This window comes from Polyodon spathula, chromosome 4 (genome assembly GCF_017654505.1).
Source record: "Polyodon spathula isolate WHYD16114869_AA chromosome 4, ASM1765450v1, whole genome shotgun sequence".
In the NCBI taxonomy this organism is placed as follows: Eukaryota; Metazoa; Chordata; class Actinopteri; order Acipenseriformes; family Polyodontidae; genus Polyodon; species Polyodon spathula.
The window spans coordinates 40,910,792-40,982,880 of record NC_054537.1 but is presented as its reverse complement, the minus strand read 5'-3'; the positions used below and the strand labels follow the sequence as shown (position 1 = coordinate 40,982,880).

The 72,089-nt window shown below is 34.9% G+C and overlaps 1 protein-coding gene across 1 annotated transcript; it reads right to left on the bottom strand.

Annotated features, from left to right (window-relative positions):
- Nucleotides 1–30,753: 30,753 nt before the first annotated feature.
- Nucleotides 30,754–47,507, bottom strand: LOC121314538 (adenosine 3'-phospho 5'-phosphosulfate transporter 2). The gene is made up of 10 exons (XM_041247928.1): nucleotides 46,995–47,507; nucleotides 45,503–45,773; nucleotides 44,281–44,402; nucleotides 39,915–40,069; nucleotides 35,473–35,580; nucleotides 34,280–34,377; nucleotides 34,079–34,171; nucleotides 32,423–32,534; nucleotides 31,488–31,557; nucleotides 30,754–30,999 (listed from the first exon to the last, which is right to left on the bottom strand). The coding sequence occupies exons 2-10, from the start codon at nucleotides 45,746–45,748 to the stop codon at nucleotides 30,849–30,851; spliced, it is 1,155 nt and encodes a 384-aa protein (XP_041103862.1). The 5' UTR covers nucleotides 45,749–45,773; nucleotides 46,995–47,507; the 3' UTR covers nucleotides 30,754–30,848.
- Nucleotides 47,508–72,089: the final 24,582 nt, after the last annotated feature.

The window sequence follows — 72,089 nt, the reverse complement described above, 5'->3', positions numbered from 1 at the left end:
ACTCCTGGTGTAACTGGTGTGAGTGAACAGTGAAGTGCCCTATATTTGTTCAGTTTTGACATATTTAAGAATGTTGGTAATTCCTAATGGGTGTTTTCCATAAAAAATAAAGTAAATAAATAAAAATAAACATTTGGGGAGGAAACTGTAGTTTTGCTTCTAGAGCTTAGGGGTTCATAACCTTCAATTGCTGCAAATGGAAGCAGGAACATATCTGTTTGTATCAAATATAGTGACAAGCAATTTTAGGAAGTGGATTATATTACAGTTTATGAAAGCAAAAGTAGCATTTTGTTGGAACCTAACTCAACTGGATATATATCTGCTGTTTGGGAAAAAGCAGAAGTTAATCTATACTGCAATTCAGTATTTGGAGTTAGAAAAATGTGTAATAAATAAATAAATAAATACAAGAACCAAAGATCTTCTCCACATTGAAAGTGGAGTCAGTGATAATAAGCCCTGTTCACAAAACTTCTGTTTTGAAGCCCATTTTGATTAATTTAATTATATTGGCAGTTTACAAACTATTTTTCAAAACTCTTTAACTAAGTTAATGTTGTGTAAATAATGTTTGTAATGCTAATAACCGTAAACATTTAGCAATCTCTTACTTATCATGACCAGCATTATTTTGAAAGCTTTTTCCTGGGAAGATACCCTTCCCCAAAAAGTATATTATTATAATTATTATGGTAACATTTTTATACACTCCTATTCCAGCAATGAAACCACAAACCCCTAGCGCACTTCATTTTACTTTCTGTATCCTAGCACACTCAAATCCTTCCATAAAGGAAAAACACATTTGTTAATAGGGTAAGCCTGGCTCCCCTTATCACATTCCACTCAAGTAGTGTATTGCCAGATAAATCAAGTTGGCTTAAGCTCCTTTTTCTAACAAAAATGAGTCAACCCATATTTGTTCAATTTGCACTTGTCTCCATTTTCATTTGATTTCAGCAGAGATATTTCAGATTGCATTTAGGACCATTTTAAATATCATAATAGAACACATTCTGACACCTTCGCATGCTATATATTTATACATATTGTTTTGAAAAGGGGGTGGGGTGGGGAGGGGGAATAAGAGAGAGTGTGTCTTCATCTCTATTCTCCCAATAACATTTTAGTAGTGCTTGCTAATGTATCTTTCATTAACCATAAACCGCTATTTAAAAAAAAAAGACACATAAAAAAAAAAAGACACACAAAAAAAAACCTCATAATCTATCTGGTAAAGTGGACATTATTATCGCATTAAATCATTTCACAGTATACCTGTATGACTCTGCATGATGGTCTGGCCTGAATGCACTCAAATGCCTGGGGCAACTCTTCTAGCAATAATGAGATATGAGGCCTGCCTGTGATGAATATGATATTACTCGTGTCAGTGACTGAGGTCTGCACTGGAATATTTCTTTCCACTGTTTCTTCTTTTTTTTCTGCCTCTCCCTTCGCAAAGCAACTCAGGCAAAGCACTATTAACCCAGTAAATGAAGCTCTAAAGATCACAGAGTGTGTCCATTACTAGAGAAGAATGTGACTAATCCAATCTTCCTTTGGGAGTGCAACAACATCTGGGGAGAGAAGACCCTGCATCTCCAATGAGTCTCTCTCTCTCTCTCTCTCTCTCTCTCTCTCTCTCTCTCTCTCTCTCTCTCTCTCTCTCTCTCTCTCTCTCTCTCTCTCTCTCTCTCTCTCTCTCTCTCTCTATTTTCTGCACTAGACAGCAATTATTATACCATCCATTTTCTTGGCAACCTCTTCAGAGGTGATTAAAATAATGTTGCTCAGAAATAGTGAGGAGCAGGGAGTTCTAGGTTCCCCCAATGTGTAGGCTGCACCGAGGAGAAAAAAAAAAAAATGGAGCTGTATAATTTATTCATGTAATTATTCATTTTAGGTAGGCTGTATAATCAGATGAATTAGTTATATATGGTTTCCCTGTGCATTTCCAAGGTGTTTTGTAAATCTTATTACTGACATATTAATGATATCACACTCCCAAAGTCAGACTGACACATGGATACAATGTTGTGTACCTCTATGTGTGGCTCTGGTGATGCAGTAGAGTGTAATTTATATGAATCTGACTGATAATCCTACAGAAAATGTAAATAATTCAAATATAATTATGTATGAACGGCCTGTAAATTTTATAATTATGTGTAATGAATATGTATCATCGTTTTTCTTTATTATCTCTGCTGAATGCTTGGGTAACTGCAGAATATAATATAGCACTATGATTGTGTATCTAACTAAATATATTTTTGTAAAAGTTTCTAGGCTACAAAACGGACTTGTTACAATGAATTTTGTTGTGATGTATTGGAATGACAATAGAAAATAATGTGAACTCTAACTGCATAATATATCCCTGCATTGAAATGTGGCATGCTATATTTTATTTTATAAGTATACAGTAAAACCTCTATTATCCAAACTTATAGGGCCAGCGGGTGTTAATATAACAGATTTGCTCTTGCCTTATTGTAATCCCTTTTTGTCTAACAGTAGCTCTTCTAGTAGTACCAGATATTTATTTGGTGTTGCCAGAAGTCTGAAATCAAACCTGCTTACTAATTCTTAGAGGAGTGCAATTTTCTTACTTTTAAAAGCACGAGCAAAATGATCAGTGGACTACCATTTCTTATTGCTTGTATTTTTATTTCAGCTTGGTATGTAGAGATATTTCAAAGCTATAGTGGGAAAGTGAATGCTGCTTGTACCATTCACTTCTATACCATTTGGCCTACAGCAAAAGATGCAGAGGTTTATTTATTTATTTTTTTTTAAATATTTGCATGTCCTTAGTTAAAGTAAAGGCAAACAAACAAATGAGTACCAAACGATTCTCAGAACAAAGTTAATAAAGCTAAAAAGTTGATGGATTGTAATTGGTTTGCATTGGTTATCACTCTTTATTTAATCTAGGTGCACACAACTGCCTACATACTACAATGTACACCATTAAAAAGATGTACTGAAAACTAGGACAACATACTGTGTTCCTTATGACATACCCTGTAGAAAATTTAAAAAACAAACCTACTGTAAATGTACTATAGATGATGAATTAATAATATAGATACAATTGTTTGTCATGTTTTTGCTTGCTCCTGAAATATCTGAACAATTCACACCCTGTGCCTGCCTATTGTTGGCACAGCTTTGGAAACAATCTGTGTCTGTCAATGTGACTTTCCTTTTTGTAATAAACCCTTTGAGCTGTCAAGTGCAGCTGCTATTAATTTGCTATTGCAAATCCATGAATCATAACTTTTGATTTAGATCAATATAAAGTACATTTTCTGTATTTGACCCATAGAGTAGAGCAGAGTAAGTACTGTAGAGTAAAGGCATTGCTGACACGTACAGTAGATGCTTATTATTATTACTTTTTATTCAAATGAAAGTACCATTAAATAAACAAACAGCTGTCTTACCACCTCTAAGCAACAAATTCTGCCTGCCAGCACAATTCTGGCTTGGTTTCCTATTGAGAGAGATTGCACACAGCTATCACGGTATGTGGGTGACACATTTTCTTAGTTACTTTGAAAGCATAATGGGATGCAAGGACAAGGAAATGCATGGCATCCAATAAGGGTAATCAGTTTCTATTTAATTTGCATGAAGAGTAGTAAGATGTTTACATTCTGTTGATTTTGCACCCTTTGCAGCCGACGAATGGTTAAAAAGGGAGTTGTGCCTCTGAGGGACATTTTAACTATTTTATTTTAACCCAATTTTAGAATGGTATGTTTTGTCATAAAGGTGAACAATATTTATTAAGTAGGAGGTCACTTCCTTTATTTTCACATTTTTCCCTGAGCTATACCACAGTTTGAAAATGTAATTATTATAACATCATACTGATGGCAGCAGTAGCTTGACTGTGTTTATGTGGCTCACATAGTGACATCCTGTAGCAGCAAGCAGGTTTCTGAGGAAGGGTGTGTCCTTACTGTTAAAACTGCCTTTGGTGAATGCAAGCATTCTGTTTTTTCAAAGAGGGTTGCATTCTGATAAAGTAGAGCGCACAATGGGCTAAACAGGGGCACACTTGTGTTCATATCTAAGAAACAGTGTAGCTTTAATGCAAAAGAATGTCTTTTTTGTACACATTGGTATTATAAACAACATCACCAGTGAATATCAATGAGCTAAATGTGTCCTGCTTTTACACATATTCACATATATAATGCTACATAGATAATGCTATATAGATGTATTGAAGCACTTTGCTCTACATTCACAACCCAATTAAATCCAATTAAAATCCCCCTCATTATAATATGCATCTCATTAACATCCCCACACACAATAGTCTGCCTGGCTCCTCAGGGCAGTACTGTGTCTAATGAGGGTGAAGTGTGTATAACATCTATTTTAGTAACTAGAACACAGTCACAAAGCACAACATTTTGTGAATCTGCTTTTTTCTGGTTCTGCTATACTATACTAGGTCAATTAAATAAGCTTATTCACGAGCTAAGGTTATGTTTCGACAGTGTGGCAAAAGGACACCAGTATATTATTTTTCTTTATTTTAAAGATAACAAGAACATTAGCAGAGGTTATTGACATCAATGTAAACATCATGGCTACATACAGCAACAGTGAATCCATTTTATTAGAATGTGAGCAACGTTAGGTTAAACCCAGTTTGTGACATAAAATCAGGCAGATGTAATGTAGCTGGTATAGAACAAGCTCTAATTAAACATGTTTATCTTTGCCACCCCTGTTGGAAGTTCCAGCAATGACCAGCTGTTTATGGGGGTTCAAGTCTGTAATGCGGTGGTTACTGAATGACGGCTATCTGGCTTATGAAAAACAATCACTTTAAAATCCTATGCAAATGTAAAAATTCTAAAGTCAAATGTGATTGTTGTCTATCTAATTGAATTAAATCTGTTTCAGGGTTTTATATACCAGGTGGGTAAGTTCCATTTCCCACCTCTTGCTGGTTACCACCTAAGCAGATTTTGCTAATATTCATATCAGGGACAGATTTATAAACACCTTAGTCTCTATGTCTTGCCTTTACACATATCTTCAACCATGGGGGTACTTACTATATACTTAAACACCGCTGCATGCACTAACAAAGAAGTAACTGCATTTGTCTAAGAAAACAGCATGTTCCCAAGTATGAAACTCTGTACCTATTTGCATGAAAACATGGTAATAGCAATTTTCTGGTAGCTATGGAGACGGTCTTGTACACTATTTACAAGAATAGGTAGCCTCCGCCAACTTGGTTAGTCCTAGCTGGCAATTTTAAAACAGCTACAAGCAGACTACTGTATATGAAATTATGAATGAAACTCACTATTTAAGAAACGTCAGACAGATTACAAAGATAATAAAAAGGACAGTAAAAAACTCAAAACTCTTCAAATGTAATTTGAATCTTCTTCGATCGGTATATTCTGGACTTGTCCCTGACATAATGTATTCTTTCACGTAGCATTTCTGCTTGAATATATTTCTTGCATGATAACATTATTCAAATTTTCATGAGGCTCGTATTTATATTACTGAAGTCATTGTCTCTGACTAAATTAGCACAACTCAATGCATACGCATGTGGTAAAGGAAAAGTAAGAGTGATGATCCCATTAACTCAAACCATAAGGTATCTTCCCCGTGTAAGCAAAACTTCTAAATACCAATATGTACAAGAATATCCCATTGAATCTTTTTAATTAAATTGTACGGTATGCTATTAAACAGTAAAATACAAAATATGATGTATTCTGTAATATTGCTCTACCCCATTCTCTGCTGCATTGTGAATTTTGCTGAAAAATCTTAAAACATTTGTTTTTTTTTTTAAGTGAAATACTTGTTATTCTAAATTACAAAATGATTTTACTAGGATATACTGAAATTGGATATAATTTACACTAGTGCATAGACCCCAATACATTATTTAAGCCGCTGTATTACTCAAAAATAAAAGGAGGTGTGTTCACCATACATCATTTTTTATAGTGACACAGTTTTTACTGATTTACTGAACTTTAGATATGTTATTCTAAAATGTTACAGATAATGTGAGAAGTGAAAAAGTTGTAGCACTTACAATAAGAAAATATATCATAAACTGATGGAAACTTTATTGGAATAATACATTTTCCCTCAACCCATGATTTCACAGTATTGGGCATTTATTAAGGAATAATAATTCAGTTCATGCTCTCATACAGTTATTTAGGTATTTAAAAAAAAACACAATGTAATTCTTGTTTTATATAATCAACAAAATACACATGCATACAGTATGATACAATATTAATGCAATTATCTAATTTCCCAACTGCTTGAAATAGTTCTTAAATATAGAAATAAATAAATAAATAAATAAATAAATAAATAAATAAATTATTATTATTATTATTATTATTATTATTATTATTATTATTATTATTATTATTATTATTATTATTATTATTATTTAAAGAATTCTGCTTTTTAGTAGAGACTGGTACTATATTACATTTTAAATGGAAACTTTATTTTTTTCAAATACGATGTTTCATAGTTGTAGATGAACAAAGTGAATCTCTCATGTTTACCATTTAGTATTTTTTTGGTTTATCAAACTACAAGCTACAGTAGGTTCCTCTATGGGCAAATTGCAGGCAAACTGCTCCCTCCATAGTAAATGTATTAGATGGGCAATTTGTCTCTAGTGAAAAATCAGGAGTTAGAAATGAAAATACTTGAGTTAATAAAAATGTTCTATTACTAAACAATCACTGATAAAAAGATGATGGTTTTTGCCACAAAGGAAATATCTGTTATGTTCCTTGGTAGGTTTTATGGACTTGCTGTGGGGACTGTGTGGCTGCAGGGGATTAATAACAGTGTAGGTGATGGCAAAAGCTATTGTATAGGCAATAAGCCAAACAATCTAGGAACCAAATTAATGTACACTTACTTGCAGTATAACACTTGTACTGACAAGTTCCTGAATTCACCTCAGCTGTTAGTCGTTCCCAAAGACTGACTGCAAGTGTCAAGACCTACAACCAACTGGGTCAATGCACTTACTAACTAAAAAAAACAAACCAAAAATAAAACCTAAACAAAACAAAAAAATCCTGGCTATTTTAAGATTAGCTCAAATTATAGTTTGCTTAGGGTTTACAATCTCTTTTCTGAAATGGAAAATTACACTTCATACATACCTGTATACTCTTCATCTACTGCTCACCCCAACACAGGAAAAAAGACAAAATAATGAAATAAAAAATTCAAAATGGCCTTCAACTACCAAACACTTGCAAATGTGGGGTTTGCTGGGAAACATTGCCATTGGCTGGCAAATTCTAATTTACATACATTTGGAACCCCATTACATAAATCCTTTCTTTTTTATTTTTGTGACGTGCAGGTCACTATGGCTACGGAATATCAGCGGCTTCAGCATGTAAGTATTATACACATATACAGCTTATAGTAAAAGGCAATCATTTTAAATTAGAAATTCATTTGGATAATTTGTCTCCTATTAGTGCCCTCCTCCCATAGTTCCTGCCAACAATATGTTAATATATTATATTAAGTAATTGCGAACCCCACATGCAGATTATTCTGCCATAGAACAGACACTGATCTAATTAAACAGAGCTCTTCTGTCCTGTCTGTGCTCACTCCTGTATGCTGATTAGGACACCTATGAACAGGGAATGACAACCTTCAAGCTGGGTAGCTTCAGGAGGGCGTCAGAAAGACAGAGCGCTGCCTCGGAGATTAAAAACAGTGTAAAAGATTACTGATGCCTGTCATGATAAGTACGCAGGTCACATTGCAAGCAAAATAAGTAGCTGGATGTGGCAATGAAGCCAAGGTCATTCATATTGTATCTGACTGGCCTATAATTCATGACTGCAGGGATGAATTGTGATAATCAAAGGTAATGAAATACACATTTATATTGCAGAGTTCATTAGTCATCAGAATATCATATGTAGTGTAACTTATTTCAGCTTAGAAAATGGGGTTTTTATTTCCTGGTATCTCATTGGCTAATACCAGGGGGGTACACTAACGTTCAATAAATGACCAGGAAATAAAAAAAGTACCTGCATAATTGCCTTTTCACCTGGACAGATATCCTTGAGCTACCTAATGTTCAAGTTTTAAAACACTTTGTTGTATATACACCTACATATCATTATCTGTGTATCATTACGCCCTTGGGCGGTCTGGTATTGCTCAATACAGCCCACACTGTCAGGTCTTATTGTTTACAAAGCCCCATTATTAGCCTTCCTCTAAATATTGTCTATTATTTTACAATACTGTATGGGACCATTTATCTTATCTAATATTACCTGAGCACAGGTTTCATACCATCAAACAAGTACAGCTTTGAAGAGGAGCACTAGACAAGTGTTCCTAGAAGGACCAAGACCGTTTCGAATGCTTGTAGCAGGGGGAAGTGTTACATGCGTGGGTTGTCACTGAATAATAATAAGTCAGACACAGAGCATTGGGTGTTGACACGCCGCACAGGCACGCAGATTTATTTAACACATGTGCTGCCACTAGGGTACCAGCAATAGTAGCCCTAATGTCAGATTTAATAAAGAAAAGAAAATAAAGCAAGTTGAGCGCTAGTCTCAATAAAAGAGACGTCCCGTTCCAGGAACCTACTACACTATGAAACCCTCTCTATACTGGTTGGAATCAACATCCCCTAAACTAACCTACTGCTGTTGCTCCTGAAATCCCGGCCTCCCAGCGACTCCGGGTCTTTGCGACAGTCCTGGCTGAGCAGAGCCTTCACAGGCACCGTCTTGCAGTTGAAGGGTTCCGTAGTAGTTATCCTGCAGAGCGGAATCTTTCCTCCTTGATGTAAACGAAGCACCCCTCTTTGTAGCGCTGCTGTGTAGTCACCTCAAGCTGTGGTGCACATCCCCCAGGCCAACCTGGACCTCCAGAACAGCTCAGCTCAGCCTACCTGCTCAATTGGTTGCTTAGCAAGGCGTCTCCTGTTACACGTCCCAGCTGCACACAAAAGATCCAGCGACAGATTCCTCCCTGTCGCAATGCCAAATGGTTAAACATCTGAAAAAAAAAAAAAACAGTCTGATGCTGTCTGGATAATTAAAAGAGACTAGATTATCTTAATCAGTTGGTTTGGGATGTCAACTGCATACTCAGCTGCACCCTAGGGAGGTTAAACACACATTTAAACAAAGGAGAATGTGTTTGTTATATTGATAATATTTTAAAGGAAAGGCATATGAGTTTTATTAGGTAGCAACGAAACTGTTTGAACTATTGATTTAAAAAAGGATTCAAATGTAACTAAAGATGGTTCTCCTCATTACTTGCCATTTATGGCTTACTCCCAAAAAAATGTATTGCTCCACTTTTAAGTATCAAACAGGCTCATATAATGTAGCCACACACACACACACACACACACACACACACACACACACACACACACACACACACACAGAGCTAATAAGAGGGTTTCCTCATTTTAAAGCATACAATTCTGAAGCATTTTCAATGGTTTTAGAAAAGGTTTAATTTGAGACATACAGTGTATTTGAAACAAATAAGTAGACATATTTTTTTAAGGCAAAAGAAACTAAAGTTTATTGTTGATATGTGCTGTCATTAAAGGACAATGTTATACATCATAGACTGTTTTCAACCCACTGTCCCTCCCTGCCGCACACCCTAGATCAGGGGTGTCCAATCCTGGTCCTGGAGGGCCGGTGTTCCTTCTTGTTTTTGTTCCAACTGTGTTCTAAATTACTTAATTGGACCAATTATTATCAATTATTATTCTAATTAAGTAATTTAGGGAAGAGTTAGAACAAAAACAAGGAGAAACACCAGACCTCCAGATTCAGGATTGGACACCCTTGCCCTAGATAGTACCCCTGCCCTAGATAGTACTGTACATCTACACATACCTTCTTCACCAAGCCCGGTTAACAGCTTCAGAATTTTATTAAGGCCTGTGTCGGAGAGAGGTGGATAATGTTCGGACATGTCTTTTTGTGAGTTCCTGTAGCATTTACAAACCACTAAAAAGATGTTTTTGAAGTGATGAAATCGGGCAGATTATGTATGTTGGACTGATTTCCTGTTTTCATTTAGGTTTATTCCAGCTCGGAGAGTACATTTTGTATTCGTGCCCCTTGGCATTTCTTAAATGTCCATTGAAATCCTTTAGTTATTAGTTTCAGTATATATTTTCTATCGTTTATTTTCAATTGGTTTATGTTTTAGCCAGTCCCGAAAGTCCTTGTAATTGTTTTTGTATTTTGTTCTGTTTTGCCATAAGCTCCAATTAATTTCATTGTTGTTCTCCCAAATTAGCATATCTACTTACTACCTTTGGATTTTTTTTTTTTTTTGGTGGTTCAGTATCTTCAGATTGAAAGACATTCATATTTGTAGGTACTGTAGTTTGTCACTCAATTGTATAGTTACTGTAACTGTAATGGTAACAATTTACTGTCTGTATATATCATATATACGGACAGCTGGAACCTTGCTCAATCAATCACATTGCTTGTTTCAGGTTCTATAGCCATATATATGGTGGCACAGTGTTTAGCATTGCTGCCTCACAATGCCAGGGTCCTGGGCTTGAATCTGGCCTAAGGAGTCTGTCTGTGTGGAGTTTGTATGTTTGTGTGGGTTTTCTCTGGGTATTCTGGTTTCCTCCCACAGTCCAAAGAGATGCTGGTCAGGTTGATTGGTCACTCTAAATTGCCCTTGGTGTGTGTGGTGCCCTGCAATGGACTGGTGTCCCATCCAGGGTGTAGTCCTGCCTTGCACCCTGTGTATGCTGGGTTAGGCTTCAGCTCACAGTGACCCTAAAAGGATTAAGAAGTTATTGATAATGGGTAATTTTTTTTAAGTGGTATTCTCAATCAAATCCTTCATATAGCAAGTTGTTTTTGAGATTTTCTGCAAGGACAATATAATATGCAGACACTGCAGCACAAGTTATTACAATTGCCTATTTATACATTTATACAGTGGCTGGACACCTGCCATAACCCTGTCAATATCAGTCATGGGCAGCAGGAGTGGGAAAAGATGGTCCGTCAATTCCAGCTCTTTGTTCCAGTGATATTCTAGATTGTTTAATTGAACCAATAAAATCATCTAGGCGCTAATTATTATTTAATTTGCTCATGCAATTGTACTTGTAAACCTGGGGTGGAATTAGATAACGTAATGGACAATCAGAGTGGCACTGATTTAAGACTTGACTTGCATAGCCACCCAGAATTAAATTAAATTTTATGGTCCTGCCACAGCTATATATTATAATGGCTATGAAGCCATCCTAATTTTCTTTTAAATCTAGGCATCAGGTAGTCAAGAAACCACTTTGTTTAGGTTGCAATAGAGAAACTGTAAAGAATATTTTTGTGAAATGTATTAAATAATGCCTTAAGCACCCAGAACACCAACTCAGTTTACAGTAGCTGATCATCCATTTAGGCAGTAGGTGTAGAAAAAATGTGGTGGATAAAAAAATAAACATCTTCCATGACACTGTCAATAGGGCATAGGGCCATCATGGGCAGACAAGAGTACAGCACTGGTGTGACATTGCCAGTCTGCTAGGTGTTTTAATTGTTGGACATATGACAATTCTGTAATTGATACTGCATCAAACTGGGGGTAGAAATCTACAGGGATGTATGTTTGTTCTCCAGAATGGCCCGATCAGTCAACACTTTTCCTCATGAAACATCAGTAATTTGTACAGTCTTTCCCCTGCTATCATCAAAGCCTGCCAGATCTGCTGTCTTGGTCATTGTAGATCCTATAAGGTTTTTAAAAAATGGACACGAAAAGTTTAAAAGATTAAAAAATCTTTTATTTTTCGGGCAAAAGCCTTTCTTCAGTTATAAAAGAAAAATAACCTGTATCTTTTAACCCGAAACGTCCTGAAAATGAAAGATTTTTTAATCTTTTAAACCTTTTGTGTACATCTTTTAAAAACCTTTTTTTCATATGCCTTCAATTTTGTACACTGCATATATATATATATATATATATATATATATATATATATATATATATATATATATATATATATATATATAAATTCAAGAAATTTTTAAGAAATTAAAAAAATAAATTTTTTTTTGCAGCAAGAGTGTATAAGACGTGTTTTTACCTTTCTGTACAAAAAAGTACTTTTTTGAAAAAAGCAGGGTCGTCCACAGATCGAAGAGACTAAAAAAAAAAAAAAAAAAAAAAAAAAAAAAAAAACTAGAAGTACAGAATACATTTTTTATGAGTTAAAATGTCTCTCCAAGTACTGAATTTGTAAGGGAAGATAAATTTATTGTGAGCCTGTACTTTAAGCTTGTACTAAAATGTGTAAAACATAATCAAAATAGGGGTAATCGTCCTCTAATATTATGAGTAGCTTTTGAGACATGAAAGAACAACAGTGTGAAGATTTATGAAAGCAACTGCATCACACTTTTTTTTAACCTGATACTGTATGACATGTAAAATGGGTTAAGATGATAAATTATTTATATACAGACTGATATGCAAAATAGGGGTGATGTTACATGTTCCATTACTAGTAGGAGCTACTGTCAAAGAATTCTGTTCTTACACTCGCTAAATTTTGGTTTTTTTTGTTCTTTTTTTATTGTTACAAATGTACAATTTCTATGGGTATCCTATTGGTTTCAGTGTGATTAATACATTAATACAAAATAAAAAATATAACACAAAATACTACATGCAAAGTTGCAGTACAGCACTAAAAATAACCAAAGATTAGGTTATACAATAATAATAATAATAATAATAATAATAATAATAATAATAATAATAATAATAATAATAATAAAAAAAAAAAAAAAACATGATCTGCATATGAAAATGTCGGTTACAACAAGAAAATGAACCTGTATGAGAAGTGAAATATAGACATATTGGTAGTTTACTTGTGCTAATTTCAGCTATAATAACAAGGGAATAAAGAGAAGACCTAGCAGCATGTGTGATTGTTCCAAATGAGAAACAAAGCACCATGCTGCACAATAGTGTGATGGCCCCAGCAGATGACAGCACAAGGTCGGGGATGCTACATGAGCTGGCAAGAAGTTGGGATCTGTCAAAAACCAATGCCTTTCTGTCTGGACATTGTCATTTTATTTTAAAATTCCCTTGTCGGCAGGCAAGGGTATAGACAGGAATGTGGTTAATGTTTGCATATGTTGAAATCAAGGTGATCATTCAGGTACGCAGAGATTTTAAAATGTCACTTGGCTGTATGTTTCAGAGTTATAAAATAAATGTAATACTCACTATGCTCTATGTTAAAGAAAAGTGTAAAGGCAAAGCATGTTTTCTATGTTTCATGCTAGTGTGTTAAGCTATTACAATTGTTTCATTAATTTCAGAAAATGTGCCTTTGCCTATTAAAAATAGGGCCAAATACATTTTAAATCAGGTTAACCCTTGCTGATAAAATCACAAGTTAAAAAAAGAAGGAGAACCCTGAAACATGTTATGTTATTTTCAACAATATAATAAAACAATACCATTGATTCCACCAACTACTGGTAAGCTGAATGAGAACTGGAAATTGGAATATTAGACATCTACTGGTTTTATACTGGATATTCAGATAGGCATTTTAACCCCTGCAGAAATGAGTTGCATTAATTTAATAGTGAAGACAACAATCATTTGCAGTCATGTCATTTTTTGTTTTTCAACTAGAATAACCATTTTTGTGTACCAGCATAAATAGTTTAAAACCAGTTTATGTACAGTATAAATGACAAATGGCTATACTGTAAAGTGCATTTTTCAGGAATGGTTTCCCCAGTTCATTGCAGAAAGTTTCCCTGGATCTTAAAAACACGTTTTTCAATATTTAGAATTCCATTCCAGTTACAAAGGATAGCCCAGGGAGGAACATTTTATCAAAACAATGTGGTCTGGAAACCCATCACTTTTTTAAAATCAGCTTTTTAACACTTTTTTTAAAAACTGCAGTCTAACTGCTTATTGGAAAACGAATTGGATCTTCCATATTTACTGTTCAACAGTAAATACAGATAATCTGATTGTTACGTCCCATTGCATGCTTTATCAGGCTAGCTGTGGAGACACTACAGGCTTACAAACTGACCAGACATAGCACATATTCTTGTCTTTAGGGTATATATTTGCATGATGCCACCAGCTATATAACTCCTAATATTTCAAGTGCAAAACCAGGTTTCTAAAAGCAGAGCAATCACTGATGTGCATGCAAGTGGCAACTGGGACTAAATTTGGTTCACATCCAAGTACAGAAGGATTTAGTACACTTGGTGCTAGTCCAATGATACCTTCAACTTCGGTTCACTGCATTCTGACTCTGAGCTATGAATCTATTTTTGGAGAGAAAGGGTTATATGCTTTGTACCCAATCAATAAATAGAAGCTATTTAAATATATGCATGAGAAAACTATTAACGTATGCCTTCAAGCTACTGTTATTGATGCTATACCCTAAGGACATGTACATATGGGCTTATATTTCTGAACCATTTGTATTAATTTACCATGATATACTTCTCCCATGCTAGCATTTACATTGTGTGAAACAGCGTTATAATTAGAAAAAGACTGTGCCAGTGTTGCTTGTTTACTTCTGAAGCGATACATAATACAGCCATGTTTTCCCTCAAATCCACCCTCCCAGGCTACCCTCTTTCTACACAAATTAATAGGCAGCTGCTGCTGATGCGTTAAATTGCTTTGCGTTCTGGGCAGAAGACAACTGGTTCATTTGTTGTTTTTATTAAAGCGACAGACTGCTATTTTTTGTATTAAGTTAATGCAGATGCCATGCCAAAATTCTGGTTGAAGATATATTATTCAATTTTTTTTTATACTAATATTCTCATGATTACTATAATATAAAAGCACTGCACTGGTTTTATTATATAGAGCCTAGTTTTAACAAATGTGTACTGTTTCATTAAATTACTTAAACAAAAAAACTAATAATATACAGCTGGAGGTAAAAATTGAATGTCCTTAATTTACCCCCTTGCTTTACCTTTACCAGTGTTTATTTATTTATTGACCAATAGTGGAGGTTTCATGGCCCTGTAGGAACAGTTATTGAATATTTTTATATGAAAATGCTCTGCACAAATAATGAACTTTTCCATTTTTGGTATACTTCATGAAACAAAAATATGGTGAGGAAAAAAATACTTCCCACCAATAAAGCACATACAATAAGGTCAAGTGTTTCTAAGGATTTGAGTAATGATGTTATCAGTTTAAAAAAAAAAAATAATAATCACCCCCATTTTTCCCTTAATTTGAAATGTCCAATTAGAATGTAGTGAACCCTGAAGGTCCAGTCTGAGAAGTCTCCTTCTGAACACATCAGGTGTTGGATCAGTAGTAGTTGCTGAAGAGCGATTAGAGGAACAGTCCCCAGCCAGTTTTCCTCTTTAACCCTGCAGGAGTGCAAAGGCCACTGATATGCCCTCAGATAGGGATTCAAACCACACTCACATGATTCACCCTCCACTCCCAAAGTGCTTTTACAAGGTGAACCACCGTGGGGCTGTGTGTCATCAGATTTTGGAAATTGGGTGCATGTGCAAGTTATTTTGACAAAGACTCATTTTATAACCAGTTTTACGAGGTTTTATCAATACTGAGTTTCATATCCTTGCCTCCAGGCATGTCAAGAGATGAGCTTGTCTTGAATGGGAAAGTAAAATATATGGAACCGATTTAAAAAAGCTCTTTTGTTGTCCATGGCCTTTACAAATCTAAAACTTCAGAGTATTATGAGAACTTTGTGTGTGTGTGTGTGTGTGTGTGTGTGTGTGTGTGTGTGCATGGGAAGAGGGAATAATTAAAAAAATAAACAAAACAAAATATAAATATAAATGAAGGCAAAGGGCGTCTAGCTGCTAAATAATTCCATGCCTGCGTTTACTCTGTTGTTGCAAATAAAACTGAAGCTACAGGAAGAAAAAAATTGAAATGAAACAAACATGTTGAACTGAAGTCATGTGCGTGCATGTTCAAGTGATATTTGAATCAATGGGTGAGTTCCAGGAATAGCTTTACTCAGATAAAAACACAGATGGTTTGCCACAGTTTTTATTTCTGTTGGTTTTCAGGACAGATATACACACCCTGAAGAAATGTGGGTTTACCATCTATATATCTTTTGCTGTTGTTTGATATTATAATTGTTTTTTTAGTTGTTTTTTTTTTTTTTACCAGATTAAACAGAGGATTCCATATCATACGTTATACAATTGTTGGATTGTTTACCTACCCTGCTGCTGGAGTGCTGAACATTGTCGTGCAGGATTTTCTTCAAATCCTGTATTGTGTGGGGATGCGTTGCCTCTGCACATATGGATGTCATGAAGAGTCAGGACGAAGTTATGCCATGATGTATTTGGTCTTGATTGCAGTATATTTGTGGCTGATGTTGACAATTACTGCACTGAGTATCAAGCGAAGAGGCGCTTTCACGTAAGGAAGAAAAAAAAGTTTTAATGCAGCACTTGAAAGTCTGCTCTGCTTTTATTTGAATGGAAATGGGCAGCAGCCTTTCTGTGCTCAGAAATGTGACATTTTGAATAAAAGACAATGGAGAGGTATGACCAGGAGAATGTATTCTGAGGAAATTCAGAGGACCCTGAAAATAACCAGACCATGGAATATGAAAGCTGCCTTTTTAAAAACGTTAATCTCATTGTGTACATATAAATCTAACATTTTACTTCCTGTTAAAAATGCACTGTGCATTATTTAAGTAGTATATAATTAAATATATGGCTTTGGAAGAGATTTCCACACAAACAGACTAGGCCCAGAGGGCTGCAAACAGCACTGCACCAGCAAGAGAGTGGTTAACATTCTGAATTTGTCCACATCTGATAATTTATTGGAACTCATCTGTAACAAGGCCTGGCACTGATTTATATGTTGATTTGAAAAATAAATAAAAGTGATAGAAACCTGCATTTGGTTTTAATGATAGACTGCTGCAGCGTGAAAAAAGTAAGGATATGAAACATTGCAAGGAAATTAGATATTATGCCCTGAAGACAACTGCAGCTACCAGTCCATTAATTATTAGATATTTATTATTAAAAATTTCTCTTCATGAGTGACTGCAGAGTATTCTCGCTGCTGAAGCTGTTGAGTACTGACATGAATGAAGTGTATGAAGCTCATTTTTTCGTTGTTGTTGCTGGGCGCTGACAGGGCAAATCTTCAGTGAAAGATTCATCACCTTTCCTATTTAAACATACACACACACACACACACACACACACACACACACACACACACACACACACACACACACACACACACACACACACACACACACACAGAGTGTCACTAGAATCACAGCAAAAGAAAATTGAGGGGGTGGCACTGTGAAGTATGGGGTGGGAGGGGGGCTTCCATCCCGTAGCTCTTTCAAAATCTTAAATTACCTGATAGAACAAATAAAAAGACAATGATGTTTCTACTAATACACCTGACAGAACATTGCACATGTCACTGTTAATTTGTGGCAGAAATGTAATAAAGGGACATTTTTTTTTCTTTGTATTAGCCTTCCCCATCAAAAACAGCCTGGTACATAAACACACAATATAAAAGGTTTTATTTTTTTGTTTGTTTTTTTTCTAAAGTAATATTTTATGATTTTAAGAGAGGTGCATTTAGGTTAATTGTTAAATGGCCACATTTATTCTGCTGCAACAACAGAATCTGTTTTTTTTTTTTTTTACATGGAAGACCGATGGATGGTATCACTATTTTTCAACACTGCTAGAAGCTTGCCCTGTATACACGTTGATTGTAAAGTCAGATGGCCATTCCATTTCATTGAGAGTCATTTCAAAACAAATCCTTGCAGATAAGTGCTACACTATGTTAAAAATGCCTTCTCAGTGTTTAGAAGCATAGTAAATTCTTACAACATACAGTAAAACCATGACACGAATGGGGGCATTCAGTTTTACTATCAGAGAGCAGATGCAGTTATGGAGTATGAGAGTTTTCCATCTATGTTGACTGCTCTGTGCTAATTATTAGTACTTCTGTTATTTATCTATTCTGTATTCTTGAAGGAATTACAGTGAAACCCATAAAAAACAAGTACCCCGGGGCTGGGAAAACATGTCCCCCCATAAACAGATGGCACTAATATCAAGCTTGTTTTACATTAAAGCAAAAGTGTGTTAATGGGGCGGAAAAAGTGGTCACCATAGGCAGGTGGTCTGTGTAAACAGGAGGCCCATTAACACACATCTCTCTGCATTTTCTACTCATTGGCCATCAATACAAGTCTATAAATGCACCAGCCCTCATTATAATGCTCTACTTGGAAGCCAAGTATGTTTCATGTTCTAAAAAGGTATGCCTTATTATAATGAAGATTATTATTAACCTTTACCTCCATATCCATGCGTTTTTTGTCACGGTAGCAACCCATAACAAATATCTCTTCTATACCATGCCAAAATAATGTGAACACCCTTGTTTGAAGGCAAACATTCATTGGCGATGTGGTACAAATTATAAAAAAATAAGTTTGTGAAGGTCCACCTGTCTCAGTACCAGAATGTGAAATTCTTGGAACACACAGACTGGATTAACTATAGTGTCCAGACTATAACCTCGCAAAACCGTGGAATATTTAGAATAATTTGTAAATGCTGACGGACAAGTCATTGCAACAGAATAATAATAATAATAAAAGATTTCATGACAAACTAGTTGGTGCCATGTCATTTGATTGGTATCAAAAGGTTCCTAATCACAGAGTGAGAGAAAAAAAATGCTTACAAACAAAGCTATTTAGTCAAAAGCCTCTTAACATTAGTTTACTGAGGGAACAGATGACCGCTATGTTGGAATTAGATTTAAATGCAGCTGCGTGACTGTTCAGGATTCAGGTCCAAGGACGAAAAAGCTTTTTTTTTGCCTGAAATAACCAAGGTAATAAATGGGCTGCCAGCCCTCCCTGCTGTGGCAATTTTGAGAGGACGACATGTTATATACCACCCTATTTGCTATTGTGATGAGCTTCAGACATCTCCCATTATTTATTACACCAGGCCGGTGAAATAACGCAGAGGTCACTGATCCATGTGAAGCTGATGGTATTAATAAAGCTGAGAGAGAGAGAAAAAAAAGGTAGGGAGAGGGTGGTGCCTTTATAAATCTCTGCTGTACACAAAAAACTATTTCAGAAAGATACTCTGTTGCAATATACAGGTAAGGAACTAAGGCAAATAAATAAATAAATACATTGATGAACTAAGGCACATAAATAAATAAATAAAAATACTCAACTGGATTGCTAGATAGGCAGGTGAACAAAATGTTACCACTGGAAGGTGCGATTTACATTTTGGGCCTTTACTGAGTGCAACGTACAATTGAAGGATAGAGTCCTGTCCTTGAATTAATGTGCCCTTGCTGTTACCAGCACCTTTGTTTGAACTGAGCTCTAACTGAGGCGCAAGAAAATCCTTCATTTCTGCCAAATGCTTGGTGGTTTTTACAGTTACTGTACATAGAACAAAGAGAGAATGAATATTGAACAAACTAAAAAAATCAAGTTGAACGAAGCCCATTACAGAATAATTAAATCCTGGGATACATTAATTATGTTATTTCTTCACATATATTTTATCAGCACAAGGAGACAATTTTTGAAAAAGACCACATACCATACTTAAAAATAGACTAGCTCAGCAGTGATTCGTGTTACACGCAATGCCCAACAGTGAATAAAAAAGACAAATGATTTAGTTTGCCAGTAGTCATTTGGGATTTTCAGGTGCAATGAGGATCAACTTAAACTCACAGTACAAAAAATGAGTTATAACTGTTTAAAAATATGTAATTTTTCACATTTCATACATACAGAGGTAAAACTATGCAAAAGTAAGCAGATAAGAGCTTTGGTTAATGGCTTTAGCTGTTTTTATTCATTAGGAAGGACACAGTAGATATTCTTCTTGTGAGAACACTGAGGACATCACAGGAAATTTTCTGCATTTAAACGTTTCTTGTAGTTCCCAAGGAATGTGCGTGTTTAATGCCCTGGATACATTATGTGTAGTATATAAAGCCCTATAGCAGAATTAATGGTAGTGTCCTTTCTGCATGAAATGCTACAGTTGGTATAGAAAGTCTGCCATAATAAAACATCACCATCCCACTCCAAACTTGATACAGTATCACAGTGGTCCAGTTTAACATACATGGTAATAAGCATACATGGCTCTAGTTATATCTGTTACTAGCATGATACATTATGGTACAATTTTAAATAAACATACATTAGACTGATTACTTACATGTTTTTGTTTTGGTACTATAGATCAGTTCATAAAAAATAAAAATTAAAGAAATCTTGACATCTGATCTCAACGGGCACAAATATATATTTTGTCAACGGAAGAGAAGATATTGTTTTTTTTTTTTTAAATAAATTCCCAGTTTCTGGCACCAATGCTTGAACCTAGAACAGTATAGATATTAGAAATATTTATTGGAATTTGGGCATTTGATTTTCTATCATACCACATGTAAGATGTGTTTATTTATTTATTTATTTATTTTGTTTGTTTTGCTTTTAGTGGTTTTGTTTTGTTCTTTGAAAATAATGAAAAAAAAAAGTTCATTCTCAACACTTGTGCATTATATTTTGCTTTTAAACTTAAGCATCGTCAGTTGGTTCACCTGGTCTTTCATGTTGGTTTGTGGAAATGTGCCCATATGAAGAAACACTTCCTTAAGCATCCATAGAATTGATAACAACTGACAGATATCTTTGAGCCTTTCTTGCTAAATGAGGAAATAACTTCTGCATTTCTCCAAAATTCGGTCAAAGAAATACCACTACCATTTTCTTTTGTATATAGTTGATATCCCTCCATTTCAGATTTACAGTGAGCATCAAACCCTGGAATTGAGAGGAATGGTAGTTCCTTGCCCAAGTTATCAGCAAGACTCTCCATACAGCAAAAAGCATAATTTCGCTTTTGATTTGTAGTTCCCAACACTCTGAGCTGAAATGTAGAAAACAAGTCAATACATGTCATGCAGTAAGAGAAATAAGTCACCAAAGGAAGGTAAACATATCCTTCTCCTTTTTCTCCCCTTTTTTTTGCAGATTTTTGCAGACCTCAGGCACTTTTATCCATGCATATGTATATTACAGGACATTCATGTTTAGTTTGTTTGCTTGTTTGTTTTGTCAACAGGGAAATATACCAGGGAATGCATTTATTTTGATGTCTGTATCATTTATTTTAAACGATTTATTGATATTTCAAAATGGACTAGTCGCAGACAAAAAAAAACAAAAAATTAAAACCCCAGGGAGTTTTATCCATGCTTACTGTATGTATATTACAGGACATCCAAGTTTAATGACAATTAACTTGTTTTGTTGCGACTTCTATATCATGTATATTCAAATATTTATTTCTGTTTTCATATCGAACATTTGCCTGCAAAAAAAATATTTGTATTAATAATATAAATATAAAAAAGGTCTAGCATGAATGTGATTTGAAACTATAACCTTCAGTTTGCAAGCATGTTGTGCTTCTGTCAGTTCACACGATTAGTTGAGAAAACACGCAGTATTTTGAAAGATGAAGTCAGCCAGCTGAGAATTCATGGGACACGTATATTATTTTACATTTTGGAGATTTTTTTTTTCAAGTCATCGCATCATTCTGAGATTATGATCTTGATCTCTGAAAAATGCTGTTTTCCTGTCAGTGTAACGCTCATTGTGGTCCCTACTGGTGCAAGGAAGTGCGGTTTCCTCTCGATACTGGTTGATGAGAGTAATGCTATTTGTGGTCCCCACTGGACAAAAAGGAACGTTAATTTCTGAGACTTAGCTATGTTGAAGGATAGCCTATATATGTGGTAAAAGTAAAGCATAAATAAATAAATACATTAACAAATATTGAAATAAATGAATAGATAAATGAATACATGACATTATTTATCTTGATCTTTATTTATTTTTCACTATCAGATATAAACACTGCCATTTTAATACTGTATGAAGCGAAAATAAATACAGTTATATATTAGTGAAGATTTTTGTACATTAAGGTCGTCATGCTTTCATGTATTTTTACTCTTAAATTAAAAAAATATATTGTAAGGACCCAGACAATGGCTTTGTTGCAGGACTTGTTGTTGTCTGTTCAGCTTGTCTGTCTTTTATGTTACATGTATTGTAGAAGGGGAGTGGGTCATTACTTAACATGGGAAGGGGAGGTATGTTGCTGTTTTCGGGGGTTGCAGAGCATGGATTTGACTGGTTGATGAGCCGCACAGCGGAGTGAAATGACGGGAGGTTTTATAAGGGGGTGCATGAGCCTGGGGACTGGAGACAGTCCAGAAGTTGTTTGAGAAACTGTGGGTGTGACTGAGTGAGCGTGTGAGCTGTGAGCGGAGACAATATGCAGTGAAAGTGCCAAGACTAAAACTCAAGGTTGTTATTTTGGTGCCATGAATTCTGGGCCCTGACAGGAATTCTCTGTAGTTTCAAATAAAACAAACATTTTGAGAATTCGACATGAGTACTACTTCCTAAACATAAAAATGTTACAGTATACAGTATACTGGATCAACCTTATGATAGTTTGCAAAATCAGATGAAAGCTTTCAATACAAGTGTAAAATGTAAGGACACGCTTTGTGGTGTGAAAGCGAGGGTGTCTGCTTTGCGAGCTGCTTGGGAAGCATGTCTTGGGTTCAATTCCCACGCAGGGTTTATATTGTATTGTATTGCACAGCTGTAAAAGAGGTGGGGGTCAAGGTTGCCTCAATTGTTTCTACTAACTTGTTTTTTTCAAGCACAATAAAAGCGGATCGAACTTGCATCAAATTCCATTCTTTTGATCAGTTTCGCTGGAGTGGCTACACGGAAATCTTGAGGCTTAGAACTGAATTGCAGGTTAAAACAACAAGTCGTGAAAAATGCAGCTTCCTAAATATGTGTTGTTCCAGCTCTCCTAAATTGCGTTTCTCTTATTTTTTGCATTTGTCAAATTTGTCCATGTTCATGTTTTAAATCAGATTTTTCTTTCAACATATCTATTCTGTATTGACTTAGCAGAAGAGTTTCTTCCAAATATACGTTTGTGCAACATACTGTAGACACCCACTGTTTTTTTTAACTGTTTTTCAAATAAAATAACATTTTAAACAACAATTTTGAGCTATAGGGTGTGCAGCTATAATTTTACTGCAGCTGACAGCACCACTGCACTTGGAAAAATGCAATGTGTTTGTGAAGGGATCGTCTGAGCTGCCCAGCTCGTGCAACAGATTTGCTATTGCTCAGTTACATTTCTGCACCAAGAGTAGCGGTTATCTGGGAATTGAAGTTGATCAGATCTACCGTATTCTTCGCTGCATGCAGTTTTTACTCACTTTGTCATAGAAAAACAATGTTCATTAAATTAAATGATCAAGTTTAAAAATGTCAAACTGAAACCAAAACATTTTTAGGCAGGTGTTTATGTTGCTTCCTCCTGTGTTAAAGTCAGTACAAACACGTGTTTGAAAGACCTTTGTTAAAGGCCTAACAGTTCACACATTTTAAGTCAGTATAAAATCCCAATCCCAATTACAATAGAGGCACAATAATTTAAGCTAAATTGATCAGAAGTGCAGTACATTCCATATATTCCCAAACTAGCTGTACCCAGGACTGGCCTTAGGCTGTGTGGGGCCCTAGGCGGTGATGATTAAGTGAGGGGTACAGAACATCAAATGAATGCTACAGTAGCAACCATATCTTAAAGTTAGGATATACAGTGACTCTCAAAAGTATTCACCCCCCTTGGATTTTTCCACATTTTATTGTGTCACAGCATGGAATCAAAATTGATTTAATTAAAAGTTTTCGCCACTGATCAACAGAAAAAAGTCCATAATGTCAAAGTGAAAAATAAAATCTACAAATTGTTCTAAATTAATTACAAATACAAAACCGAAAATAAGGGGGGTCCAAGGGTGATGAATACTTTTGAGAGCCACTGTAGGTCCATCATGTAATCATATGCACCTACATATATTAATGTTGAGAGACGGTAAATAATGTTAATGATATTAAAATGTTAATAAATTCCATTTTTTTGTTTGACTTTATCATTTATGTAATTCACAACTTCAACGCACTCAAAATTCCAATCTACTTCAAACTAGGGCTGATCGGTTAATTTATGGACATTAGCTGATTAATCGTAGATTAATACGTTCACATTTTTAATAAAGGTAATGATAATATAGAAGTTGTCCTACATAGTAATTCTAATAATAATAATAATAATAATAATAATAAATAATAATAATAATAAAATAATTAAAAAAGCAAAATGGGAATTTTGTCTTTTTAAAAGCATTTTTATTATTATTTTTATTTTAGTAAATGTGACACATTTTCACAGAACAACCGTTCTTTCGTGCCACTGTCAGTCACAGATTTGAAAACACAAGACAGCTGAGCGGTGTTTCCAACCTTGGTTGTTTAATCTACCATTATAGCTGCTAGGGTGACCAGATAGCAAGAGTGAAAAATCGGGACACTTTCAGTTGGTGAGGGGAGGAAAGAAATTTTGTGAACTCAAATTATACTGATATAATACTGATAAAATGCATTCCTGGATGGGACAAATAACATGACAACGAACGTGCTTATATATGAACTTTATTAAAGAATGCCAGATACCTTTGGGTAACCGAGTTTTGGGACTGTTTCTAATTGATGTCCACATCGGTATAACCTGACAAAGCTTGACATCACTTCCAACCAGTGGATGCAGACGTGTAGTCTCAATATATGGGCAAATCCACACCAGACAGAGAATCTCAGCAGCAATTGTGGGGATGTTGCCCTCTTGCCTTTTAACAAATGACAGCACTCTGTTTTAGTAAGGAAACAAGTACCACTATTTTAAGACTTTTATAGTACTCTGAAATATTAAGTGTATTTAATGTTTAAACAGGTCTGCGAAATGTCAGTGAAATCCTAATCTTTGGATGACTTGACCATGGGCATATGATTGAATACATTTTTTTTCCCCACTGCTTTCGATACTTGCACTCTTGTCTTTTTTGCTTTTTAGTGACAACACCAGCCATCATGACACTTCACCAGTAAAACCGTTTATCAATGTTTACTCTAAAAATCGTGACAAATTGCGTCTCGACAGCACCTCGATTGGGATGCGGGACAAAGCCCCTAATATCGGGACTATCCCGATTTTATCAGGACATCTAGTCACCCTAACTGTAGTTGTACAAATATGGCTTTGAAATACATGTGTTTTAAATGTTACATGAGAAACACGAACTACCCAAACATAGAACTGTTTACTTTACGTGTGTGTAAAACAAACAAAAAAAAAGAATAGGCTTAAATAGTGTCACAAGCGATTAATTTTATATGGGTTTTGTGTATTGTAGTTTTTTATTGGAATCTGCTCATCTCAACCCTCCGTTGGTTTTATATGTGTTGTGGCTGGCTGTTGGGTAGAGCACTTTTGTCCCAGCAACAGGAAGTCCTGCCTGTTTAGCGCCACAGCTAATGGCGGTCCAGGTAGGACTATATAAGGGGCTGGATTTGAGAGCAGAACAGGAACATGGTTGACAGGAAAAACCAGACGAAGCGTTTGCAGGCAGAATACGATATTGTGGAAGATATACTGTTTGGATTTACGTCGGGAAAACGACCATTTGCATTAATAACTTAGTTTTGGGGAAGGACCATCACTGGAACAATATTCAGGAATGGGTTTGGAGTTTTTTTTCTTATTTATTTTTGTTGTGTTGGGACAATATAGGGTGGTTGATTGTTTTCTTTTTTTACTCGTTTTTGTTGTGTTTTTTTTATTGTGTGGCTATTGTATTGTACTACTGGTGGGTGACAATAGCTTCACTATTTAAGAACTTCACAAACACGTTTTTTGGATGTACAACAAATAGTTATTTATTTTTACACACTTTTTTCCTTTTTTTGTTTTGCCTTGTTTTCCTTGGCTGAGCAAGGGACAAGTGTAACTGTTTTGGGTCCCAGTGTTTGGTCCAGGATGTTTGAGCCCACACGGATCCTTGATAGGGGGCAGTTTGTTTTTCTTGATCTCTGGAAGAGGGGAGAGGACAATTAATTGTCAAGTTCATGCTAACTGTTTTGTCTGTATTACTTACCTGTATTGGCCAGCCCCCTGTATCCCCGTCAAGTGTGCTTGAGGCCTCCAGTGGTTTACCTACCTTGCCTTAGGGTCTGGAGTCCAACTTCCAGGTCGGGCCCGGTGGCAACAGACGGAATTTGGGGTGAGGTCCGGGGAGCACGGCGGGAGAAGAAGAGAGAGAAGAGAAAAATGCGGGGTAAAAAACTGACTGAAGGGAAGTGACCAGAACCTCTTGGTGGAGGGTGTAGTTTACTTACCTGTGTGTCAGTTCCTAACAGCCCCTTTTCTTTGACCCTCTCTCTTTTCTCAGTTCCGCAGGAGGCAGCAGCGATCAACCGACAGAGTCCGGTTGAGGTCCAGGGAGTGTGGTGGGAGAGAGAGAAAGGAGAGAACCGCAGGGTTAGAGAGCGGTCGAAGGGAAGTCACCAGAACCTCTGGTTGGAGGGTGTAGTTTACTTACCTGTATGTCAGTTCCTGACAGCCCTTTATTTGCCCCACTCTCATGTCTCAGGTCCTTTGGAGACGGCAGTCGATTGGCAGTGCAGAGATCCAGTAGGGGGTGGCAATTCCCGCATCAGCGAGAGGAAACAGCGGCGGACTGAGTGAGCTGGGGGAGACCCCAGGAGTGTGGCGTCTACCCCCCCGGACTATTTCTTTTCTCTCCTTTTTTTTTTTTTTGTTGAACAGTAATTGTCCGTGTGCATGAACTTTTTTTCTGACCATGACCAACATAAGGGGATTGCCTAGTGTGGGTGTTCTTTTATTGTTCTTTTTTTAGTATTATTGTGTGGTTTGATTTTAACAATTTTTTACCCTGTTGAAACAAATAAACTTTGTTTTACCAGACGCTGCCCCATTTTGTGTGTGTGGGAAACACTGGGAACAAATAGTCTATACAGTGGAAATGAAACAACTATTTGGTTACTAAGGTCCTTACCTTACCAAAGCAATGTGGCGTGGTTGTCAGCCACACAGGTACACAAGCTAGGTTATCTCAGGTCACCCTATCCGTACTACACAATGTGCTACAATTGACCTTACAATGAGTAAAACAAACATATAAAATACGTGTTTTACTTACAATCAATTCTAAAGAACATAATTTTAAAATAAGAAATTGTCCGAAGTCTGCTTTTTACAATGTAGCACCTGCTGTAAATCCATCTCAATTTTGCGTATATAATAAAATAAACCATGCAATTGAAGAAACATAAATGCTGGTTGATTGTTTATGTACAAGTGGTTTATAAAAAGAAAAAATTGTAGTGTAGCTTAATCACCTTCAGTTGTATAAATATATTATAGATACTCGCAAATTTCCAACAATAAAACTCCACTATGTAACTGGTTTTAACATGTATTTTGCGGTCACTAGCAGTTTAAAAAAAAAAAAAAAAAAAAAAAAAAAAAAAACTTGATATAGAGCATCTACAATCGTGTTGAACTAGATTTCCTTCAGTACTTGGTTATAAATCTATTTCAATACTACACATTTTTTGTTGACTCAAATACATTTAAACAATGTAAAGCCTTAAAATGTTGATTAATCATTCAAGCTATATACAGTGCATGTCACAACAAATATTACGGTAATCTGGAACTACGATAAATATTGTTCGGCCCTGAAGTATATAGCTGAGAAACAAATCTAATGAGTTATAGCTAACTAAACCATTCCACAAACCTTACCTATTGAGCACTTGCATTCACTAGGGTTCATACGCACAGTTTTCAAAGAAGCAAAAATTAAAATGTTACTTTCAGGTAGTCTGTTACACTTGCACGTCCTTGGTCATGTTAACTCAGTAATTTCTTTAAGAATAAGCGCTGGCACTTCCTGAAATGCGTATCGGTCTTTATGGTGAAATGAATTTTACTACTCCGGGTGAAATGACCAAAATAAGGCATGCAAAGTCACATATGTATAATATTATTATTTGTTTATTTTGTTTGTGTGCTAACACGTGTTTCTTTGAAACCTGAACATAGTCTCAGACAAATTATTGGCACGCTACACTTAATATAACATAATTCAAGAAAACATGTTAATTACAAATATTTAGTGAACATTAGCCACTAATTAATATGACAAAGCCCTACACAATTTCTGGTAATTTAATAAACAATTTTTTTAAAGAAAAATAAAATCTATTTCAAATATGTGTTCATGACAAAGGTAATACTGATTAAAAATATATATTCATTGATTGAAAACCATTACACAGTACTTAAGCTGCATTATAAGTCAAAAGCCAGAAAAGAGGTAATTATTTCCAACACTTGAACGTTTTGACAACACAGCAGATGGTCAAGACGAAGGAGCTGGATTCACGTTTGAGAAAACCACTCGTAGCAAACTACAACAAAGAAAATGGCTACAGAACAGTATGAAAGAAATATGGAATACCAAAATCCACAATCAGAGCAATAATCAAGAACCACAGAACAAATGACAGGTACGGCAGGTAGGAGAATCTTGAGCAGCTAAAAAAAAAAATCCAAGATCCACAGCAAAGGACTTAGACAGCTTTAGAAGCATCAGGCAAAATAATGCAGGAAAGAACTGTACAAGGCACATGAAGACAGAACACTGCACGTAGACATTGCTACAACCTACTTTAAAGAACATTAATATAGGAAATATGAACAGTAATCTGAAGCAATGAGTCTAAAATATAACTTTTCCCCAAAAATGGAAAAAAAAATAGAAAGCCTTCAATGAAAAAAAACCTTGTACCTACAAACATGGAGGTGGTCCAATCATGATTATGAGGGGTTTTAGCAGTCCAGGGACTGGAGCCATTAATGTGATTGAAGATCAAATAAATGCATCCTGTATCAAAACATTCTACAAACTACAATGATACCATCTGCTCGTAGGCGACCCAAAAAGCATACGTCCAAGTCAACTGGAATTCTTGAATGGAATTGCCTTTGTAAGCGCCAGATTTCAATCCAATATAAATGCTTTGGACTGATCTGAAAAAAGCTGTTGCCAAGCACTGTGTATTCAATCTGTCTGAGCTTAAGGAAATATGCAAGACATAATGGCTCAGATTTCACCAACATGTAACCTTCTGGTTAAGAATTATCATAAATGTCTGAAAGCCACAATAAAAGCAAAAAGATGAGACATGAAATACTAAAGCAGGGGTGCCAATACTTGTCATGAATGAATACTTTAAATGAAATACATTTGTTTTGTTTTGTTTTTTGATAGATTATTTGATAAATTATTAGAAATTGTGTATTTTGCTTTTTGTTTTATTAAAATAAGCACGGGGTGACAATAATTTTGTCTGTGGCTATGAGGCCTGTATGAAGGGAAGATTTATACAATTATTTCACAGCTATAAACCCTTTAATAACAAGCCTGTTCATGCATATATACTACACATTAAAGCAGTGTGGTTAAAAAAAAAAAAAAACATAAATAAATAAATGAAAAGCCAATAGACTCACAAACCTGTTGATTTTATAAACATAATTTGATGGCTTAATTAACTAAAATGACCATATTACAGTAATCCAAACTGAAATAAAATGTCAGTAAAACAGGTAACAATGCAATGCAGAACATACTTCAATACACTTAATCTGCTAGCATACCTGTAAGGGTTTACTGCTGTACCCCAATTATCTTAGGGCTACATTCAGATGCTCTCGGTTCAAGAGTTTCTCAGAACGGTTTTAACTTCTGCACTGCTGCACTTGTGGTCTTGACATATAATAAATGTCATCTTTAAATTTTTAACATTCAAAGTTAAACAAGTTATGCAAGTCAGCATCAGTGGCTTCAGGGATAACTGGTGTGACAAGGCTGAGCCCCACTCACAAGCCTAGTAACAACTTTGACTGAATAGGTTCTTTGTTGAAGGTGTGCAGGTGTTCAGACAAGTTGGGTGTGGAGGAAGATGTCTTTTAAATATGGTTTTCAGGGGATTATACTAAACTTTATGTCAACCCTATGAAGTGTATGCACTTAGTTTCTTTGTAGTGTATTTGACGGCTTTTTCTATTGTTGAAATTATGTCAGCCATAAAAAACAAATGCACATTCTGATCATGTTAACTAACCCATTTAAAAAGAAAGTGGTTCTTCTGCATTACATTCCCATGATGTAGAGAAATGATTCACTCTGGAACTTTGAAAAACATTATGGAATTTTTATTTCTTAAGGACAGAATTTTAAAAAAATTAAAACAAAACTAAAAAACCCTGGATGTATATGAAATTGAATCTTCAGATAATTGACACGTGATTTTTACAAAATAAAACAATAGTAGTAGACATTCTGGGTCGACATTAATAATGACTCCCACCCCACAGTATGTCATAGTGTTCCCTCATACCAGTTAATAATGTGTACAAATTGAATTACTCTTCTTATTTGGTATCCATGATGCACTGAGACACACGGCCAGATAAACCACTTCTTTTCAAGTCAATTATGGGCATACTTTAATTTGTGCCTTTTTGTTTTCAGAAATATTTCCTTTGGACACGGAAACCCCACATTGCTGGGGAATGTGGAAAGTCAGACAGTAGACAATCATAAATCACTGTTTAAACGGTTTGTGACAATGACCTTGTATTTTTTCCTGATAGGATTCTATGCCTGATATCTGCCAGTGAGGGCAGCTTCATTTTGTCCATGTTTTTGCTGTAAACATTCAAAAAGATTCCAAAGACAACCAGAAGCCCACCCCACACATACCTGGAGGGGAGAAAAAAAAAAAAAAAAAATTCAGCTTATCAGACTAAATTGACAGATATGTACAAAGCAGCACAGAGGCAAATCTTCTCTTGGGCTTGGAATAAATATTCAGTACACTTGGTTTTCTGGTATCTCTGATGTGTATCTAGTGAAAGGGACACCTCAAACCATTTACTCTTTAAAAACTGAAGTAGTACAACATGGTCTGGTGACAAGCCATCAGAAACTGTAAATTTGTAGATATTTGCTTGATATATACTGCATTCTTCAATAGTTTAGTCTACTGTGCACTTCCGTTCACAAGAAAAAGAGGACCTTGTTGCAGTCCAGTTTGTTTTTGTACTTGCCTCTGTGAGCCATATCGTCATGCTACTACTTTTAAAGTGACATATTCACATTATTATTATTATTATTATTATTATTATTATTATTATTATTATTATTATTATTATTATTAATACTGGTCAGATGATGTACTGTTTGCTTACTGAAAAGTGAAAGGCTTTGCAAAGAACATAAATGAAAGCACGATCGTCATTGCCTTTCTCCCTGTTGTCACTGAAAAAAAGGAAAATAAACAAGTATTAATGTCACAGCATTTAGAGGAGATGTTTTTTTTTTTTTTTTTTTTAAATACAATTAGCAGCCTTATGAAAAGGTTTCCATGATTCACAGACTTACAATAGGTGATCCTTTGACAGTGCTGATTTAGCTGATGTGCACATGCATGCAATTTTCAAATGGTGGGATCATTTGCACTCATGTATAAAATATGGTTGTTTTTTGTTACAAAAAAGCTGCAAACTATACAAATTAATCTGAATATTATCCTAACTTGGACATCCATAACATTTATTTCATTCTAAAATGTTTTCCTACTTCCTGCAACAACTCTTGGTGACGGTAACATATACCTTGCTGAGTGTTGGAGATAATACACCAGAATATGTTTTCTGAAAAGACTAATCGCAATTTTCTATATTCCAGGTGTCTCTTCTGAATGTTTACATGCTGACTGAAATACAAATTACTTCTCATAAAAAAGAAACACACATTTTGATGAGTGTTGCCATCTGCCCCTTATGATGTGTTTAATAAAAAAAAAAAAGCCTCTACCAAAAATACTGAACACAAATATGAACAAATTCATAATGACTGCATCAATGGTTTCAGAATGAACTGTGCAAAACACAGCCTTAAGCTGCTCCAGATCATGTCTTTGTGCACTTTTTCTGTTAGTTAACCCTACCGGGAAATGTTACATTAGCTTAGCCTGAGGCTAGTGTCAGTTCACTAAGTTCACTATCCATGAATACTTTTGTTATTCTATGGTTTTTGTTTTACATTTAGAGGTAACCAAGTTAAGCCTTTACAGTGCAGGAATAAAATGACATGGATTTAGCTCTAGATGAGTTATTCTTACCTGTAACAGCAACGAGAGCACCAAAGAGCTTGATCAATGCAAGTACAAATGAAATTCCAAAATATCCAGTGAGCGAAAAGGAAAATGCATAACCGTATGTCTTCACTGGATGCTGCAGAGAAAACAGTGCGTTACAATACAACGAAGGCAATCAATATACAGGACATGTTTTAACACTGTTTCTGTAGGATCTATGACTTTTATAAAAGGTGTGCTAGAAACATATTCTCCACCAAGTACATAAAAAAAAAAAAACTATAGAAACCCGTAGCATGAAAAAGTAGACCACCGTGACCTACACAGTGCATACAACGCAAACAGAACAGCTTCACAAAAAACAAACGTTCAAGAATTCTTTCAGGATATGTGGTGCCTACGGTACTGGCTTCAATGGCTCAGTCATTCAGTTGTCAATAAGTATGACACTACGTACAGCTATGTACAGACAACTCGTACTGCTCCAGGAATACATAACAACTCATTTTATAAAAATATTTAATCAGGGTAGCTTTTTTATGATGACAACATTAACTCGGCAGCATCACATATGCACTCTGAATAAGAAGTGCACATTATAGCATCATATATAGATCAGTGGTTCCCAACTTTTCTGGGGACTGGCTGACTGACTTGCACGATTTCAATGGAACGGATGTGTACATGTAGGACCACAAGAGTATTTTCTGTAATGATCGAGCAAAAAAAAAAAAAAGTTTTGAGACGTTTGTAACAGTGTAGCTTGGCCCCTCGTCACCATAGTAACATCTGATAAGTTTTGGGGGTACACAGACTCTCCCCAAATCCTGAGCCTGGAATAGGGTTCAGAATAAATAAGAGACAGGCAAGCATGGATGCAGCTGGTTCTCAAAGTCGGGATACAGTCAGTCAGAGAAAGGGAACAGCAGGTATAACATCTTGAATGACAAAGATGCTTTCAACATCAAGCAAAGTCGAAGAAAAGGGAGTGTGCTATAAACACCCAGCAAGCAAAGTCAGAATAGAGCAATGGACAACAGCCTAACCTATGAGCTCTTCGCAATACTCAAACGGAACACCCCAGAATTTGGTTAAAATTGTGAGAAACTTAAATACAAAAAGGAGGTAAAGAGAACTTGACCAACTGTACCGCCATCGTAGAAAGAGGAAAGGTCAACAAATGTTGAAACAATAAATTAATTAACTGATTTGGCCTGCCAGCATTGGTCAAATTTACAGCAAGAGATTGCCATCAGACACTGAGCGAGACTGGGCTGTCTGACCAGGAATACAGACAAACTCTACTGCAAGTTGGCCCTCTGACGCAAGTGGAACCACAGGCAATTTGCTCATACCCTGAAATCGACTGCAAGACACAAACGGAATATTCCCAGTTCAACTGAAAGAGATTTAACAGAATCTATATGCGGGAATATAATACGTATATAAGCAGAGAGAGAGAGAGAGTTATAAAGTATAACAGGGTGTATAACGTGGTCGCTGTACTGTATAAACCAGGCGCAAGTGGAATAGCTGATGGAGATAATTTAACAGTCAGAGTGAAAATAATTAAAGCAATCTACTTAATTGAAATTGGTGCTAGAATAAATATAGAATGAATAAGAACAAAATACTACAACAGTGGTTATAAGATTTTAAAAATACTGTGAATTTACATACCTGAGAGCAAAATGCCACCGCAGGACCGAGTCCACCAATGCAGGTCAAGCCCACTAATATATATAGAAAACCTATTGAATAAGAATATAGAACCTGAAATAGTAAAAGAAAAAAAAAATGTGAAAGCTGCAAACATTACTGTCATTTTACAGATTTTATTTAGTTTCTCTAAACTGTAGATGGGTGCAGACGTTCATTTACCATTTCAGAATTAGAACCACTGTGTAGCTTCATTGCTTTTTCTTGCACATTTCCTATTACAGCATCTGCACAGAGGGCAAGGGTTATGAGCACCAATCCTGTAGAGACAACAACAAAATGCATAAGCTGAGATCCATGAAACCTGTATTCTTCTTTACAACATGAACACCAGTTCTAGCAACATGGCATTATGGGGAAAATAGGTGCTATGACCACAATGCTTTGGATTTACTTATAAGGATGGAGCGTTGTAATTATTTATTTAGTTATGCAAATAGTATACGATAAATAAAATCTGCCATGTCGAGTGTTTCTGCTTTTTGTCTAAATGGATCAGTCATAGAAACTCATGGAAGTAGATTCTTAAAATAATTAACCAATTTTTGTTAAAGTGGCAATGAACTGCTCAAAACTCTAATTTAAAAGCTGCAAAATGCAACCAAATTGTTTCTTGGTAGTAAACCATTCATGTTTTATTAATTTAAGAACATTTGCCCTTGAACTTACACTTTTTTGCCAAATAAGGGCTTATCAAGTCTATAACATTTAAGAAACTAAAGCAGCAAAAACATTTATTTGTCATCCTTTTTTTACTCTTATAAGAAAGCAAAGCAGTATGCATGGGGCACAGTTGTGCAGTGTTGCACCAAAAGCCTATAAATGATTTTATTAAACAAATGCAGGTCGGACAGAAAACTAAATACAGTATGAAGTAGGACATCTATTTTATCTGCATATTCTGCCATAATGTTCGAGCATGTTTTTGGAAAGTAAACTTAGTCTTCAGTGACTATGAACTGGCTCTCAATGCCGGGGATATGAGCATTTCTATGCCTTTATCATTTCAAAGTTAATAACTCTGTACAGCAAAATATTTTGACTTTATATAGTCTATACAGTTTCTGAAGTACACATTTAACACATCCACAAATCGTATGTCATGTTACATATTGTTCCTAGATAGTGCTGTACATAAACATGCCTTTATTTTAGCGGTTATGCAAATGTATTCAAAATGAAGGGAAGTTAAAAAAAACAAAACAAAAAAAATATTCAAAAGGCAGACATTATACAGTGAGCTGGGTTACAGTACATTCTTTTTGATTTACTATACTGAAATATTGTATAGAACAAAATATGATGTACAAAACTCCATATATTGCTATTTCGGGATCCGGTTTATAAAGCCTTACCTGTCAGATTGAAGTTTGGGGCTATTTTACTGTCAGCCAAAGTGAACCAAATTAGGCCCAAACTCATACATACTGCTGCAGACACGTCTGCAAGGTTATAGCGCTTTCCTGTAAAACAATAAACACTTAATAAAACATGTGGCACAAATTCATTTTTCCAACACAACCTTAGTTAAGGTCCCTTATGAGAAGAATGGGAATGATCAATACTTTTTCTGATAAACAGTCACCTTACATTGGCTCCCATTTGTATTAAATATATCTTTCATTATAAAAGAGACAAGGTAATAAACATGGGGCACTATGTGACCCCTGGGAAAGGATTGTTTTGTAAAATTGAGGGTGGAGTGTATTTTTGTGTTTTGATGCACAAATATCTAAGTATAAAAACAACCTACTTGTTGCCCATACTTGTAAATAGTAGGTTCCGTTTCATAGCTAGACACTGGCTGCAAGGAAATAAATATGAAGTCTAAGAATGTTAAGAAAGATCATACTATCGCAGTGAACAGGGTTCACATGATCCATTATTATCGTCAGCTTTGTAGGGAATGTTTATTCTTACATATCCAAGATAGAATGTCCTGTTCCAGTCTCAAAAGGCAATTTCCCACTTCCCTGGTATAACAGAAGCTATTAAGAACTGCACTGGTAAATTCTTTCTTGGGATTTATACAGGACCAAATGAAAGTTTTAAACAAAGCAATACTGTGCATGTAATATCCTTTTCAATCCCTCAGAAGCTTGTGAAGACAAAGATCTTTGTTCCCAAGTATGTAAGCCATCTTCTCAAAAGGTCAATTTTACCTACACGTAGATGAATGAGCACCCAAGCACATTCTTGATTCTTTTATACAAATAACATTTTGCAAGATACACCTAGAAATCATATTTCAACATGGGTTTGGTAGAAACCTTAAAGTCAGAGTACCTTATGAATGAATGCATGCTTGTTCAGTTTGACATCTTTCAACATGTAACTCTTGCTTCAGGAGTTTGCTTTTTTGGTTGAACACATATACTGGGGGTATCATTTGTTAAAGAAATCCTGTAGTTTGTAATGTAGAAGGCTTGACATTACCAATTCCTCTGTGTCACAAGGTAAAATAGCATTCCTCATTATCATAGGAATTTTGTTAAAAAACAGGCTATTTCCCACACATTTTTTTTTTTGTCATGCATCTGAGTTTCACACAGTTATCGAAGAAAAGGGAGTTTACTAGCTCAGGCACTTTGACTGTAAAGTGTGAAATGATAAATAAACACTGGCTACCAATTGCATTCTTATATCCCTGCATCTCATTTTGGCAAAATTTTTGGGAAATTTCAACTGGAATAGAGTTTGTACAGTATGTTTATGTATAATGGATTTATGATACACACAAACAGTGCCTATAGAAAGTCTACACCCAGTTTCAAAATGTTCTCTTTTTGTTGCCTTATAGCCTGGAATTAAAATACATATATATATATATATATATATATATATATATATATATATATATATATATATATATATATATTTTTTTCATATACCTACACATCCTAAATTAGGTCAGGTGTAACCAATTGCCCTCAAAATTACACACCAAGTTAAGTGGCCTCCACCTGTGTTAACTGTAGTGATTCACATGATTCCAGTATAAATTCAGCAGTTCCTGTAGGTTCCCTCTGCTGGGTAGTGCATTTCAAAGCAAAGACTCAACCATGAACACCAAGGTGCTTTCAAAAGAACTCCGGGACAAAGTTGTTGAAAGCCATAGATCAGGGGATGGGTATAAAAAAAATATCAAATGCTTTGAATATCCCTTGGAGCAGTCAAGATGATTATTAAGAAGTGGAAGGTAAACGGCACCACCAAGACCCTGATTAGATCAGGCCGTCCCTCCAAACTGGATGACGAGGAAGGAGGAGACTGATCAGAGAGGCTACCAAGAAGCCAATAGCAACTTTGCAAGAGCTACAGACTTTTATGGCCAAGTGTGCATGTAACAACAATATCCCAAGCACTCCACAAATCTGGCCTGTATGGTAGGGTGACCATTATGTTTGGCGCAAACCCAACAGAGCACATCACCCAAAGAACACCATCCCTACTGTGAAGCATGGTGGTGGCAGCATCATGTTATGGGGATGTTTCTCATTGGCAGGGACTGGGGCACTTGTCAGGATAGAAGGGAAAATGAATGGTGCAAAGTACAGAGAAGTCCTTAAGGAAAACCTGCTGCCCTCTGCAAGAAAGCTGAAACTGGGATGGAAGTTCATCTTTCAGCATGACAACGACCCAAACCACACAGCCAAAGCTACACTGGAGTGGCTAAGGAACAAAAAGGTAAATGTCCTTGAGTGATCCAGTAAGAGCCCCGAGCTAAATCCAATCAAAAATATGTGGCATGACTTGAAGATTGCTGTCCATCAACGCTCCCCAAGGAACTTCACAGAGCTTGAACAGCTTTTTAAAGAAAAATGGTCAAATATTGCCAAATCTAAGTGCGCAAAGTTGGTAGAGACCTATCCCAACAGACTCACAGCTGTAATTGCTACCAAAGGTGCTTTCACCGAGTATTAACTCAGGGGGGTGGAGACTTATCCAATTATGTTCTTTCAGTTTTGTATTTTTAATATATAAATTTGTCTCAATAAAAACTTTGTACCCCTTAACAGTGTGGAGTATGGTGTGTAGATAAGTGGAAAAAAATCCTCATTTAAAATCATAAAACTCTGAGGCACTGACACAACAAATGTGAAAAAAGTTCAAGGGGGTGTAGACTTTCTATAGGCACTGTATGTGTGTGTGTATATATATATATATATATATATGCACACACACACACACGCAAATATTTTTGGGACAATGAACTCTAAAGTTGAAATGAGTATTTAAATAATCTGATAATCGGAACCATATATTTATTAGTTTGTTTGTAAAATATTGTATTTTAAAATGTGTATTTGTGTACTGTATAATCCTGCAAATATGAAGCCACTACCTCAGATAATGTAGAGTGGGTCTTATGGAAAATCTCTCTGGTACCACAGCACGCTCGCAGTAACTCAAGGCACACCATGGTCTACTGCTGTTATCGTGCGGTGTAGCTTAAAGTGTAAAATCAAAACTTTTTTTCCTTATTTAATCTCCAGTTAAATTCTACAGCCCATTATCAAATTTGTGTTGCTTAAATGTCTATTTCAGTTATACTGTCACCTATAAAATGCATCCAGCTGGTACAAGTTCTAATAACTATTTATTATTATTTACTTTTTGGAGAAATGCACATTTAGAATGTTAGATATTTTATTAGTCTGTATGTTACATGTTGTTATTGTGCAGTTCACATGCAATCTCAGATCAGACCTTTGGGAGAACAATCAATCTCGGGCTTACCGTCTGTAACTAATCTCAGTGATTTTCTATGTGGATAACCAAGTAGCACATTTCATGGCTTTTTTTGCAAATAGTAACTTATTTCGTAGAATTTAGTTCCCCTTTAGTTGCATTTTTTTTTTTTTTTTTAACCGAATCTTAATTTGTGGTAAGGATCAATGACACAAGACATTTATTGTGAAAACGTACAAGTATTTAAAGTGTCGGTGCCACTGGCACACACCCTAGTTGTTTAAAATGAAAGGATTGATCATTTAATTATCTGAAACTTACTTGCACCAAAGTACAATGTCATAGAGAAACCAACAGTTGTATAAAGAACATTTCCTTAATAGATAGAATATTCGGCATCTACCAGCCCCATATTAAATTAGGGTGCATCACCTTTATAGATCGCAGAGATGCAGCACTATTACTAACAGAAGGAAAAAAAAAAAATGTACTTGATTTTTTACATAAGAACCTGACAAGAAAAATAAGGCTAAAGCTTTTGTTACTTTTATGTTAATTTTAGGTTTTATGTAATTGTCACCGTATTTTTTGGATCGAAGGGTTAGCTTCCCTTATTGTTTAAAACAATGTCATCTGATGTCCAGCCAGGGTATTCTTAAAAAAAAGTTTTTCAGTTACTGAGCGGTATCCCACAGTGCTCTGTGGTATCTATAACCATGCCTGCCATGGCACTGGGGAGATTTTTCCATTGGACCCACTGTAGGGGATATGACAACATTGTGGTGGAAGCTTTGTTAAAAAAAACATCACAAAGGGGTTAACGTTCTTGTACGATACCCACGATTTAACTTGAGAATCACAGAAAACAGTTTTTAAATACTGAAAATCAAGCCAGTATCTCAAAATGTTTGGTCTTTATCCATCTTTGGTCACAGGTCAAACTGAATTGTACCATTCGATTAAGAGTTTCCATAGCACATAAAATATGAAGCTGGCATTAGGAATGGTTTCTGAGATATTAACAGTTGAAGTAGCTAAAGTGGCAGGATTACAAAAACACAAATGTCTTGCCTCATGGAATGTTTAAACAATGGATATGGATTACCTTGTATAAAAACTCCCCCTATCATGACAGGAATGAGTTTACAGCACTTGAAGATGACTTGCGTTGGGTAATTCAGATAGCCCAAAGATGTATTTGACAAACCCATTGTAGCCACGGTTAAAAAGGCTATCATCATATATGTCTTTCCTGGTATTCTGCAAGAGAAAGAACACACAAAGTTTTTCAGAACCAAAGTATGTAATCTGTGACTGGTTTTTACCTTCAACACAAGATAACATCTAATCCATTGTTAACTCTGAACTGCTTACATGCAGTGAAGTTGTAGATTTTATTTTAGGCTGCCATCTTGAGACGATCCTAATTCTGTATAGCAAAGATGCAAGAAATTCTGTTGCAACACATTTCTGATCCTGTTACATGAACAGAAAGCTACCCTGATTAGGACACCAGAACAACATTTTGTGTCCAATGTGCAGTATGTGTAAATTAAAGTCAATTGGTCATGGGGGCTCCCGAGTGGCAGTAAAAAAGTAAAAAAAAAAGTCAATTGTTGACTATAGCCTTCCAACACATTGGCATTTTAGATGGAGGCATCAGTAGGCCATGGGTCATTAATGTATTACTTGATGAAATGAGCACCATTTGTCTAGAATAAAGGTCCCAGTATTTGGACAAGGAGACACTACCTCTGATGGCATCCTTCAAATTGATTACTAGGATTAGGACAATATTTTTTCTCACAGTAGCAGTGCAGAATAACTTTAACCTAGATTCACTTTGTATTTATTTATTCATATTGTAAATCCTTCAGGAACTTTCTGTAGTTTTAAAACATGTACATAGTAATGCATCATTTTGTTAACTTATAAACCTGATTAAAAATATTTAACAGGACTGAAAAGCCCAGTCAGGCACAATGAGGTAGACCTACATGCACAGGTATATCTGTGTTATATGTCTTATGTACATATAAAAAAAGCTGTCCACAAGCCCAAGTCTTGTCTTTAACAGGACAGAAAAGCCATATTTTCCTGATCCCCTGATTCCTAATCTTAAAAAGAAAAGTTACACCACCTGCCTATCTTCCTTCCTAAGCATGGACAATACAAATTGGCCAATTTTGAATGTCTTTGTAAAAATATTTTTGTAGTAAAGAAAGGGTTAAATCAGAGATAGCTTCACTTCAGGCCACTTTAACCCTAATTATATTAAGAATTGTTTAAGGTGCTGTACCATTGAGAACTGAAGAAATGTTCTGAGCACTGAACGAAATAAGCCTCGAACATTATCAAAACGCCATACAGTAATTTGCTGGATGCCCACCCCTGGCCTTGTTGATGGCTTCCCTAAAGAGTTTTCTGTGATTCTTCTTTCCTGAGAGCCCAATGAATAACTGATACACTATCAATCTGTATGAAAGTAAATCCATAGGCCTGCAAACAAGGTTTATATTAATTCTGGTTTCATATGAAAAACGCTGGTAAAGCTGTATACATGGGGCAGCCCAGGCTGACAACACATATTTCTCAGGAGGAAAAACAATGTTTAACAAACAAGCACTTCCTGTCTGAAACCGATAATTTTTTTTTATTGATTTTTTTTTTAAACTATAATTTGGGGTTAGTCACAATTACAATGAAGACACAATTATAGGGGTTTTGAATAGGAAAAGAAAAATATATATCTATATATAGGGGCATATTGTTTAGGAATTGAAATATTACAAATTGTGACCACAGAATGGTTAGCCTAATTTTTATCAGATAACAAAACAGACACGGCCTTCATACACCCCCAAATGATGTTACAGACAATAATTTGTGCTAAAGAATGTCCATAGCGGGTTTCAGCAAGCATTTGTAGAACCGTTTTTTTTTGGTAAATGTAAGTGTGACAGACAGACGGACTCCATATACCCCATTATTGTGATATTCAATAATTTGAATATATCATAAGTTCCTTAGCAAGTCTGATCAGAATTGGAGTAGCAGTTCACCAGATTTGTGTAAAATTGTAAAAAGACAAAACAGTCTCCAAAAACCCAGAGATTACAACAGATTATAAAATGTGCTATAGATGGTCCTTAGTAAGGATTTTAAGTTTAGTAACATTTGGACATGTGGCTCCTTGTACATCTGCAAAAAGCTTGTGACATAAATACAAATGCACTGTGCGTATGTACACTCGCCTCCACCATACCTCTGGCTGAGATATGCATCCCTGGCGGGGGATAATAAATGTCCTTGAAAAGTGGTTGTTATAAGTTGTTATAAATAAAATCAGGCATACTGAGGTACTTGAACATCTGTATTCAGTCTTGTACAAAACAAATAGTCAGTTTTGCCTTTGCATTTTTCTACTACAAACTCCACGCGATGATACTTGCAGAAAGTGTCTAAGGAAGATATGCGTGAACTGATTATAGGGCCTATTGTATTTTGAAGAAAACTGTCAAAGACACATAATACAAGTTTCAGTGTCTCAATAGCAAAGACAATGGCCTGCAACGATGTAGCCTATTTATTCTCGTTATTTACAGTATTCCAACTTTTTTGTAAGTGAAGAAATCTTGATTTTTTTGTGCAATCAACGTATGTTTAATAGTAATAATGCACACTGTGGTAGTAGAACATATATTGTACAACTTTAGGGTGTTCTTTTAAAGTTAAAAAATTCAGAATATCTTTAAAAAAATGCTTTGTCTTATTTCAGCTTTTTGGCACAGTAAAATATAAAATGCCAATATTTAAATAATTCTGCGAAAGGAAGTATTTTGTGAATTACACTAATTTACGCAATTTACAGTAATATTTCTAAAATTTTTGTAAGCCTTCATCTTATAACTTGCATGATGTATTGCATATCTAGCGTTCCGTGTTTCTGGTTTATTCCAAATTTTACCAAATAATTATAGCACTTTTTTTTTTTTGTTAATGTTTTTTTTATACCGATTTTTTATTTTGTCTATTCAATATTTTCCCCGTACTATTTTCTAGGAAATACACACTACTTTAATTTTCGACATTGTAATAAGCAGCCCTACACTGTATCCTAGGATGCTGTAGACGTTTAGACGTCAGAGGACCAAATAAAGTTCAAACGTGGTTCTCTGTCACTTCACAAACACATTATCACTGGATTATGTTGGCCAATCAAAGTCTGATTATTGTCGCAATTGCTGTTCGTGGTAACTACTACCTTGATCAAAAGCTAATCGAAATACACAAAAACATAATACTTTTACTGAATGAAGATTGGGAAGAATATGTAAATCAGTTAATCAATGTTAAAAAAAATGAGTGTTTAGAATTATAAAAAAAACAAATAACAGAAGTGGCTCAGATGAGGCAGAGGATGCATAGCGCTGCAAATACTGCTGCATTGAGGTACATGTTCGCGCTGACAATAAAATAACTGAAAAATATGCGACACATTAAACCAAAAAAATAAAGTGAACTGAGAGACAAGCAATCCATTTATGCGGCTTTTACACGCACATTAATAAAAAGAGAGTGCAGAATGACTGTTAACGAGTTTGTCATAGCGCAGTGCTTTGCTGGAAGGCCACTGTTTATTGCAGAGGTATGTATCGGTGACTTTGTGCGACAGTGCCGCCCATCAGCTAAAACACTGTCTAACGCTGACAATCTTAATCGTAAATATTTGACAGAAAATGGTGATGCTTTAGTTGGTAAATATATGGAACGCATTGATGGAAATCCAGTGTGATTTCTGAAGCGTCTCCCAATGGCTTGCATCGCCCAATTTTCTTTTCCTCAAGGCGAATAAACCTGTCTTGTTTTGTGTGGATGTCATGTTCATTACTTCTGTAGCTACTATTATTGTCATCACAGTGATTGTCCACACGTTCGCAAAGAACCAGCTAACTTGGGAAAATGTGGCTTCGACTTACAGATTGTGCTTCATCATACATGCCAGGGACATTAAACTTAATCAGAAATCAGAACTGCTACGCATCATATTTCACATGTAAAGTGAGTATGCCGAGATATTCTTTTTCCCCGATTTTTACCGATGTTTCAATCAAATGATATTTTCAATCCGATTTTATCCTTATTTTAATATATGTAAAATAAACTCTGAAAACTTCCAGATTTTTTTTTTTTTAAAAGATAAAAACTGCGAAACACTATGTATACTGTGACACTGAGGTTACTGCAGTATGTTTTTTTTTTTTTTTTTTTTTTTTTGTTTGTTTTTTTAACGATTATCATACATGCAAATTTTATACGGGCCCATCCCTAATACACCATAATTAAAATCCAACCTCTAACTGTTTTTAAACAATATTTAAATCAAAAGCAAATAAACAATTATCTGACTAACAAAGAATTGTCCTATACTAAGGCCAATATGGAAAACGCTGTATCGACTTCATGCTTACCTTCTCCTCTTGTCCTGTGTGAGTTGAAGCTCCACCAATCCAAACACTGAGTAAAAACCAAATTGTACTAATGTGAGGTACCATCCAAAAGGCTTAAAACCTTCCATTGAAAAAATCAGTTCCTGTGGAAAACATGCAATACAAATTAGACAGATATAACCAAAACTAAACAAAAGAAAGCTGTGCCACATAATTACTGTACTTTAAAATAAATGCCTAAGTGTCTATAGAGATGCAAGCAATAGTAGATTGTTGCACCACTGGAATTTCAAAGAGAAACTTTGGAAATATCTATTCCACACTGAATGTACAAATCAACCTGAAGTTATAACTATTAAAAAAAAAAAAGTACAATTCACTTTTCTTTTTTAGTCCTGGATTTTAATAAGAAAGTCAGTTTACTGTAGGTCCTCTTGTCAATCTAACTGGTAGGTTGTGTAGTACTATGATGATTGTAATTTCTGTAAAATTGGATTTGAAACCCAATTTAACTGAATGTCAGAGATTACACTTGTCATATAAGAGGGTGCAATATCCTGAACTATTATATTGAGAGTATCTACATACAGTATTACACAAAATGCTACTTTAAACTGTTGACAGCATCTACCAAAAAGCAAACAAGAGAACATGAAGAATAGCTGAGAAAAGGGCATGTTCAGACCTTGCTTTTGAAGAGCAATACTTGCAAGGCCCTGTCTAAGGTACCAGTGTTGCACAGATTACAGGCAGGGCATTGTTGGCATACACCCAATGGCATGAGACAACTGTTCAATACTATCTTTTTAATGTTTGGAGAAGAGACAGTCTATTCAAGGACACCAATATATGAAATATGCAAGGGGTCCAAGTGTCTCATAACGCTGGCAAAAAAACTGCCCCATCCACGTCTCCTTATTTTTTATTTTTTCCAATCTGTCCCAATAGTTGCAGGGTGCATGAGTTTGTGCCTTTTCTATTTTGCTTTTGGGCTGCCAAACAAAGCACCATCACTAAGTACAGTAGTGTCAATCTGATGGTCTTCAGTTCAAACATACAAAATGTACAATGGGAACACATTCAGCAATTAAAAGAATGCTCAAATCACATCAGCAGCGTAACACATGTTTGCGAAGTCATCTGTCCATCTAAAGTGCTCAGTTGCCTATGTCATAATTAATTTATGGTCCTTATGCTTCTAATGCATTTACTAAACTATTGTTGTGTTACTGTATATTCTTACCTGCAGATAACCATAGATTAAATAAAACACAAAAACACCAACAACACAAATAAAAAACTGGGCTGGTTGACTGAAACTGCTTAGGTTAATTCCCAGGACTCGCAGTTCATCCACAGACTTGATATGTGGAGACATGTCTTCTGTCTTGGAGGGGATGCTGATGGAAATGTATTTCCTTGAGTTGTTGTACTTCAGGTCAGTAAGCCCAAGTTTTCCACTCATTATGTCCATTGAACTCACAGACATCTGATTAAAATATGCTGTCTGTGCGCTGAAAAGCAGATAAATTGTCATTTCTTAATCTTTAATTTACAGTAAGATTACTGAAAATAACTGCTAGTGTTTGATCGTGTTATGCTCAACAACCTTCTTAGGAGTCCATTACACGTTGGGAAAGAATTAAGATTAAGATTGCCACCTGGTCCCATAATTCAGGAACACTTTGGGACAGGCCAGGGTTTTTAAGTTGCTCTTAAACTGAAATAAACACTGAGCACTAAACACTTGCTTAATTTATACTGCTTCTTAATTATTCGAATCATTGTGATAATACAAATCTCACAAAATAAAAAAAGCATCTTGAATAAACATGTGTGTTGGTTTATTCAAGATACTAATTTTACAAAATAGAAAATTACAAAGTATTTCAGTATTTCAATAAATAGAAAATACAAAGTATTTCAGTTATCAATATTAAAAAGCCTATATTTATATCCTGTTAATTAGTTATATATATATATATATATATATATATATATATATATATATATATATATATATATATATATATATATATATATATAGCCCTAATTTACAGGGACTCTCCCAATTAAATAATAACACTGATCAGGTGTTCACAATGTCTAGTGTCAGGAACAGTGAACAGCTGGCCAGTATTAATGATTTGAGTGGGAGAAGGTGATATACTATTCGAAACTATAAAGAATCTTCAAATGTATGTATTTTATGTATTTTTAAAACTATTAGAAAAATAAATAACTATTGATGATGGTAATATTTATTTCATTTGTTAAACGCTATTACTGTATTGCCATACTGCCTCGAGATAATTAATCAACAAAGTCAATTTAGCAAAGGTTTAGCGCTCAATTCACGTGTTGATTTCCTACAGTTTAAAGGCAACTTAAAAATCCTGTTCTGTATCACGGTGTTCCGGTATTAGAGTGCCAGGTGGCAACCCCAACTGAAACTATGTCTTCTGTTTCACCTGAAGGGTTTACAACATGAGAAGAAATACATTAATGAGGGACTGGTGTCCCATATATGTTATAGTCTTTAAAAGAAAGTACATTACTAAACATTAAACGCATTAATTTTAACATATTGCTAATCTATAATAACAAACTCTAGTTATCCAGTCAATAAACGAATATTACTAATTTTTCAAGACTTTTTTTTTTTTTTTTTTTTTTTTTTTTTTTGCATGGTATGCACAGTAATACGTGTCTGGACATACATTTGGAGGGCTTACCTTTACACTTTGGGTAAAAAACTCCAGCCTCCATACATTGGAGCGCTTTCTTTCAGTTCTCTTATTTTTTGTGATAACCACAAAAGACCAAATAATCCAAACATAGCCATTAACTTTACAATAATCCAGAAGAAAGAAAACTACCTGCTTGTATTCACACACTGGCAATAACATTCGTTACGGTATTAAAAAAAAAATAATAATAATAATTAAATATAAAACATGTATCGTATATGTTAAATAAATAACACATTCAGTGCTGATTCTTCAGACGTTCGAGCTGCATTAGACTCAGCTTCACTTCCGGGATTTGATACTTTCTTTCGTTTTTAAATAAATAAAACCTAGTATCACGATACCGACAACTTTATGTTGGAGCTAAACTACGACAAACACAAGTGTGCATTTTGAAAAATTCAACTATTTTATAACTGCAGATTTATTGAACTGAAAAACATGTTCAACAATCGAATAACAGCAACACTACTTCCTGGTTGCTGTTTCCCAGCAGCACTGCAGCCAACAACTTCCTCCATAATAACAGTCGAACTCTGATCAAGATCCCTTTGGTACCTTCAGTACTGTAGATTCATTGCAAAAGGTTTATATGTAATGATTTAATTAGGTTAAAAACCATTCCTGTACCTTCTGTACTGTAGATTGATTACAAAAGGTTTATATGTAATGATTTAATTAGGTTAAATAACTATTCCTGTATGTGTGTGTGTGTGTGTATATATATATATATATATATAATATATATACTATTATTATATATTTCTAAAATATATATTATATATATAAGTCATTCAAAGTACAACCGTAAAATATATATTTTTTATTTAAAATTATAATTATTATTATAATAATATTATATCTTATTATTATATATTATTATTAAATAGTAATAAAACAAATATATTGTATCCACCAACTTAGAATGTTCATTTAAAAAGACAAGTTTGCCAAGTTCCTCAGATAATTGTGTTGAATAATGGTCCTGTACACATTTCTTGGCATAAGTCGGTTTGTTTTATGATTTTTCTTTAAAAGTGATTTGCAGTGTGGGCTACGTGTACGTGTTGTATATAGTTTAGTTCGTGTGCTGTTCTGCCTGATAATTCTAAATCTTTCTTAAATCCCTGGCTTGTTGACTCTCTACCCGAAATTTCTTTCGGCTGTCCACTTCTTTCAAGCATTTCAGTTGAATGTGTTCGTTCTGTGGTACTTTATTATTATTATTATTATTATTATTATTATTATTATTATTATGACGATGATGATGATGGTTCTTGGTATGCCATATTTATTTTAATGTCGTTATTTCATTTGTTGTAGTTTACTACGAGTGCTTTTCTCAAACGCGAGTCCAACTCCTTTGTCTTGACCATCATCTGCTGTGTTGCCAAAACGTTCTTCAACAGGTGTTGGAAATAATTACCTCTTTTTCTGGCTATTGACTTTATAATACAGCTTTTTTTTTTGTGTAAGGATTTTCAATCAATTAAAATATTTTTAAATTACTTCAATTAATTTTCTGACAGACTTTTAATGTAAAGGTGCCAGTAATTTTGTCATAAACAAATGCTTGATATTGCTTTTTTTTTGTTCGTTTGTTGTGTGCTTTTTTTTTTTGTTTTGTTTTGTTTATAAAGATGATTGTTTATTAAACTACTAGAAATTGTGCATTTTTGGTCTTTGTCATATTAATTGGTGTCTAATGTTAATTAAATGCTTGTATTTAACATTGCGTTATTAGTGTGGGTTGTTAATACTTTGGGAGCTGTTGAGGAATTTCAACTGGAATAGGGTTTTTACAGTATATTTATGTATAGTAAAAGATATGTCATATACATGGTACACATATATATATATATATATCCATATATATATATCATATATATAGATATATATATATGACTGTTTTCTTTGTGATGTAAACTGAAACAATTATCTTAACAGTACAGTGCATCCTTATAAGGTTATGACTCACACTTGCCCCATTATGCCACTGCACTAGCATTTGCATTCTCATTATGAGCCAGTCCAAACGATTGTGACTCCAGCGTTATAAAGGGGAAGCACTGTACATACATGGGTTGGACAAAGGAACCACTGAATAATGTGTTATGCACATGGAATTGCTGACACTGCAATGTCCTTGCAAGTCAGTTTTGTTCACAATGAGCAACACAGCAAACTTAAGTGACTGGTTGGCTTGAAAATTCCTTATCAGTAATTGCACAAAATTCTGGTATTTCACAGAGAGGACACGACAGGCCATATTTTCAAAGCATTTCCTTTAATCTTAACTGTTTTTAGTGGGGGTGGGGAATCATGTCAATGTTACAAAATGAAAAATGCTCAAAATGGACTGAGAGTACTTTACAGGCCTTATGAAGAACTGAGTTTGCTGTTTATTGTATTCCTCCAGAACAATTTAAACAACTTTAAGACTTGCCAAGTAAATGCAGTGCTGTCCTGGCTGCCCATAGTTGACCTAAACCCTACTGATAGCATTATGGGAAGTGTTTAAAAGAAAAAAAGTCATCCTGCTATGTTAATGTTCTTAAATAAGGTAGTGTAAAACGGGTTTTTCCTGAATGTGATGTTTGGTTTAGTCAGTAACTTAAACTGTGCTACATGTATTGCTACACCCTTCACCGTGAGAGGTACACTTTTTTTGCCATTGCTTTTGGAGCACACAAAGGTCCTTGCAACATCCCCTTTCTGGTAAGAACTGAATACTGTGAAGAAAAGGGTTTGATCTAATATGGCTTTGAGAATGCTGGTTTTAAAAAAATAATGTATCCTGCAACATCTTTGACCTATCATGGTGGGTCTATTCATTTAATTTAAATGGTAGTGGATCTAAATATCATCTTAATTGCTATCTTTAAAGTAGGATACACATAAATGCACATTTGTCAGGTGTTCAATTTGCACCCAAAGTGCCCTATTTTAACAATCTTAACAGTGTTAGTATTTCGATCCATTTGATCAATTAAATAGACCCCCACATGGAGGGTCGACAAAACATACAGTACAGCGTGTGTCATTGACCACCTTTGCTAACTTACTGAAATAATGTGTTTTTGTTTGTTTTCTTTAAAGTGACACCACAGTGGCTTTTCATGCCTTTTTATTTTACATATTTTGGGCTAAATACACCAGAAGCTAACATTGTATTGAACAATATCACACTACGAAAGGGAGGAGGTTTGTAGTAATTAGGGTACAGAAGGTAGAAATCAAAGTAAGGCACAGCCTAGATTTAGCATCTTTGTTGAAGTACCCTTCATATTTGATGAAAATCTTTTTTTTTTTTTTTTTTTTTAAATGAATTCAAAAAAGCAATTAATAATTTGGTATATTAGTATCCCAAGTATTGTTAATGTGTCATACTGCAAATGATTACAACAAATGTAACCACAAAACACTCAGATGATATTCAAACTTCAGCAAATGAATCATAAAATACAGCTGTGAACTGAATTCCAAAGTAATTTTTCAGTGTGGGGTGTCTATCACCTGGGAATGGAAAAGTAACTGCTTGTTCACAGTTTTGGTCTTGCATATTTGTGTGAGCCAAACGCTGGCCCACTCTGTACAGTACTTTGAAATCAGCCAACAATGATATCTTGGAGGAGCAGGAAAAACTACGGTGCCAGCTCTTATATCAAATTACTCTGGAATTCAATTCCAGGTTCTATCCGGAGCACCAAGACAGCCAATATTTTTAAGTCCAGAATTGTCTTTTAAATGCTACACACAGGATGCTATTATAAATTGGCTTTGTTGCCGCATTAAGTTTTCATTGGGGCTGACTGAGTTATCAGCAATGCACAGAGAATAAAAAAAGCTAAAACAAAACAAAACAGAAAGTTAGATAAATGTGCCACAGGAGTCTGTATTGTAATCTGGTGCTGGGTTGTGTCATTCCAGCTGTCAAGCACCCACCACATCTCATGTTAAATTGTTGGATTCTAGGCCACATTAATGTGACTGATAAGGAGTGAATCGGGTGGTCTTTCATTTACTGTGGTATTGAGTTGACACCTTGGTAATACATGAGCACAAAAGAAAAGCAGCAAAAGAAAACTTCCCTGGGGAATGTCATTGACTGAGTAGCAGGATGAAAATCCCCCAAAACATTTTAGATTACTAGACAGAGATAATGAAACTCGAGACTTTTAAAACTGTCTGGTCTGAAAGTGAAGGATTTTTCTATGACCCCCACCAGTCCATGACTTTACAGATTACTTTTAAAATACTATAAGCCCCAAGTTTAATCATGGCCTTACTGTAGTTATTTATAGCCTATTTATGGCCGGATACATTTGATTATATATATATATATATATATATATATATATAATATTATATATATATATATATTATATATATATATATATATATATATATATATATATATGCACTCAGATATACGACACTCAGATATACTGTGAGTCTATGTTTTATCAGTTCCTTGTATTAAGGAACATAATTCAATTCTTAGTTAAGAGTAAGAGTAAATATATATATATATAGATAATATATATTATAGCATATATATATATATATATATATATATATATATATATATATATATATATGTAACAAATGAATGCACTTACCTGTCCCACGTGATTTCCGACTCTTCACCAGTTTTCTGATACAAAGCCCATCTCTTCAATGTTACAATTATTTTTTCTCGCATGCGCGAATCAGTCTGTCTTTATTGCGCAGTTATACAATTTTTCCTCCAGTTTCAACTGACAGAAATGTAGCAATAACAAAGCGAACTGGAGCAGCTACGGTAATGTTAAACAGTTAATCATGAAACAGTTTTAGATACTGTGATGTATTTTTATAAATCTATAATCTTCAGTTACTTTCGTGCATTTTCATTTGCAAGTACTCTGACATTAGGGCCTTATCGAGCACTATATTCTGCAATTTTTAATACTGACTTTGGATACTGTTTTAATTCTGGAATTTTTGCACTGCCTTTTACATTTTATGCAGTTCTGTGCATGTATATTTTGATTTCTGTTTGCTGTTGGGTCATTAATGGGGAATTTTACATACTGCTGTAGTACATACCAGATTTAAAAGTATGTACTGTATGTCCACAGTCGTCTCTTTTGCCAAGTGATATTTTCAGAATCATTCTGAATTAAAATACTACTTCTGTTGAAAATATAGTACAGTACTAACGGGCCAAAATGAAATGCGTCACACTCTTTTAATCGTCGTTGAAGTCTAAATTGTACAGGGTCGGATATGTGAGTGCTGATTCAATATCATGGCCGTAGCCAGCTATGAGGCCCCCGAGGCACAGGTCTCGGTTAAAACCAACTAATACTTTTTTTTTTATTATTTAGGCTCTTACATGTTGCTTTGCTGCAAAAAAATGCATTTCATACCTTGTTATATGCATACATTAAAAGTCCCGCTGATATCTATAGCCACTGTGCTCTTCTTGTACTGTTATTGCAGACTACAGCTACACCGCATGGGGGTAGTGTGAATGGGCAAGTGTCTCTGATTTTTTCTTATGTCTGGCTATGGCCTTGTGTGTGTGTGTGTGTGTGTGTGTGTGTGTGTGTGTGTATATATATATATATATATATATATATATATATATATATATATATTGGTTTTATGTTGGGAAATATTTTTAAGAAAAATAAAAAACTTAAATATCTTGCTTGCATAAATATTCAACCCCTGTGCTGTGGAAGCTCCCAGTTTGCACCAATGAAAGAAATTGCCCTAACGAGGACACAATTACCTTACCATTGGCCTCCACCTGTGAACCATTAAAGTTGCTGTCACATTTTCTGGATAAAAACCCCACTGTTGAAGGATCATTGGTAAGGCTGTGAATCTGAAGGAAAATGAAGACCAAAGAGCATTCTACAGAAGTTAGAGATAAAGCAATACAAATGCATAGATTAGGGAAAGGGTACAAAATAATATCCAAGTGTTTGGATATCCCAGTGAGCACAGTTGGATCAATAATCAGGAAGTGGAAGCTGCATCACACCACCAAGGCACTGCCAAGAAAAGGCCGTTCCTCAAAACTCAGCACTCAAACAAGAAGGAGACTTGTGAGAGAAGCCACAGAGAGGCAAACAATCACTCTGAAGGAGCTACAGAGTTCAGTGGCTGGGAGTGGAGTAATGGTGCACCAGTCAATCATATCAAGAGCTCTGCATAACACTGGCCTGTATGGGAGGGTGGCAAGAAGCCGTCACTCAAAAAGTACCATCTGAAAGCACGTCTGGAGTTTGCCAGAAAGCATGAGAGTGACCCAGCTGTGATGTGGGAAAAGGTTTTGTGGTCAGATGAGACCAAGATAGAGCTTTTTGGCCAAAACTCAAAGCGCTATGTGTGGCGCATACCTAAAACTGCCCATGCCTCAAGACACACCATCCCTACAGTGAAGTGTGGTGGTGGCAGCATCATGCTGTGGGGATGCTTCTCATCAGGAGGGACTGGGCATCTTGTTACAATTGAAGAAAGAATAGATGGAGAAAAATACAGGAAAATACTGCAAGAGAATCTGCTTCAGTCCGTTAAAAAACTGAAGCTTGGGAGGAAATTTATCTTTCAGCAGGACAATGATCCCAAGCACAAGGTCAAAGCAACATTGGAGTGGCTCAAGAACAAAAAGGTGAATGTCCTACAGTGGCCCAGTCAAAGTCTTGATCTCAATCCTGTTGAGAATCTATGGCACTATTTGAAAATTGCGGTCCACAAGCGTCGTCCAACCAACTTGAACAACCTGGAGCAAATCTGCCAAGAAGAATGGGCTAAAATCACTCCGACACTGTGTGCAAAGCTGGTACATACTTACCCCAAAAGACTTAAAGCTGTTATTGCAGTGAAAGGTGGCTCTACCAAATATTAATGTGTGGGGCTTGAATACTTATGCAAGCAAGATATTTCAGTTTTTTATTTTTCTTAAAAATATTTCACAACATAAAACTGATGTCACCTTACAATAATTGATTTTGAGTTTAAGTGTTTTAAAAAAACATATTGAACAGAATGAAATTTCAATGTACCATTTGTAATTCAGTAATATGAAAGAATTGGTCAGGGGTCTGAATACTTTTGCAAGGCACTGTGTGTGTGTGTGTGTGTGTGTGTGTGTGTGTGTATATATATATATATATATATATATATATATATATATATATATATATATATATATATATATATATATGAAATCTAGCATGAGAATTGCCCTATCGCAATGCAGAAAATTAGCTTAACCCAAACTTGATCTGAAGAAGCGCATCTGAAAATGCAAGAGATTAACAGCAACGTCACAGTGTGTGTCAGTCTTCTAATTAAAGCTACAGTTCCACATTAGCTGTGCACTACACAACACAACAGAATACAATAGCATTTTTATTTAGCACATTTCATGGCAATGCCACCCCAAAGCACTTTACAATAAAAAAATATATATATATATATACAAATTACAATGTCATAACTAAAATAAAAAAAATAATAAAAAAAAAAAAACATGACTACAAACATTACAAAACATTTTACATAAAAAATCTCCCTATTACCAAAAGTTAGGAAAAACAAATGTATTTTTAGCAGTGCTCTACATTTCTCAAGAGAAGGAGAGTCTCTCACAACTAGTGACATCGAGTTCCAAAGTTTTGGAGCACCAGTGGAGAAACGCTGACCTCCCAGAGTGACACACCTGGTCAAATGATCAGCCAGCACCTCCCAGAGTGACACACCTGGTCAAGGGAACAGCCAGCAGCTTTGAGTTTGAAGAGAGCAGCAGACATGTAGGGATGCAGCAAGCCCAATAAATATTTAGGGCCAGTTTCCCAGACAGCCTTGAAGGTCAACAGAAGAATCTTAAAAATAACCTGATATTTGAAAAGTATCCAATGTAATTTCTAAGACAGGTGTAACATGTTCAGTTTGTTTTGTACTTGTCAGTATTCTTGCAGCAGCACCATTGTGGACCAGTTGCACAAGTCAGATTATTTTATTACTGTTAATATTTGTTAGAATTAAACAAATGTAGAATATTTAGGTTGCTATTTGATGTGTTATTTTTTTTCTGTTGTGTTGTGTAGTGCGCAGCTAATGTGGTAACTGCATCTTTAATTAGAAGACTGACACGCACTGTGACGTTGTTGCTCACTGCTTGTTTTAGGATGTGTCTTCGGGTAATCTTTTAATTTTATTATTTATTTATTAATTTAGTAGTCCGCAATTGATTTTTATCCCCTTTTACATTGTTTTAAGCTCAGCTCACCGCTACCAGTCTTGTGCTAACTCAGGCAAAGACACACTCCATCCTCCGAAATGTGTGCTGTCAACTGACTGCTTTTTTCACTCTGCAAGACTGCCATGCAGCTACCTCAGAGATACAGCATCAGTGGACAATGCACTGGGCAGCTTACAGGCAAGCCTGCAGGAGCCTGGCCAGCCTACAGGGGTCGCTGGTGCATGGTGAGCCGAGGCCCAACCTAAGCCCTCCCCACCCAGGTGACACTCTGCCAATTGTGCTCCGCCCCTTGGGAGCTCTCATCCACAGTCGGCTGTGGAAGTACCTGGCTTCGAACTGGTGACCTCCAGGCTATAGGGCACATCTTGCGCTCCACGCAGAGCGCCTTTACCATATGCGCCACTCGGGAGCTCTCGAATGAGCTTCTTCTGATCGGGTTCAGGTTAAGTGAATTTTCTGCATCGCGATGGGGTAATTCACAAGTCGACCCCACCCCGAGCACGAAAAGATTTCTGGGTTCTAAAATTTAATTAACACCAACCCGATGGGGTCGACCCGATCTAGATGGGGGTGTATTTGGTGTTGGGGTAAATTTTATGTACAGTCAAAAGCTTTTAACAAAGCAAAACTTTTTTTGTTGAGACCAAATTGTTAATAATGAAAAAAAAAAAAAACAATGTATGTGTAAAACTACAAATGTTAAACAATGATACTGGCTGTTAATGACCAGGTGGATAAGGTTTATTTATTGGTCTTTCAATTAACCAGTTTTTTAATGAGCAAAAACTTAAATATATATATATATATATATATATATATATATATTATATATATATATATAGTTTCAGAAATGTTGGCAATATTTATTACCTTAATATAGGGCTAGCCTTTCACAATAATTAATGACACATTATATCAATGAATGGCTGACATCTCAAGGAATGCTTCATCCTTTTTGTTGGTTTTTACTGCCTATTCCAGCAGATTACGTTCCCTGTCCATCCACACAAGAGGTTAATTCACTTCTTGATCACACTATTTCAGAGTGGACAGCTCAATCCCTCTTCCATCTCAGATTTGATTGTAATGGTATTGCCTTTTGTACCCTGGGAGGCCTCCAGCTGCATTCGGTACGCTTTATGACACTTAAATAGCCAGGCTACAATTTTTTCCATCTATTCAAAAAATACTGTTAATAACTCATATCGAATGGGACTTCTCTTTCAGCCTTGGCACTGAAGGATTTCAGTTTTTTTTTAATGGATGCATGAGGGCTACCTAGCCTTTGTAAAAAAAAAAAAAAGGGTTAATTAATCTGCTGAAATTTACAGCATTTCCTGTTACATTACACTCAGTGTGACAGTCCCTAAGAGATACAGATGCCATATTTACAACCTTGTTAAAGTATTCAGTAATGCGGTCTGCATATACTGACCTCCTCCTCTATCTAACTTTACAAGAATATCCATTCATCACCTGTGATGGATTTGTGTAATATATCTGAGCCATTTCATGAGGTCCCAGTAAATAATAAAATAATCATTTATTGATTATTCAAAAATGTAAGTAGTATTGTAATGACTTAGTACCAGACCTTAGGGTCTAAAATAAATAAGAGAGAGGCGGCAAACGTCACTGCTGAAGGGGCATGTAGAATATCTAAATTACCTTCTAACCATGGAGTCCGAGTGTAACTTAAAATGAAGCACAAGTGAACAACGAAAGTACCAGTGGGAAGTAAAGCAAATTAACCTTCAGATGAAAAGCAGAATGCACAGCACTAGTCTAAATAGCTGTCTAGGAAGAAACTTTATCAGGAAGAAAGAAATGCTGAAGGAGATGAACATTTCTGAAGAGGGTATTGGTAATACTCAATCATTCATAATCATACGGTCTCAATTCACAAAGCTTTAACTCTTTTAAAATAGTCTAATGTTCATAAAACTGTTTTAGACGGTTACAGGATTTTTTCATGAACATTGAATTCTTTTATTCATAAAATAAAGGGTAATATTACTCTAAATCATCATTAAACACACACACACATTTTAAAACAGTACATTGTCCGTATTTTAATGTCTGAAAAAGTACTTACAAATGTGTTTTATGAATGGAAGGTAGGTATAAGATGTGTCTTGTTTATATTTTTGTAAAATAGGTTATAGCAAGCATAATAACATTAATAGTGTTATTACGACAAAGTCATCTTTTGGTAACACTTTATTTACCTATATTTTATTAAAAGTTTATGGAAGGAAGGCTCACCAAAAATACATTTGAATGCAAGACACAATATTCTTATACTAATATTATATGGATGAATTATTCAAAGGGTAAACACTGTAGCACAATGTAAATATGCAGCATGTAATGACAATTAAAAATAAAGTAATCTAGTTTTTTTTAGGTTAACATGCCTAACCTTATCATTATAAAGCATCCCATTATAAGTGATTATAAACAATAACAAAAACCATGGCAAAAGTGTATAGTAACTGTTTTGCAAAAGCAAAGTAGCCCCATACAATTGATGAGATAGACATATAAAGACAGACAGACAGGTATAGAAAGAAAAATAGACCTGAAAAGACAAGCACGCAGACTATATCCATTATAACTGATTACAAACCATAGTAAAAAAAAAAGAAAAGGCACATGTGTATAATAATAGTTAATATTATTAGTTATAATTCTTGTTAATAGCATAATTAATGACATGTTTATATATTGTTTATAATCACTTGTAACAGATACCTAAACTAAAGTGTTACCCAACTTTTTCTCATGGTGCAGAGCAAGTTTGTATAGGTCTTTTTTTTTTCTATGGGAGAATTTATTCAGTTATTTGGCAGCAATAAAAATCATATTGCATCCACTGCTACTGCTCTGTCCTTCGGATCAGACGTAAAGCCGAGGTCCTATTGAGGTTCACCCCCTAATCTCTGTAAGTCACTTTGGATGAAACATCTGCTAAATGACTAATTAATAATACTGCTAATAATGGGAAATGGGTTATCTTAACCTCTTTGAAATAGGCACTTTCATGTCTCTCTATCATTATTAAATCGAATGTTCCCAAATAACCCAGTTATGTCCCTTTTCATCCAGAGCTCAGGAACCAGGCCTCATGCTCCTTTCTATTTTCAGTTCTGAAGCATCCTGCCTGAGACTCAGCCCACAGAAAACAGATGATATCTCCCAAACAATATTTTCTTAAAGAGTTCATATCCTTTTCTTGCAAACTCACTTTGATGTGCTAGGCTCGCTGGTTTTACTCCACCACACATGACTTACTGTAAGGCATTTTAGTATGGGAAAAACCCTGTCAAACCATACTTTCCCACTTGCGTGGAGGTGAATTATATACTTATTAAAATAAGTAGTTTAACCCTGTAATTCCAACCATAATGTTCACATTTGTACTAAACTATGATTCTTTGATGCATTATATTACATATTCTCATTGTTTAACCTTATGTGAACTCATCAAAGCCACACTTTGCTAGTTTTTTAGTTTTTTACACCACTTCAGTTTAAGCTGTAGGCCCACAAACATCATCCAGCTACTATCTGCAGAAGCTGGAGTTAAATTGTGTCTACTGCAGGTTAAAAAAAAAATGTAACCTTTTTTTTTTTTTTTTTACGCTGAAAGTAATAATTACAAAACCTATATTTTATTAAAAGTTTATTTATGGAAGGAGGGCTCACCAAAAATACATTTGAATGCAAGACACAATATTCTTATACTAATATTATATGGATGAATTATTCAAAGGGTAAACACTGTAGCACAGTGTAAATATCCAGCATGTAATGACAATTAAAAATAAGGTTAACATGCCTAACCTTATCTTTATAAAGTATCTCATGTGGACTTTCTGCAAATATATAACAATAGAAAAGTAAGCCCAACAGGGGTATATACAAGTACCCCTTAAATGGTGGTTTGAATATTAGTGTCTCAAGGAGAACAGAAATAGGGTTAAGAGAATAACTATTGAAAAATAGACAAACTATTCCTTTAGCTCAAGCAGAGCAAAATACATTTTGTTTTTGTTGTACAGCAAGATCCCACTTGTCCTTTCTCTGTGTAATATATACAGAACTTACATATGCTAAAGGAAATATGTTGTGGATCGAAGTCATTGTAACTATGTTCTGTATAATACAGTGATGATGTATGGATGTTGTAACTGTGAGAATGGAGCTGAAGACTAAGTAGCTCCTTCAGTGTGGTTTTATCCTGGGGTGAAGAAAAATATACGACTTAAACACCTCAGTAGAAAATATCTATTGACAAAGTGGTAGAAAGGTTAGCAAAATTGAAACATTTTTGCTTTGCTGTATTATGACCGATCCACAACAACTGAATCGCTGGCCAAAAATATGGAAACAGTTAAATGCCCTGTATATTGTCTATATAATCTAGACAGCATGTAACATGTTATACAGTTGGAATTAGGCATGCACCGAATCCAAGTCTTTGGGATTTGGCCAAATACTGAATCCATCTCAAAAGATTCATCCAAACACCAAACTGAATAGTGAATTGTCAAGAAAACTGAAGGAAACTGTTGAATGAAAAACAGACTGGCAGCTACTAGCAAGGGATGTGCACAATCCATAGTTTTGAGCCTTTTAGTTAATAATATTTTTATTACCAAATGTAAATATATCCCTGAATAACATGTTAGTTTGAAACTTACACAATTTACCGCGACCCTCCTCCTCCCACAACATAAATGTCAAAATACAAAACTGTTTACTTTACCTTTACAAGCAAGGAGAGCTGCATCTTTGCCATAACCCACTATTTTCTTTAATGACGTTTCAACCCGTGTTAACTGATCTGAGAGCTATGAGGAAAAAATTACCGTGAGTGACCTGAGTCTCCCTGCGAAATAAAACCCACGATTTGATTACCCTGTTGATTTAAATGCACCGTGTGTGTAACACATATCAAACAGGCTACAAAATAGTTTTAAAATTATTTTAATAAAACACAGCAGTTCCCAAATGGTTCAGCTTGTATTGGCACATTAAAATAACGTAAAATGTCATTTACTAAAGCATATTGTTCAACAATTTTGCACATTAGACTGTTGTAAACGTGTTTGACAAAGCATTTCAAAAATATATATATCTATATATCTATATATATATATAGTTATATATATATATATATATATATATATATATATATATATATTACTATGCACCAAGACAAAGCAACATAGAACAAAAGTCTACATCAGTTTGCTGTTACTATATATTACAAGTTTACTGCATAACTTTACTCCATGAAATGTGTGATGTGAATGAGCTGTGTTGCATACGGGCAGGGTATGTTTACATTTAGCAGCTGTGTGACGTGTTTAGTGTGGCATGCGCCACCAGTAATTTAGGAAGTTGAGAGCTGCGACATCGTTCATCAAACGTGTTCTTGTTCTTGAATACCTGTTATTAAATACAACCATTACATTGCCAATAGGATTTGTGTCTTTTATTTAAAGAACTGCACACATTGGAGGGATGTATTAAAATGGATGTGTGTTTAGGCAGATTTAGGATTCGGATTCGGTTCACTACTTGTATCTTACACTTTTGCAATGGTTTTGCAATTTCTATTTTATTTATTCTTTAAAGAATCAGCTACCTGCTGGCTTCATTTTAGAATACATTTTAGACACACATTATTTGTAGGACGCTGCCAGAAGGGGGAACCACATCACTAAATATCTGAATAGCTAGTCTCTCAGACCATTAATTAATCTTAATAATAAAAAGAGTTATAACACCATTATTGACACCATTTCTACTAAAAATAGAGGTAGGACAATATGATTGTCTCATTATTATTCCTGAAAATATAAATCCCATGACCCTGTCCTTTTTATTTTGACAGTAGTTTACAATAAGCTTTTATGTGCTGCACTAGTTAAGGAGGGGATATGTTAATATTTCATATCGCGTGCATCATAACTAAAAGCAAATTGCATTTAAACAAGTTGACTTTGTAAGAATGACAGTACAGAAACGTTCCAATTTTAACTTGACCTAACTGTGGTCATCTAAGATTACAACAGATGTAACTGGAGCATTCTATTGGTCATCTCTGTGTTTTATATATCTCCAAAGATGGTTAAATGTTGTTAAATGTTTCTATTTTTCCTCACAGCACAAAAGGGATTCCTTAATGCGCTGTACTAAAGTTGTGCCAACATGCTGTCGCTACAACTAATTAAATTAAATTTTTTTCAAACTATGTAACTTAATGCTTGCATATTGCATAATTCATATGTATAAAAATGTACAGTATAAACAGATTAACCTGTTTTGACATTACTATTAAGAGATGTTTGTTTTGAAATTCCTGAGAATGTACTTTTCGCAATCATTGGGAAGCACTGATATAGGGTTTTTTTTTTTTGTATTTATTTATTTTTATTGGCCCTTGCATTATTTGTTTTGATAATAATCATTAACAAAATATAAAACAAAATATGGTATGATGACATCACAAATTTAGAAAAAGAACATTCTATTTTGGTTTCAGAGACTCCAATTTCTCTCTCATGAGAATGTAATGGAGCAAGCAAATATCATGCATATTTCTCAAGCAATAGGAAGTGTGAGGCCATGGTCCGACTAACAAATGTGGATAAATTACCTTCTCACACTAAAGACTGTACCAAGCAATTATTTTTTATTATAATAAAATAATATATATATATATATATATATATATATATATAATTCTATATATATATATATAATATATATATATATATATATATATTTAGCTCAAAGAGCCAGCTGCCCAACGTTTCGATCTGTTGTACATATCTTTCTCAAGGGAGCCTGTGTTTAAATCAATGTTTGATGGCATGACAACTACTTGTTATTGTTTATATTCAAATCCATGATTTATTCTTACATGATGTAATGGTGTTCTATATGTGACATCACTTTTACTTATATCTTTAAATCTATATTAATTCTAATTAACATTATTTTACATAAACATATTTATATTATCATGCAATGCTGGCTCTGAGGATCAGCCTTGATATGGTCTCCCCAACGCATCAGCATGCATAACTTTTGAATTAATCTTGTTTATTTAATTTTTTTTAACTTTTATATATTTATTGGAATTAATTAGTTCATTCTTTTCTGTTGAGTCCCGCTGGCATAATTGTGTTCAGTCTATTTATCCATTTACTTTCTTTTATTCTTCTATATGTCACATTATCTAATTTTAGCTGTTCTAATACTACAAATTTTACATCAATTATGTCATGTCCTTGACTGGTGAAGTGCTGTACTATTGGTTCATTTTTTTATTTCTAATTAATGAAAGGTGGTTCTGAATTATTGTATATAAAGTTGTTCCAGTCTCTCCAACATATTTTATTTCATCACATTTTTCACAGGCTATTCCATAAACAACATTGCTATTTTTACAGTAGGTATTAATTTTAGTGGATATGTGGTGTTCTTATGTTTAATTATATTCTACTTTTGTCCATGTATTTACAAACTTTACATGTACTAGTGTAAGTATTTGTAGAACCTATTCTGTCAGTTATTCTTTTATGTTTACTGTGAACTAGAATATCACCTAAATTAGCTTCTCTTTTGAATACTACAACTGGGGCCTTAAGAAACACTTTTTTCATTTTTTCTAAATTATGTAGAATACGCAAGTGTTCTTATATAGATAGATAGATAGATAGATAGATAGAGATAGATAGAGAGATAGATAGATAGATAGATAGATAGATAAACATTAAGTATGTATTAATTTGTTTATTATTATGTATTCCAGTTTGGTGGAGCTAAGCAAATGCTTTCGCTCAGCATTTAATAAATAAACAGAACAGAAAATAAAAAGGTTGTAACAAACAAAAATACAAGGACATGGCACATTCGCCAAAACAAAAGAGATAAACAAAACGGACTAACACTACACAAAACACGGTGAGCAGATATTTTAAATACGATTATTCCTATCACAATTATTACCTCCGTCTCCAATCCCGTTCTCCACTCACCAAACACACAACCCCGAGTGAGTGAAAACATGCTGCTTTTATGCAGCTGTACCGAGACTCGACTGCTAATCAATCATTAAATTGGAGTCACGGTACAACTGCACGTGAATTAATAAAGTGCAATTCCCTGTGTTCACATATTTCTTTTTACTTGCACGTGAGGTGCTTTACAATCCCGTGCCTAAATACAATTATACATTTTTAAACACATGTGAAACACAGACCCATTTATATCCCGTTTACCAATGCCTACAACCAACATTTTAACACACCACATGCAACATATACAGAAAAAACACACAGGGGCGGACACTTTGTCACAGTCTGCCAACAATGATCTAATTGTCTTGCAAAGATCAGTATAGGCAATAATGGATACTACTCTCCATTAATTTCTCAAATGAAATATTTATAAATAAAATAATAGTTCTTCATTCCATGATTATCAACAATAATGAAACATTATCGGCTTATATCCATTAATTTCTTGATATTATATCGGAAATAATCGGCTTATCCAATATTGAATATTTATAAATGTGTATATATATATATATATATATATATATATATTATATATATATATTATATATATACTATACTTATATGTACAGAATACATGAATAGAAATAAAATCATACATTTTTAGTACCAGAGAATCTTGGTCTCTTGAGCTTCGACAAAAAAAAAAAAAAAAAAAAAAAAATGTTATGTATTAATCTGTACTGGTAATATAATGCAAATAAATAAATGATCAGTGTTGGGCATGTTACTGAAAAAAAAAAGTATCACTCGTCCCTCATTTCTTCAGAAAAAAACGAATATAAGTGCTTACTTATTACTTAATAAAAAAAAAAGTGTGTTATATTACCTGTATTGGTGTAACTATTCTTTACTTTTTAACTATGTCTGGTTCATTTATTAAATGTATCAAACAGGTTTTTTTTTTTTTTTTTATAGTATAACAAACAAACAAGTCTTGTATTGGATATTGCAAATAGTACTGTAGCGTTTTGCAGGAGTCAAAAAACAGAAGACACACTTGTTCCAAACACTTTATTTATTCTTCCTCAGCACCCAAGACAGAGCCACGACTCAGACTACAAACTCCCGGACACTATCTCAGAGTCAACTGCACTGTCCTCTTCACAGCATACAACTTTCTTTCATACAGGAACCAGGCAACCAAAAAAAACGACAACAACATAAAATGACGACGCAGTGCCTTCAGCTCCGCCTGTTCTTCAAATAGGGTAGCAGAGCTTATACATATCCATGGGTTCCCAGCTAGATACGGGAATTACAGTACACAAGCACAGTACAAACAGCAGGATTACAGCACAAAAACACAATTACATGGATTGCTACATTGCCCCCACCTTAGCTAGCCGTGGCATCGGCGCAAAGCACTCCAACAGTGGCAGTGGTGGCACGCTGGCAGTGGTGGCGATACTGGCAGTAGCACAGGCCACTCCGGTGGTGAAAATGCTGTCGGTAGTGTGGTGCACTCCAGCTGTGGTGATGATGGCAGTAACAATGCTGGCAGTGGCACGGGGGAACTTCCACTGTGTAGTCAGGCCATGGCGGTGGTACTAGCAGCGCTGGTGATGGTGGCACGTGGCCCTCCGGTGCTGAGGTTGGCAGTCAGGTGGCGGCACTGGGCAGTCAACCTGTAGTGGTGTGCTGGCAGCAGCAAGGCTGATAGGAAGATAATAATGTTTTTTAATTTATTCTTTATAATAAACTACTAATTAAACTGCCCCAATTTCACATAGTAGTAGCCAGCCTATGAATATATATATATATATATATATATATATATATATATATATATATATATATATATATATATTTTATATTTTTTTTTTTTTTAATTTAACAAAGATGATTGAAATTCATTTAAAATGTAATTTGACAAACAGTACATTCTTCATTCCAGTTCTAACCTATGTCTATGAAGCATCATTGATTCGAAGTAAATCGTTGTATTCATGGTTTGTGTCTTGTTTTGTAAATATACCATCAAAACGTTTCGATAGTGCACGTACGGCACCGTCAGCAAGATTTTACTCCATGAGTGTGCGTGAGGATGCGTGACTGAATACTCTGAGCTTCTGCAGCTTCAGAGGATCCATAGAACTGCTGCCATTTGTGTCACGTGATGTATTGCTTCATGCAAACCAATTGAAGCTTCGGTTCACAGCACTGTTTGCTTCAAATGGTTCAAGATGGGACGGGAAACTATTGAGTGTGAAAAACCCAGCAGCATTGCAGTTCTTGACACACTCAAACCGGTGCGCCTAGCACCTACTACCATAACCAGTTCAAAGACACTTAAATCTTTTGTCTTGCCCATTTAATCTCTGAATGGCACACATACACAATCCATGTCTCAATTGTGTCAAGGCTTAAAAATCCTTCTTTAACCTGTCTCCCCTTCATCTACACTGATTGAAGTGGATTTAATAGGTTACATCAATAAGGGATCATAGCTTTCACCTGCTTTCACCTGGATTCACCTTGTCTGTCTATTTCATGGAAAGAGCAGGTGTTCCTAATGTTTTGTACACAGTGTATGTGTGTGTATATATACACACACACACACACACATACACACACACACTCATTAGCGTAAAGTGCTAGTTAACTCAGTTCATAGACTACAATGAGGATCATAATTGCTGAAGCTACCTTTTTTATAGGAAACTATATATATATTATTTATGTATGTACAATATCTATCTTAATATACAGTATATACTCACTTTTCAGAAATTTTTTGTAATAGTTAATATGGTACACTAGTTTACTTAACCATTTATCGTTTGTAGTTTAGTTTTCAAAACTCCACTATTCAGCTAGATTTGTTTTCTTTTTTAAATATATGCCTACCTTGCAAACATTTTAAGCTTAGATTTGGCAGTACAGTATATAAATACAGTAAATATATTGGTCAAACTCGGCACTGATCTAAACACTGCCATGATGATGAAAGTCAAATGTCCCTTCAGTGTTCTTCTGTCTGCTTGAATATGTGGCAGTATTTAGATCTACCACTGCATGTAGATAATTAAGACCCCACTATATTATCCATAATGAAAACCTTACTGTGTATTTCTTTTGAGTGTACTGTACTTAGTTTCTTAAACTTTTTTGTTTGAGTTTATTTATTTTTGTGCATTGGGAGCAGTTATTCACTCGTTCCATTAATTTCTTACAACTAGAGATGCACCAACCGGTATTTGACATTTAAGTGGACAAATATGCGCGTATAAAAGCCCGACAAAATAACAATAAAAAATATTTAAAAAAAAAACATGATTGGTTTTACTTCAAGACATTTTAACCAAATTGATTACACTACTCCATCTGCCTTTGATGTGCTGTTTCAATGTAAGCCTCATAGGTCTACAGCTTGAAGTTAGGGTACAATTACATACAGTTCAATATATCTGTACAACACCTTTAAACAAGCTTCCCAAGTCCAGGAGGTGATTTGTCTTCTGAAGCCATTATTCCATTGTACATCTTGATAGCCAAAGATTGCTTCTAGCCATGTTTAAGCATTAAATAGTGTATTATTATTTCACATAAATCAACCAGAGATGTAGGAATTCATACATTTTGCATTCCCAGAGACATTGTCAAAACAGAGAGATTTCAGTAAAACCAAATGAAATGCAGTTAGCATGTTGAAAATAAGAATTGAATAGTAAGGTAAATCTGAGTTTTTATTAGATTAAATTTTGAGAAAACCTGGAATGTTAATTTGAAAATACTAATATAAATTGGATAACCTGAAGATATAGTGGCGGACATGCACAAACTGTCAGAACAGGTTTAAATCATGAAGGGAGGAGTCATTTGCATACATGTGCAATTGTCTGTAAGGTAACCTTTTGTAAGAAAGCTCAATAGCCAATGCACTTGATTACTGGACATCAGAATCAGTTTATACGGTCAAAATTACTATTAGTATTATTCACAGTATAGTTATAGTATAGTATATATATTATTATTATTATTATTATTATTATTATTATTATTATTATTATTATTATTATTAAGCAACAGCAAGAACATCAAGAACAATAATGTGAAATAAATAGGTATTTGTCCAGTAAACACTTAATAGTCATGTTATCAGTATTTCAAAACGTAGTGGGATATCTTAATTAGTTAAAACGAAAGTAATTCAATTTTACTTTGGCTTCACTTATGTAATGATATAAATTAATATATATGAGTTATATACTATTTTGTAGTTTTATATTTACTTAATGAAAAACTGACACACATTAAAAATTGTGAAACCTAACATGAATACTACTATTATGGCTTTTTGCAATACATTTTTGTAGTTTCTCTGATTGCATGATGTTAAATAAAGCATCTAAATTATGCTCATATCATTTTTTTAATCTTAAAATTCTAAATGTTGCAAAAAATTTGGCCATAGCTGTATAGATGTACTAAAAATATTGAAGCTGAACATTTATTCAAAATCAATCTGACACAAATCGTTTCAAAGTGCACCAAATCATAATCCAACAAGCAAGAATCCCAAACTCAGCTTGTATTCCAAACCATCAGGACATGATAAGTTTGGCATGAAAAGTTCATCAGATCTTCAAGTTTTTTTATGTTTTTTTTTTCCTTTAATCAATTTTGCTTGCCGCATCATTTCTGAGCAAGCCAAAAAAGTGCTTTTTGACAACCTATATTCATGACAGAAATATGCCTGCGTTACTCCTTTATAGTTTCCAGCTTTATTGCAACATAAAATTTTCATTTTGGATGTATAGTTACACAGTGCGCGCTTTTTATTAAGACAAAAGAGTTGACTTCATTGCAGAGGTGGCATCCAGTGCATACAGACCAGGATGTTGACAGTGTGTGTTTATACGATCTTTTTTTTTATTTTTATTCTGTTGTGTGTGTGTGTGTGTGTGTGTGTGTATATATGTGTGTGTATATGTATATATATATATATATATATATATATATATATATATATATATATATATATATATACACACACACACACACACATATATGGTAAATATGGACTGACAGAAAATTATTGCTCCCAAGGGAGGGCAGCACTAGCAGACAGGGATGATGTTGCCCGAAGCCAATGGCTGTTGTCCCCGGAGGCCAGCATTGCCTTCCCGAGGGGTAATCATTTTCTGATATATTGCAAAAGTGGCAGTTTATATTTGCTTTATGAAACCTTTCGCAATTCATGACAAAGTATTCAGGATGGAGAATCCGCATTGTGGATGATCTACATTTAAATTGAACAGACGAATTAATGACGGATGATGAATTTGGCCGGAGACCTTTTCCATGGGTGCTGACAGCTATCTACAACAGACTGACAACCATGTACCTCCATGAAGGCTTGTAGTGTTCTGATCTTGAGTTTTACAAATCCACTTTGCATTTTCTATGTCTTTCTTGCCGTTGCTATACGCTCTAATTCACTGCTAATGCTTAATACTCGTTCTTTTATTTTTTGTAAACACTTGAACATTAATCCAGGTGCAGGGGGACAGGACAAGTCATGGGGAGGCTGTGTGGTCCAGTGGTTAAGGAAACAGGCTTGTAACCAGCACATATCTAATTCAAACCTCACCTCAGCCACTGACTCATTGTGTAACCCTGAGCAAGTCACTTAACCTCCTAGTGCTCCGTCTTTGGGGTGAGATGTTGTAAGTGACCCTGCAGCTGATGCATAGTTCACACACCCTAGTCTTGTATCTTGTAAAGTGCTTTGTGATGGTGTTCCACTATGAAAGGTTTAATATTATTATTATTATTATTATTATTATCATTATTATAAACAAGCGGTGCCAAACAATCATCTCAGTGTCCCCCAGCATGCACCGCTCCAGTGCTAAAACAAATGAGCCTCATCTGTATGGCCTGGGTCCTGGCTGCTCTGTCAAAGCAGGTTCTCCCACTGCTGTGTTTGTAGGGAGACAGTCCAACCCATGGTGGTAGCGCAAGTGATCTGCTGGCTCGCTACAGTATTGTACTTGATCATGGGTTTGCAGCGATCCTGAATTTCTAAGAGTACTGAATGGTTTCATTTGCTGTTGTATTGTTGTTGTCTGTAGCAGAAGAATGGTACTAGAAAGTGTATTTTGAGAAGTGAAAGCATGTTTACAACGCAGGTGATATAGCAGACTCTCGATGTACTTCTGTGAGACTGGAACTCACTTTGAAGGTAGGTACAAGTAACCCTCTTTCTATCTAATGAACAATCAGAAAGTTTTTAAAAAATGATTGTCCCATTCATAAGTCCTTCTGTTTGAATGCTTTGTAACATAATGCGGTTCCATGACTAATTTTATATTCAGACGATGACAATATTCATTCAATCCTGGAATGCACTCTTAAAATGGTACCCCAGGAAATGAATTACAGTATGATAAGATTGACAATACAGAGGAGTGCGATTAACATGTGTTAAATAAATTTAATTGACAGCCCTTATAGGCAGCTGCCTAGGGCCCTTAGAAATATTTTTACAAATCGGTGCTGAAAGCCCCAAACCACCAAAAATCTTATCAGACCTTGGAGAACGAGCATTTTGTTTAACATAGCTAGTCAAAAACCACCTGCGATCAACAATAAAGAAAGGAAAGCTCACTGCCTTTGCTGTATTGCTGATTGAGAAAGTAGTAAGCCATGTTAAACTACTTTTGACTTAAGGTTGCCAACTGTCCATACATTTAGGCTATTCAGCAAAAGAAAGTCACATTTTAATACTAAAACTTACATTTAAAAATAAAAAAAAAATTTAAAAAATTTCATTTTGAATTGAAATAAATATGGTAAATTGTTCTATTCCCAATGAGCTTGAATGACATATACCTACACCTTATGTAATGGCAGTGAAAAGTATCAAAAGAAGAATGCCAATTAACAATACTGTGCTGAAATTAGTATATACGTTCTTCAACCAAGTAAGTCGCCAAAGCATAGGGAGCTTGGGAGGCAACTTGCAATGCTTTTTTTGTTATTGGAAATATGCTGGATAGCCTAAATGGAATTTATGCAGTAACAAGAGAGTGACTTGACGGATCTTAGACGGGATGTGGCACCTGGTGAAAACTGACACAATATTGTGCTCTTGTCTACATCTAGCGGAGAGCCAAGTTTTCCTACGATTGCCAAGGTTGCCATTAATATGCTGGCTTTGCCACACAGTACTGTAGAATTAGAACAAGTTTTTTCTCAGAAGAATGTTGTAAAAACAGACATAAGAAATCAACGGTCTACAGACATTCTGAATGAAATTCAGACTATCAAGACTGCTGCTAAAAACTGCACCAGCTTCCGACAAACAAAACAAATGATCCAGCCCGCAAATGTGTCCATGTATGACCATAAGAAGTAAATGAGACCTAAAGAAATGTTAACAAAACTAGTCTATTTTATAATATATTTTATTGTTTGTGTGTTGTTGTTTTTTTTTTTTTGTTTTGTTTTTTTTAAATTGTCAGTAAAAAAAAAAAAAAATAGTGTCAATTCACAAAGATGGCTCGGGTGATGTGAGATAGGTGCGGGCAAAACAGTGCTGCTGCACGACGTGCATATATATATATATATATATATATATATATATATATATATATATATATATATATATATATATATATATATATATATATATATATTTAATAAAGTAAAAAAATTTAAACAGACTTTTCAAAATAACAAATACAAAATAAAACAGCGCAAGGGCCAAAGTAAAGGTTCACAAAATATAAATCAAAACAACCAGTACCTTGTGGTCCAGGTTAGTTGTGTTTCTTTCTTTATTTCTGTTTACTCCAAACCTCAGGCTCTCACCTACGCTCTCCCGACATGGGTAGATCTCGGCTTACATAAGAGGGGTAGATGTCCTGTGGCTAGGAGTTAATAAGATAATTAAATGACTAACCCCTAGCCACATTCCACACAAGTTTAAATTAGATTGCGTGACTGTCGGCCAATTTAATAATCATCAGCTGACAGTCACGCGTTCTCACGGGAGGACATTCAACACAATAATAAATCAGGGTGATGGCGTTATGCTCGCCCTGCAAACAATAGAAATTTCACCAGTCATACATACATAATAATCAGTGCACACATGAATATATACAAAAGGATGGGGCCGTCGCTGTCAGTAAAAAAAAAGGCCACTGTAAATCTGTATGTCAATTAAAAAGGCTGGCAACTTTGATTTGACTACACAACAACGTACAGAAAGATATGTACAACGTATCGAAACGTTGGGCAGCTGGCTCTTGAGCTAATATATATATATATATATATATATATATATATATATATATATATATATATATATATATATATATATATATATATATATATATATATATATAAGCTTGCATATAATAGCTGCCTCACACTGAATAAATCACTACTCAGTACTGCATTAAATTCCATGGCAAACTGCCATTTTATTTGTTATTAATTACAAAACCACTGTCCAAAAAAGAGTAACATTCCACATATTTCCTTGAATATATTTGGGGATGAAACTGCAGATAGCTGATACACCACCAGCTTTCTGAGTGAAGACAGCAGTCCACCTGAAAAAGAAATACAAATAAAATAAGTGCACCAGCAACTGTCAAAAGTAGATACATAACAGTAGATAAGGAACAGATAAATGAAATAGAAGAAAACAAATATATATACACACGACGGGTGGATTGGTGCGTATAGTCTGGTTTGATC

Bases quoted from the DNA above. Each gene is read 5' to 3' on its own strand.
- LOC121314538 (XM_041247928.1), bottom strand. From the start codon at position 45,748: ATGTCTGTGAGTTCAATGGACATAATGAGTGGAAAACTTGGGCTTACT. The intron at 44,403-45,502 runs GTAAGAATATAC...TGTTTTCCACAG, and splicing joins TAATCTATGGTTATCTGCAG to GAACTGATTTTTTCAATGGA. The intron at 31,558-32,422 runs GTAAGAATAACT...CCTTTTTTTCAG, and splicing joins TGCTCTCGTTGCTGTTACAG to TGACAACAGGGAGAAAGGCA.